Below are 72,089 nucleotides of genomic sequence, written 5' to 3' on the forward strand. Positions count from 1 at the left end.
GCGACCGGAAAGCCCACTTCGAGAAGACGCCTCCTGTGCCGATGGGTCAGACCTGCCCCCCTGACCAGGGAGCGCGAGCGAAGCCCTGAAGAACGCTGTTCACAGGGCAACCCTGGGGGCAGGAGAGCCCGGACAAGAGGCCACATCCTGTGTCCCACTCACCCTTCCCTCTGTTGCGTGTGTCTCCATTTTTCTCTTTTGCTTTTTCCCAAAGGGTTCCTACTACATCCACTTCAGTGCTTTTTCCAGTGTTTTAAAATATACTGAGAAAATACAGCTCTTGGAGATAATCTTAAATTATTACAGGTAAAAACATACTCCAAGAAGACTGTGTTCTCTGTTCTAATTCTCAGATTAAATTCATCCTCTGCATAATCCCTTATTAGTTATGAAACCAAGCTTTTATAATCCTGTGACAAAGGGAGAGAGAGAGGATCGGGAACCCCTGCAATATTAATTTGCAGATGTTGGTTGCAGGTCTCTGGAAAATCTTTCAGGGAAGTACACAAGTATTCTGGTAAAGGGTGATTAAATTTGAGCACATGTTTAATTTTATGACTGCAGGATAATTTCTATTTATTCAAAAGCCGGCGTTGCACAAAGATGTGACATTGTCATTATTAATTTTTGTACATCTTCTGCATTGCTGAAATGCATCATTTTTCATCCTTTGCTATAGTTACATGTTTGTTTGCAGCAAGGCTCTTGGTTTCTCTTCAATTCTAAATAATGCACACTTTCCTCTCCTTGTAAAGGGAGTTTTTAGATAAACTTGGTTCGGTGTGCATATTTTTTAATATGTAAAAGAAAGAAATAGACACTGAAGGCAGAAACTGGTCCAGTACTCTGTCGATTTAACGGAGCTTGAATTCTATGTCATCAGAACTGATGGTAAATAAAATGGAGAGGGCATCGCTGAAGTCACTCACACGGAGCGTGAACTGAGAAATACGGACCCAGCCATCACGACACCTGCTCGGGGGCTTGAGGGCCACCAGCATCTTTACCCCCACTGTGGGTGGGACCGTCCACTTCCCATCAGGACAGTCCTTCCACGGGCCAGTGTCCACGTGTGTGCGCGTCAGGCCTGTGGCTTGAAATGAGGCCACGCCTCCCGGTCAGGCCAGAACTAAAGGAGGCCAAACCGTCCAGGGATTCTGGCCCAACACACGTCAAGCATCTGGCTCACTTACGGCTGTGGTGTTTCGTCCAAGGCCCATATACATTCACTTCAGCTGCGTATTTTCTCTTTAGTGTCCTGAGTATGCCTCCCTATTTCCTGTTTCCCAGGATTTCATGTGGCCGTGCCTGTTCACCCTGCAGCTGAGCATATACTCAGGCGAGCCACCCGCAACTGTGCCATCAGGTAAACCCCGAGGGAGCTGAGATGCGTGTCACTGGGGACCACCCAGGGGTGCCCAGGGGTCCGTACCAGCCTGTGAGAGCTGACCGTGTCCGCCCGTTCACAGCGCTGCGTACAGTGACTTCACTTTGGGGGCCTGAGACCAGCTCTCGAGGAAGCATTTACACTAAGGAAAGCTTAGAGATACATATGTATATACATATATGTGTGTGTGTGTGTATAGGGTGAAGGTAGGTGAAAGCAGTGTCACTAATACTCACAGTTTACAGTTTAATGTATGCTCATTTGGAATGTTTAAAAATCACAAGTTGGGAAAACTTAAAACAATTTTTCCCGTTCCTGCTGACCATCCCAACTACTTACGCCCTGGTACCAAGCCACGCCCACCTGTCCCCTGGATGGGAGTGACAGCCTCCGCCTTCACTTCCTGCCTCCCGCCCCTCCTCGGAGAACCGCCGGAGCCCCTTCTCTTTAAACGGAAATGCGTGGCCCTCCTGCTCGGACAGGCCAGCGGCCTCACAGCCCACCGAGAGGAAAGTCTGAAGTCCTCGACGTGGCCCCGAACACTTGACACCGTCTGGCCCCGATGATTCGTTTACCTGGTGCCCGACCGGCTTACCCCTCGTTTGCTGTTCCTCTCCGGCTGCACGGCCCTCTGGGCTGTGCTTGCAGACCGCCAGCAGCTGCTGCCTGGGTGCCTCTCTCCAGTACGCCCGAGACGCACTCTACGCTGCCTTTTTTATCTTTTTTACTCGTAGTGTCCACCTCGACTGGGCCTCCGTAACAACCTCGCTTGGTTACTACGCTACCCATCACCCCCGTCTCCCCGGGCCCCACAGATAACTTCCGAGCAGAGGGACCTCGGTGACTGCGAGCGAGAAAGGCACTGCCTGTCGCACGTTCAGAGGCCCCGTTGTCCGTATTTCTCGTAGCCCACTGTGTGAAACAACGTTTCAAACATGAAAAGACATGGAAAATAAATTTTATTAAGAAAACGCTGGAGGGATTATCTAAAATCTAGGACATGGTTGGCAAACCCTGGATTGTGCTGGTACCACCCGTGAGCTGAGAGTTGGTTTTTTTTAAAATGCTTTAATGGGTAAAACCATTATGTTTCAGCAAGTGAAAATTACATGAATGCTAATTTTAGTTTCCATAAGTAATGTTTTATTGAAACACAGCCGCACGTGTTTCTTTATACATTGTCTTCGTCTGTTTTCACACTAAAACACCAAAACCAAATGGCGCACAAAGCCTAACATATTTGCTACTTGGAGCATTAGAGAAAAAGATCACTGGGTCTTGGTCTAGAGCACAGGCGGCAAACACAAGGCCCTCCACCTTGTTTTATCTGGCCCGGCACCTTGTCTCTATCTGGTGGCAGCACCAAGCTCCTTGCCCCTAGGTTAAGGAGCAGTTACACGTATACAGTCCTAACATTACACTCGGCCCTTTGAAGGCATCCACGAGGCTGATGTGGCCCTGGTGACAATGAGTGTGGCACCCCTGGTCTAGAAGATTCTCAGGTGACTCATACCTGGTCTCATTGATCTCAACCTTTACGTTCTCTCTCCATCTCAGATATTCACTGTACTTGCCGTGTAGTTGGAAGCCCGACTTTGTATTCTAGTTCAAATACTACGCAGCCAGTAGCCAGTGATCGTCATTTTTAGGAGTACTCTTAATTTTAATCATTATGAGCACATTCTGCAATTATAATTAAATGAGTTGAATGAAATGAGATCTCACATAGCTAGCAGCAACAATTCAAATATAGAAAATAGTCCCAAACATTTGCAATCTAACTTCAATTAAATAACTCCATGCACCGGGGGAAAATAAAACCAAAAACCTGGTAAAACCAAAAGGTGTCTGCAATTTTTCTTCCCTATCCTGGGTAAATAACTATTACCAGCTTTAATAGTTCAGTCCACAGAAGCAAGTGTGGGAGGTGGTTCAGAAAGTGACCTCTGAGATGAACACGCACGGGCACACTTGCCTGCTGTTCTGGCATTCACTATGTGCCGTGACCCTGCTACAGTCTTTGCGATGAGCCACGTTTAAATGTGGCGCGCTGCCTGCCATCCACGACCTGCCACTTAGACATTGGGACAAAGGCATTGTCTAATAAAACCAACAGCGTTCTATTTACCTCGGGAATATTTTCGTTTGTTCAGTGTAATTTAAAAACATTTATTAAAATGTTGTTCATCTTTCTGTGAGGCTATTACCTTTTTCTAAGAACATACTTCACCTGTATGGATTAGACTTCCATAGTTTAAAGGTAGTTTTATCTTAATTTTCTCCCATCATTTCCATAAGAATCCTGATGGATTTTTCTTTGAGAGGGGGGTGATCTTTATTGAACTTATGCATCCGAGTAGAAATAATGTCTGTACAAGACCAAATGTTTATTACTGTAACTTCAGCATCATCCTTAAAATGCAAACACATTTTTTAATAATCAACTCATAACCAAAACCCATGACTTTAGAGTCAATAGCTTCTCTGCAGCCAAAGTAACGCTTACAAATGGTTAAGACTTGAATGCAAAAATTCAGTTGGTTGGGAAGCTAATTCAACTTCCAACTTGCTCGAATAGAATTACAAAAGGGAAAATTGTGTTTTTCACAGCGAGGCAGCCCACTGGACTCACCGACACTGGGCAATTGTTAGAGCGTTTAGAATCCCGAGAATAAAGAACCCAGACATCCTTCAAACAGTGTTCTGGTGTCCTTGCTCCCCCCTCATAGGTCTGTGGGTGTGTGGAATGATACAGCAGTTGCGGCTTTGCTGAGCGGGTCCGATGCTTCATCTCTGCAGACAGCCTGCTGAACCTGACGGGGAGGGGGAGGGACACCCTCTCCCTTTAAGTCCTCTGATGCCTCTCCTGCCAGCTCAAGTGCCCATGCCAGGAGGTGCTCCGGGAGGCTGCACGGCCCACAGCGGCAGCCGTGCCCACGTGTCACAGGCTGGCTGTCCCAGATTCCAGGTGCCGTGGATCCGTGGCCACCCAGGAACTGCACGCTGGCTCTGTGCTCGGCAGAAAACCGCCCCTGCCTCGTCCTCTCCAGAACCCTCCCCAGCCTCGTCCCCGACCACTTCCAACTCTGCTGCAGCTCCAGCGAGCAAGGCAAAGGAGGAGCTGGTCAGACACCCAACGAGACCCCACTGCCTTCTCCTTCGTCGCCCTGGGGATTCAAACTCCCTGCCATTTGAAGACAGTTTTAAGTGGAATAAAAAGACGAGACTAGACCTTGATTGGTTTTGTTTCCTAAACCAGTATTCTTCCATTAAAACCCACCATTCAACTCTCCCTGGATAACCGGCCATAACTCTAGAATGCCCAGTGCTAACTAAATGTGAAGAGCTTGCACGTCACACAAGAAAAACCTGGGCAAACAGAAAATGACTTTCCCTGAGCTTATCAGAAAACTGAGGTCACAGGACGACCTTCCACCTGAAATGTGGACAGGCAGGCAGACCCCAAGCAATTGTGCCAGGTAAGATCTGCTGGCCTGGAGCAGAGGCCCCGGGAGCCCTAAACTGGTGAGGACCACGAAATGATAATGTGACAAGTGGCTGGAGTCTACGTGTGGATGAGCTCGTGAGTGAGCATGCCCAGAAGCCACGGTCTTAGGAGGACCCCGCCTTTGGCGGGGGGTTTACCTCCAGCAACCTCACCAGGCTCTCCTGGGGAAGAGCCGAGAAGCCCGTCTTGGCTCCCGCCGGAGTAGAAGCTTGATCATTGTGATAAATGCTCACAGAATCCTCCGCCATGAAATGCGGCTCTGATTGAAAGATGCCACCAGAGTCTCCTCCCACCGGGAGGAGGGGCGTTCTCTCTCTCTGGGTCCTCTGGTCTCCTGGTCCCACATAGCGGGAGGAGGACTAAGGGACACCGGAGAGAGTCACAGCCCAGGGACGCAGGCCCGTTAGAAGAGTGAGGCCCTTCCATAAGATGGCAGAACGCTACCCAGGTCCCCCACCAGCAGAGCTCCTTTGTCAAGGGGGGTGGGGCAGGGGGGTTAGGGCTGCAACAGAGGCCAGACGCAGGGTCTGGGTGGAAGGGACTCCTACGGATGCCCAGAGGTAAAACCGGCGTAGAAACAAGGGTGGCGCAGGAACCTGAAGACCCGGCAGCCATGGAGTTTGCCCACTACAACAAACATTAAACCCAGATGGATGCCGAGACGGCCGGACAGAAAGCCTCCCACGAAAGCCTACTGTCTCAGGTCCTTTTGCAGGACGCATTACAGCTGTGAAGAGAAGGGGAGGGGAGGGGAGGGGAGGAAAACCACAACCTGAACAATGTGACAAAGCAAACATCAGCACCAGGTTCAGCTGTGACACTGATTTTCAGATTCTCAGGCAGAAATGTAAAGGAACTATGACGAATGTATCAAGGGCTCCAGGGCAGGAGTAGGTGATACACAAGAACGGATGGCTAACGCAGATGGAGAGATGGAGATGCTAAGGACAAAGTGCAGGGAAAGGCCAGAAATCAAAAACACTGTAATGGACATAAAGAATTCCCTGGCGGACTCATCAGTAGAATGGACACAACCGAGGAAAGAACCAGTGAGCTTAAGAAGCAGTGCACTTCAAAACCCCAAGGGAAACCGCTGGCCTTGGGTGTGGTTCACTGCCAAGGGCTACGGAAACTGGACGGTTCCGTGCCCACCGCTCTACACACAGATGAACTGCCACATGGACAAGAAGAGCAATCTTCAAATTGCTATGTGGTGGCCCCACATATCGAGCCCCCCAATATACTCCCCTATTTATCATGTATGAGTATATCTTATCGTTATTTTATCTGCATTTCCTTACGGCTAGTAAGATTGACCATCTTTATAATAGAAATATATTATTCATCGCCCTTTGCCACTGTAGGCTTCTTAAGCTATGGTCAGTGGCAGTTAATTTAATATTTCTTTAACAGTAATTCCTTCGAAATATTAAGGTGAATGATTGTAGCTGTAGGTAAAATAGTAATCATTAAATTCAGTCAGTATATTTGCATAGTAAAAGTCATTTAACTAATGGCCTTACATTGAACCCGGCTAATAAATTTACATGTTTTATTGTCAATTAATTTCTTCATACATGCCATCAAACCCATTAAAAATTAGCAGATGGATACAATTAGCCATGATCATGAAAACACATTACCAAGAATGTCATGCATCGCTTATTACAGGAAAGAAAAGTTTAATTACTGTCATCAAAATAATTGATAAGCTTGTTATATGTAGGTTTGCCCTACAAAATAACAGAAAACATGATTTCCCAATGTTCATTGGCATATGAGTGGAAAATAACCATATTAACACCAGAAGGCATTAACGTGCAGGATGGATTCTCACGAGTGAGTGGCCGACTCCTAAGGCAGCCTGCCGGGGCGAGAACTGTCGCTGTAAAACCAGCCCCCGGACGGCCTGTGCAGATCCGGGCTTGGACTTCCCCAGGGCACGGACCCTGAAGAACGCAACGGGCACGTGGCCCGGCCCGTCGTCCCCTTCCCCTCCGCGCTGCTGTCAGACAACCAACCCTCCGGGCCACTCCTTGCGTGCGCCGCCGGACGTGACGCAGCATGGTGACCTCTAGGTTCCTTTGCAGGACTGACTCCTCATTCTGGGATTCCTTAATGCATTCGAAACAACAGCCATTCCTGCTGCTATACAATAATTAGTATGCTTCCAAATAGCTCTAATCGCTGACTCTGACCTTTTCTACTGAATCGCAATGTGACTTCAGAATGTGTTTCAACGCGTTCATTCATCTATTTATTCATGCATCAAAATGGCAAATAAAATGTAATAGGAATCCAGGTAACAGTAGTTAAAAACGGCCTTTATTTTCAGAAGATTTACCTTCCTCATGGGGTGCCAGAGAGTGACAGACACGCTGTAAATGAATGGACATAGGCCCATGCATGGTGACGGATGGAGCTGAGTGGAGGGACATCATCAGGGCGAGAAGGTGGTGCGTGGTAAGGAGAGTCTGTGTCAGGTGGGGGGAGTGCCCGACGGCGTCTCTGCGGCAGGGAATTTAGTGAGGGGCAGAGGAGAGTGTGGAAGTGGGTCCAACTCCAAGCTCCCACGTCAGGGAGGAGCAGGGCAGGCAGGCAGGCCGGACCCGTGAGAGCTCTGAGACGGAAAGGTGGCCGGTGCGGCTGGAGGTGGAGAGCCGTGGGAGGTGAGGTCGGGAGGGTAAACAGGCACGGGGTGCCCCACACGGAGTTTTAACTTAGTCTGAGCGACAGGAGAAGCCACTGGGTTGTTTCAAAGAGAAGAAGGCCGTCATCTAAGTCGGGCTTCAAGGGGTTCCTTCTGCCGTTGCAGGGACCGCACGAGCCAGCAGGGGGAGCCGGTTATTGCAACAATGTAGAGGACAGATACGGGGGGTGGACGGCTTGCAGTCGAGCGGTCGTGGTGCAATGGGTGAGACACTGTTGGGTTTTAGGTGTGAGACGTGGGAGACGACAGTTCCCGTGAAGCCCGAGGTACGGATGCAGAAAGCGGGAGAAGTTGGGAATCGGGGAGCCATTGAGCTCGGGGCACTAAACAGTTAGGATGTTAGCTTGTTTTGACTGAACTACTTGGCCAAAGAATCCACTAGTTATTTGTTTTGGTTTGGGAGCTCTGAGAATACTTCCTGTGGCGCTGAGGACAGCGTGAAGTGGGACGTTCTGAGAACCTCGGGTGTGTGCTGGAGGGAGGAGGGCGGGAGAATTCTCGACGCGGGGGAAAGAGCAGACAATCCCAGGAAGAGCATCTGCAGGGCTGGGAAATGAGAGGATCGGGGCAGAAACAAAGGCCATCTCCCCGGATGTGACCACCAGCCCTATGTCCTTGGAAAAATACGGGGAGTGAAGTCCGGGACAGTTGATGGTCTTGTTGGTGGGAGTGGTGCGTAATCCCTTTGAATAGCTTTTATTTCCATCATTTGAAAGTGAGAAATAAGGGCAAGAACATGAGGCCTAAGGAGGTGGGTGTAAAATAGTCATTGAGAAACTCAGACGAGTGAATTAGCTGGGAAAAGCAATCGTTTTACTAAATACCACCATGGGCAGCTTGGTGTCATGGTTCATCAAGATAAATTGACACAATTGCCCTGGCTGGTGTGGCTCAGTGGATTGAGCGCCAGTCTATGAACCAAAGGGTCACTGGTTCGACTCCCAGTCAGGGCACATGCCCGGGTTGCAGGCCAGGTACCCAGTAGGGGGCGCATGAGAGGCAACCACATGCTGATGTTTCCCTCCTTCTCTTTCTCCCTCCCTTTCCCCTCTCTAAAAATAAATAAATAAAATCTTTAAAAAAAGATAAATTGACACTTGAAGATGTGGTTTTATATTCATACACAGACATTTAGCTATTTAGATGAAGACATGAGAAAGAGTAGACTCAGCATTTTCTTATTCATGTACAACAGAAAGTGTGAGTCTTCGGAGAGACAGAGTGAATATAAGCATAACTAAAGAGATGGTTGGCCCAGTATGAACCAGCTACAAAATGAATCGAGGTCATAAGGGTCAAGGAGAAGCCGGTAAAAATAAACGGATTCAGAAAGCTGGTGGATTTAAACTTTTTGGCGTTGCAGTACTAGAATGGATGAGTTGGAAAGGCAGAAGGTATTAGAAGTAACTTCTATCAGGACATCAAATTACCAAAAAATAAAATAATAATGTAAAAAAAAACAAGGAACAGTAATTTTCTCTCTTTCACTGTTTAGTTACACTAGCTTGGTTGCTAGAGAACTGAAGGAATTAGTGATGAGGCGGTCGTTTGGAAAGAACGGCAGAAAGCAATGGGTGGTATTTTTACGACAGACTTCAAATGGAGGGAGGGGATCCAAAGAAGCTGGAAAGTATTGATCCAGGAGCACCAACGAAGAAGCCAGGTGCACGCACAACCTGTCTCTAGGAACAGTGTTAGCCTGGAGGGGTAGGAAAGAAACAAAAGACGACTCAGGAGGGTTGAAGAGGCATCAACGCTCCCGGGACAAGAGGGGTTCTCTCTCAGAGCGAGAAGGTGGATGGGACATCGGCGAGGACATCACTGAGAGAGGCTTTGGTGGCTGAGCCCATGAACGTCAGCCTGGAAGGGTGCAAGGTTGGGGAAGGCGTGTGTGATTAAGTCTCTGCAGAACCCAGAGCAGGCAAGTGCCCACGTGATGAGGCGTGAGGATACACGTTGACCTGGGAATCCTGGGTTTCCTGCAGATCTCGGGGTTATTGACACAGCTTTGACGGTCTCTTTGGCAGTTTGAATGTGTGTGTGAGAGGGTTTCTGTGAGTTTTGTCCAAGGAAGTGAGGGTAGCATTTCCAGAAGCACAAGAATTTCGTGGGCCCCTGATTCAGGAAAACAACTAGTAATGCTGAGCCCATGGAAATGCTTTGGCACTGGAAGGATGATTTAGGGTAAATTAAATGTTTTCACTTGAGATCATACACATTTTCCATAAATAATATTTAAAGACATACTCTAATTTCTAATTCCCAGGCCCTAGGAAATATCTAGTACTTCTATTTCTGTTCCCTTTTCTTTATAAGGAAATCCAAAACCCCTTTAAGAACATGGGCATGACTGATAACATGCAGAAGGAAACTACCATAGGTATCTTTCTATACACAGTTTTGGATAAAATATAAAATACTTTAATGAGCTTTTCCTAATAAGAGGAACTCTCTCAACCCAGGTCCCACAGAAGCAAATATCATCATTTTCTAAAGTGCCTTGACCAAAACCGACATTTCTGGGTCTCGGTAACATGGGCATGTTCAACTTGTTGCAGAATTCCTTTCTATTGGCAAGGAGTACTTGAACTAAATATCATCATCTATTTCCTAACTTCATTTCCTCCCTAGATTTCTGAGTTGTCTGCAACATATGTTGTAACCACCAAATCACTCACAAACCCTGGGCTCAGTAATCCTCAGTTCCTCAGAGGCTGGCCTCGGAGCAGCCTGGGCAGGCGAGAAAGGGACCGCCTGAACCATCAGGCTGACTCTTCAGCAGTAAGTAATATATTGGAGAAATGCTGAGAATAATTTTTCACACGATATTATCCATCAGTTTTGCAACCAGAAATAAAGGAACGGTCACTGTGATCGACAGTGTCTAGATTATTTCAGCCACCCCGCGAGAAATCTGCGAGGAGTGAACTGAAACCAACAGGTAGGAAACAAGACCAAAAACTATGGAAAGAAATGATGAAATGCAGAGGTTCCAAGCAGGAAGGGATGTTTAACATTCAAAGATTTCTGACTGTATAATTGATCTCCTTGTACCTAAAAACACAGGGGAAATAGAACCATTGTTAATTTATCTCCTGAGATTGAGATTTGTTTCCAGAGTATATACTGACCAGCTCTACATCATAAATAACTTTTAATTCATAGTAATGACTGCCAGATTTAGCAAATAAAATACAAGGTGACCAGTTAAATTTTTTTTAAGTTTTTAAAATTTTTATTTAATTTTAGACAGAGGAGAAGGGAGGGAGAAAGAGAGGGAGAGAAACAGCAATGTGTGGTTTCCCCTTGAATGCCCCTTATTGGGGACCTGGCCCACAGCCCAGGCATGTGCCCTGACTAGGAATCAAACCCATGACCCTTTGGTTTGCAGGCTGGTGCTCAATCCACTGAGTCACACCAGCCAGAGCCCAGTTAAATTTAATATTAAATAAACAATTACTTTTAAGTATAAAAGCGTGTCCCATGCATTAATATTGTTGTTTCATGCTGTCTGCAGTTCGAATTTAACCAGGCACCCTATATTTAATCTGGTAATCCCAGTCACGGTGCTGCTGTGAATGAAGTTACCCAGAACTGTCAGAGTAGCTAAGTCCTCTCTAGTGTGTACAGCCTCAGAGACGGAATTTACGGAACCTGGACTTTTACCTCCTCTGACTCTACCATGAACAATGTTAGCCATGTGACAACGGTAATTTCTACTATCGTCGCGTCCTCAGTGGCGCAGCGGGGATGATGACTGCTTCTCAGATTTGCTGAGTAGGTGATCAGAGACACGTGTATGAAGCACTTGTGTCTGCTAAGGTCCTTAAGAAACAGCAGTGCTGTGACCACACACCCCAGGCTGCACGGAGGCCCACTCTCGGGCACGACCAGTGTCCTGATGTTTAAGACAGTGAAGCGGAGAACATGGGTCACGTAAGAGACCTGAGAAATTGTCATTTCGATTTCTCCGTTTTAGCAGGAAAGACATGGAGGCCTATAATAAGAAGGTTCGTTTAGAAGAACATCTGCCACATTCAGGTACTTAGTGTCCATTTCTTCGTAAAATCATTAAGTTATGGTAAACGTCTATAGGCAGTCTATGTTATTTCTTAAGAAAACCAGCGAGGGGTAGGGTGTTAAAACCATCTCATGGGGGTAACGGAAGTGGTCCCCAGCTTGTTTAATTTATGGAGAGCCAGCTAGTGTTCCTGGGGCTGGGTGAGTCGAGGATTTTGGCAGCATCTAAGAACATTGTGAATGCATCTTTCAATTTGGAAAATTGTTGAAAATTATGAGGGGGGAGAGAGAGAGACATCACTTCCCTTTTTAATAATAAAAATATTAGCTCTGACTTCACCCTCTATCGCTTGTGGGCATGTGTTCAATTTAGGTGAACTGAACTGAAACTGTCACGGAATATAAAGTAACCAAAAATGTTTCCATAAAGAAACAAAATGCTAGAAGATAAGGGGGAAACTAACTAGACCATATCTCTTAATAAATACTGTGATTAAGAGTCCTGACAAATGGATGTGTTTTGTTCTTCACTATTATTTATGTTTGTGGATGTCCAGGGTGCTTGTGATGGTTGATTCAGTGACCACTTGACTGGGCGCCAGCGCCCAGATATCCGGTCACACGGCCCTCTGGACGTTTCTCTGAAGGCATTTGGGGTGTGAGATAATATTTCCTCAGTGAGGCAGATTGCCCTGCATAACGTGGGTGGGCTTCCTCCCGCCAGCGGCAGAGAGACTGTCAGAGAACAAAGACGGGCCTCCCCTGAGCAAGAAAGACTTCTGGCCGCAGAACGCCAGCGGCAACTCTCCAGCCGCAGGAGCCAATTTCTCAAACGCAATCTCCCTCTCTCCTCTCTCCCTCTCTCTGTCTCTCTCTCCCTGTCTTGTTCTTTGTCGCTGTCATCTCTACCTCTTTATACCCACACACACATGTGCATACACATGCACACAGGTATATACAGACAGATATAAAAATAAAGATAGATGGAGATGTGGCTCTCCTGATGATTCCGTTTCTCTGGAGAGCCCTGACATAGAGTGTGTGTGTGCATGCGTGCGTGTGTGTGTGTGTGTGTGTGTGTAGTTTGTACTGATTTTTAACAAAGAGCAAGAGGTAGCTATGCAAATATGTCTGACATTAAAGCATTATCTAAGCACTTGACATAAAAATCAGTCAAGGAAAGGATCATTGAGAATGAAAATGAGACACGTTAGCCACGTGACAATGGTAAGGCTGTCACCTTGCTCCACGTGTCTTTGCGTGCACTCTGAGAGTTACGGTCAAGGTCAGCCAAGTAGGTCTCATTGATGTTCGTATTTGCACAAGTTTCCCATTGCATTCAGTGTCACAGCATCTAATAAGTTCCATTATTTTTAACCCTGGCTGGAGCGGCTCAGTTGGTTGGAGTGTCATCCCATAGACTGAAAGGTCCCAGGTTCGATTCCTGATCAAGTCACATATCCAGGTTGTGGGTTTGATCCCCAGTCAGGGCGCATACCAGAAGGCAACCAAATTAATGTTTCTCTCCTATATTAATGTTTGTCTCTTTCTCGCTTCCTCTCTCTCTCTCTCTCAACTCCCCCCTTTTTCTCTTTCTAAAAACAATGAAAAAAAAATGTCCTCGGGGGGGTGAGAATAAAATAAAAAGTACCATTACTTTAATTTTGGGAGATTAAAAAAATAAAACTAGTAAGAAGCATCATAAAATATGCCTCATTTGCATAAGGCGATGAGGAGGAGGGATCTATGCACAGGCTGGTTTGTGCAGCGGGAGGGGAAGCAGTTAATCTGCCTGATTTGCATCCCGCCAGTGATGGAACGCGTATTCCTTTTCCCCCTTTACGCCTCTCACCTGTTCAACGCGGGAGACACTTAGAGCCGAAGATGCACGGCAGCTATCCTGGCTGTTCCTTTCCTTCAACCCTTTCTAATTGGAGCCCCGGGCTCGGCTCCCTCGCCAACCACATCCCGTGCATCGCCGCTCTGAGGGAGAAATGAGTGGGAACAGCGACAGCCAGAGAGGCAGGCGGGCTGTTTAGGAGACGGGCTGCGAGAGAATGGGGGGCATCCGGTAGCCTCGGGCTCCTACCTGTGATAAGGCTGTGACGGGTGGTAATGGGCCCCGTTCTCTGTGGCAGGCGGATTTCCACAGGTCGCAGAGGCCAGAAGGCAGGTTGCAAGTTAAACACGAAGGCCCACGTGCTCACCGCTGCCTGCTGCTCCGTGTGTTGTAACAGGGGCGCCTCCTCCGATCTGCCGCCCTGGGGGAGGACCTCCGCCGTCAGCAGCCAGGGGTTGCTAGGAGCCCAGGGCTCCGATGCCTGCGGAGCGGCAGCCAGGCACCCTGGGGCCCGGGATGGATGCTGGGGAAATCCAGGTCAGCCCGGAGGCGGGTTTGGCATCACAGGGCCTCCGGAATGGTTATGATATCATCGTTTGCAGCACAGACGACAGCCGTACAAAGATAGCCAGGTTTGCGCTCAGTTTACTTTTGGCATTTGGACATTCTTCTTAAATCCCTCTCAGGAGTCAGGGTACGGTAAGACAGTTTAGTGCTTCCGCGAGGCTCCCCGCGTTTGCCGGCCCCGCTCCTGCCTGTAGGTGCTGGGACGTCAGACGCCACCACACCCGGTTCTGATAAACACGCGCGAGAACGCCGGCTGTCGGGGCACTGACCTGAGACGTGTCTGCACCCTGTTTGCACCCGCGAGTTCACCTCGAGCGAAGGGTCACTGCAGGCTGTCCGTTAGCCATCAGCTTGTTACAAGGCAACAAGTGAGGCGATAAGAATGACTTTGTTTTTGCATTTTTGTGTTATTTCTCTGAGTGTCCATAGAAAATACAGAGTTCAAAGGAGTACGGTTTGTTTTTTTGTTTTTTTTTTGCAATCTTGATGACAGAGTGAAAACGTAGCCAGCGCAGCCAGCACACAGCGAGGGTATTCACCGCTGTTTGTGGGCTTTGACGGATGAAGCGCTGCTTGGAATATTCCGTTTCCATACGTACTTTTTGAGGAGCTGGAATCAGCGAGCACTGGAAGGGCTGAGTCCGGTTTGGCCGTGTGACCCAGGTCAGTAGACTTGTCCGTCACCTACGCGGTTCACCTGGAGTAACGGTGTAATTCCCTCTGCAAGCTAAGGGCTGCCACGGATCGTCCATCATGTTCACCATTCATTCCTCTTAGTGAGTAAACTGTCTTTGGTTCATCTTGTATTTCTCCCATTAAGCAAGTCGAAATGGCATAACGGTTCAGAAGAAAGACCCAGGAGCAAAAATGTTTGGCCTTATATCTCCACTCCAGAACTTTATAGTGCAGCAGTCCTGAGCAAATGCAATGATGTCTCTGTGCCTTAGTATTGTCATGCACACGTCGAGACGAATACTGGTAACTGGTGCATATACTATATGAGCCTGAAGTAAGGGCTATGCACTGAGAAGGTCCCCTGGCACACGGTGAGCGCGGGGGACATCCGAGCTGTCACTACCACGGTCTCTTTAATTTGTTCTGTTCTATTTCGTTGGCCCTGCCTCAGTCAGGTTCCCCTCGGCTTCCATGTAAGTTACTACAACAGCCCCCAAGGAGAATATTTCCCTCTCCCCTTCGCCGACCTCACATTCATCCACACTATCGCCAGCATGACCTCACCGAGTACAGAGCCCATTCTACCATTCCCCCAATTAAAGTCCTTCAATTTTCTCCATCTTCCTCAAGAGGAGGGCAAAATTGCTTTTACAACAACGACATCCCTCTGAGAGCTGACAGCTGCTTCTCCCTGCAGCCTCGTGTCTTTCCACTTGTCATCTTGGACTTTCGGTTTCAGCCACATGAACCATGTGGCCCTCCTTAGACACACTCTCGTTCTGCCCGGGAGGATGTCTCTGCACCTTACACTTAATCTGCTGTTTAGACTGATTCCTTAACAGTAGAATTCAATTCATCCTGCAAAACTCAGTTATCCAAAAAAAATCTTACTAACCTTCTCCATTTATATTTTTGTGTTCCATGACCTCAACATCAATGCATGCTTACTTGTTCAAAGCATTTTTACGGTGCATCAAAATGTGTCTTTCTCGCTAAGTTTGTGAGCTACCTCACAGCTATTCTGTACGTATCTCAGATTATTCAGATTCACCACTGCAGGGTTCTGAGGACAACAGATCCTTAGTCAATGTTCGCTAGGAGCGATGCAATGGTTTAAGTCGTGTGCTTTCCTGCACCCTGGTAAAACCTGCGGAGTGTGAGACAAACCCCGGTAACAGCCACTTGTTCCAGACGGGACAAATGAACAGTAAGAACCTAGACCTTGGATGGAGGGCTGGAAGTTGGTACTCAAACAGGAAATTAAATATTACCCAACCCTTACTCTATGCTTAAAAAAATCCACATACACAATCCAAAAATATAACTATAACTATAATCAATTCAGGCACACGATTACAATTGTGTGCTTCTTCCCCAAACCCCTCACCATTACATTTGCTTCAACGTTGCACTAGTCTTTATTTCCCCCTTTAGGCTGGACCCCAGAAGTGTGTGCTGCCATATGAACTTGGTATTAGAGGTCAAAGTTACAGCGCTTTTAATAGATAATGGAAGCTATGATTCAATGCCTCCGTGACATATTTCATTTTTATAAAACAATTTACACTAATGTTGAGAAAAATAATACCGCAGACTAAGAAATGAACAACAGGACCTTGACCTTCATGGAACCTGAATTTTGAGAAGAGGGAAGCATGAGGCAGCATCTGCCAGAATCTACATGCCAATGATGGACTTTTTGTATAAATGAAGAAAATCAACGACCACTTTTGAGACTGGTCTTGAGGTCAGGAGGGGTGCTGTGACCACGGGGAGGACATATAGACAACAGAACCTCCACGGGGGCAGAGAGAGAGGAATTTGTGGTGACGAGGTTACGAAAAGCTACTTAAATGTGGCGCCCGTCACATAAGTCACATGATTTGTGCAGAAAATACTGCAGCCCTCTGTCTGGGCTGTGGTGGTTAAACAGGGAGGCAGAAATGAAAACCTCTGCAGTGTTAGCTGAGATTTTAACACAAGCTGAAGCTCTGCTTACCGCAGAGACTAATTTCTTCATAATGATTGCTCTTGTACTGCTGGACAACAAAATCCTGTAAATTGTTTGCTGTCTTAAAAACTGCTCCGTCCTTTACCTAGAGTTTTGCGCTGAATGACTGATTACTTTCCTCATGAATAATTCCTAGTATGAAAACAACTAAATGAGATGTATGAATTATGTTACAGCTTCTGCTAAGTATAAACAAATTACCATTAAAAAGCTTTGTATTTGGTTCGTATGTTTTGTTTTTCACAGTTTGTAATACACATTGTCTATATCACTATGACTATCAATAAAATCATTTCATCTTTTAATAAGAAAATATCATACTATTGCTTGAATTATCCATTTCATTTGAGAGAATATCTTCAAGTTTACAACATCTGCTTTTGGGTTTGTTTTCCTTCAAATATTCTCATTTCTGAGAAGTTAAAAGTACATGCAGCTTTTCCATTAGAAGTAAATGTATATACAAGAGAAATTTTCTGGAACATAAAATCTAGTTTTAGATTGAGTATATATTTAGTAAAAGTTCCAATTTATACAAATACACATACACATTTTCGTATCTAGCGGGAAAGTATAAAGGAAAACTAAAAGAGAGATTACCTCTGGATAAGTATTATTTTACATACTGTCTGTCTTTTCAATATATGCGTGAGTATCTGATTTTGTAACTAATAGAAACTGTTATTTTCTAATGTCATTATTTATACTATTTGGTACATGATCCTGTGCAGTCACAGCGCACAGTCTGCTGAGTGTCGGCAAACACGTGCGCCCACGAAGCTATCGCCACCATCAGGACAAAGGGGTTTTCTCTGCCCCCGAGTCTCCTCCGGTTCCTGGCAGCCGATCCTTCTTTCCTACAGTTCAGACTGTTCTCTGCCTAGGTCCTTTCGCTCAACAGGAGCATGAGCCTGAAATAAAATAGTCCCAGATGGTCGAACAGGAGTCGGCGTCTCCTTACTGTACAATCGAAGGTGTGGTGGGACAGGCTCAGGGGCCCAAGTGACTCTAACTGTGACGCAATGACATTGACACTGACTGTGAAGGGCACCTTGAAAAAAGAAAATGCATGACACATACAGCACATCGCTTGGTAAAAGTTGAATGATGCTGCTGGTTTAATAAATATAATTTCTCTTTTCTATGTTCACTTCTACCTTTGTATTTTCTTCTAATATCTCTTCTGAGTATAGACTGGCCCGTGGAATCAAGATTCACTCCAGCTTGCTGCTCCCATCCCTTTGACCTCAGGGCTATTCCCAGTTGCGGGTGTGATTTCCGGAAAGATGACGTACTCATCTAGGGGTTGGCTCACGTGACCACGGAGCCTGGGGGAGCCCGCGGCCCGCCGTCTGTAACCCGGAGAACCGGGACAGCCGGGGGTGTAGTTCACTCCGAATCTGACGGCCTGGGACCCAGGGCAGCTGATGGTGGAGATCCTGGTCCAAGGGCCGAAACCAGGAGGAGGGCCCAGCTCTAGCAGTGAGTCAGGGAAAAAGGGGGCAAGTTCTTCCTTTCTCCACTTTTGCTTCTGTTCAGGCCCTCAGGGGACTGGATGCCCACCCCCGTTGGGGAGGGACTTCTACCTTACTGAGTCCTTGATACAAAGGCTAAATTCACCCAGAAACCCTCACAGGGACACGTCCCAAAATAATGCCCCATCTGGGCACCCTGTGGCCGGTCCAGTTGAGATGTAAGATTGACCCCCACGTACCCAGTTTTCACCTGAAATCTCTTCGCTAATTTTTTCAAGATGTCTTTTCAGCCCTGGCTGGCGTAGCTCAGTGGATGGAGCACGGGCTGCGAACCAAAGTGTCGCAGGTTCGATTCCCAGTCAGGGTACATGCCTGGGTTGCAGGCCATGACCCCCAGCAATTGCACATTGATGTTTCTCTCTCTCTTTCTCCCTCCCTTCCCTCTCTAAAAATAAATAAATAAAATAAAAAAAAACATGTATTTTCAAACCCTACCATCTTCAACCTGTGAAAACACTACGTAAGACCGGGACTGCCCGTTCAACGCCCCCCGGAATGGAGAGACAGAGCAACAGACTGGAAGTGCAAACTGGAGCGGCGGCAGGGACCCCTCACTAAGACTGCGGTTGCTGAGAACCAACGTGTCAGCAGCGAAGACCACAGTGAGCCCTCGACATGCTGCCCCTCTTCGAGGAGGCCCCCACACCGACAGCGAGTCGGTTCACCCCAGTCCCCCCACTCCGGGTATCCATCCGGATGGAATCGCACCTGTTCCAGACGATGGCGGGGCGCCTTTCTGCGTGCCGCCCCTTTGACAGGACCACGGTCCCAGGGCTCTGCAATGCGTCTTACTTCCTGACGTGGACGCATGTGTACCATCACCTCAGACCACACCCCCACAGTGCACCGTGCAGGAGGCGCGGCACTGAGCGGGTGGCCGTGAGAACCACTGTAACAGGCGGAGTCACCAGGGGCGCGGCCACCCTGATGGCCACGTGGACCTGCCCGTGGTAGGGGTGACGCTGGTAGGGGCGGGTCTCTTTTCCTACTGGACGGTAGTGTGTCAACGGAACCAAAGGCCAGCATATGTGGCCGCCTCCCCCAACATTAGGAGAGAAGGGTCTAGGAAACAGAAGGGAGACCTGACCCCTCCCACTTGCACTCCCAGTAAGTCTCCTGTGCAACTGGCCCTTCCTACACGCACTGCTTAGTGACGCTGGGTGGCTGGCGTGAGATCCCCGCGGCAGGAGGCCCCCACCCGTGGAGAGGGAAAGGATTACGGAACTAATACCACTGAGGCCGGGCACCTTGGGCTGCTCCTGCCAGGGGACAGTAGACAGAGAAATGAGTGACTCTGCAGGCAGAGGTAATCAACTCTGATCAAATGGAGAAGGCGGGGCTGTTCGTCTATAATGCTATCAAGGCACTAGAGGCCTCGAATTCACACAGAAGCACCTTGGTGCACCCATTCCTGCTGACAACAGTGACCAGGAGCAGTGAACTTATCAATGAAAAGCTGTTTTCTGATCTTTGGTTAATCTACTGCAGGGGTAGGAAAAAGTCGTTTACTACTACTACTAATAATAAATAATACAATATTTAATAAAAATAATAATGCAAGACTAAACTCTATGTTCAAAAGCTGGTTTATAGCTGTGAGTATACAAACCACAAAGCTTATTCTTTTATGGTTATTAATTAATTATATTATTTATTATTAGTAGTAACCTACTTTTGCTCACCCCTGTATTTTTAGCTTGTCAATATGTTGGCACGTGAAAGAACCTAAATAGAGGGTCTAGCTCCTTCCGGTGGTGAATTTATGGACCTCCCTAGAGGAAATGAAGTTATGTAATGCCAAATTGTCTCAATAAACAAAGAAAAAAATTTAAATTCAGTTTTTTCTCTATTTTTAAATAACCCATTCAGGAGTGGAAATTCAAGGCATTACTGCTAATTATCAGAGTTCACTATCACTCACAGAAGGATTTCATGAGGCTTTGCAGATATGAGATTACATATGCATGAGAAAGTCAGAGTGGAAGCCATCAGGAATTATATGTGATATCTGAAAAATAATGAGGAATGCATTTATGAGTTCAGAAAACCAGTTTATAAAACTTACTGAGTAAGTGTTTTGACAGGCAGTGGAAATTATAGGTAGAGAATTAATAGCATTTCCAAATTTAGCCACAACACAATGCTTCTTTTTAATGTCTTATTAATGTACTCCAGCATTTTGAGACCAATGTATAAGAAAAAGAAGATATATCCTATCTGCATTAGTAGGACAGTTTGGCATTAATTTCATGTCAGGAGTGTATGTGACTAGCTACAACACAACATAGGGAAGACTTTCCATTAACCTACTGAACTAAGGTATCTAATGATGGAGGTACCATAGGTGTTTAATTTAAAAAAGAAGAAGAGTGAGAGAGAGAGCATCAGAAGGATGAAATCATTAACCAACTGAAAATTTATGGAACTGTTCCCAGGCCTGCATACCAACCATCTCCTTCCCAATTTTGATGTTTGTTTTAATGGGTAAAGAGTTGGTATCCATGATTCATTCCTTCACAGCTCTCTCAGTCACAGCCACTCTTGCCTCTCAGCGATCTCTCACCATCAGATAGTACCTATTTCTGCTAGATATCCTTACTCCTTCTCTCTGCAATACCCATTAAACATTTTCCTTTGGGAAACCCAGCTCTTTACAGCCTCTGTCCTACTCTGTCCATGTCCATCACAACTGCGTCCGTAGGCCCTCTCCGTACCGCCCACTCTTTACCTCTTCAGGGACACAGCTGCAATCCCATTCACGTCAGCAGTCACAGAGCGACATCAGACATGCGACAGTGCTGGGAGACACAGCTGTGAACGGCGCGGCAAAGGCCGCTGCCCCTCCGGCCAAGGGCAGAGAATGAGCACACGAACGCCAACAGGAACAAACAGTGGGCAGTTTTAAAGGAAAGTGATTTGATGCAGATTAGACTCACCTACCCGCTGTGACAAGAGTTTTTGTATTTTTTTAAACACATGAGATCTAAAGGTGAGAATGTAGGCTAATCCTATCTGAGGAAAAAACATTCCTGGAAAAGGCAAGAACATTACCAAAACCCTAAGGTGACAAGGAGATTGCTGTGTTCTTAGAAAGGGAAAAAAAAAAAAGAAAAAAGAGGAGAGAAGAGAAGAGGAGGGGAGGGGAGGAGAGGGGACAAGAACAAAAGGCCAATAAAAACAGAGTCTAGCCCTGGCTGGCGTAGCTCAGTGGATTGAGCGCAGGCTGCGAACCAAAGCATCGCAGGTTCGATTCCCAGTCAGGGCACATGCCTGTGTTGCAGGCTACGGTCCCCAGCAACTGCACATTGATGTTTCTCCCTCTCTTTCTCCCTCCCTTCCCTCTCTAAAAATAAATAAAATCTTAAAATAAAACGGAGCCTAGTGAGCACGGAGGTGAGAGCAGGAGCAGAGTCTGCCTCTGTGGGCGTGGGGCCCTAGGATCCCTGCCTCAGAGTCCTAGGCAGGAAGCTGAGGACTTATTAGACTTGTAAAGAAAAGTCCCTGGAAACTGTTAAGCAGGGAAGACATACCTTGTGATTTTAAGATGTGGAATGGAACAAAGGGGTACGGGGGCGAGGGCAGAGCACGGGCAGGGGCAGGGGCCCAGGTACGTGGTAGCTCGAACCAGAATACTAGCAGCTACATCAGAGAGGGTGAGAGATGCAGGCAGTTTGGAAGAACAAGGGCCAGGGTCTGTTCAAGGTCAGGATCCAGGATGTAGACAAAGGTGGGATCGACGAGCACACCCGGGGAGTGTATGATGGTAAGTAGATGGTGACAATTCAGGGGGCATGTGAACATGGGAGAGGGAGAGAAGTCAGGAGCTTTTTCAAGGAACTTCAAACAAGTACATCCAATGAATGAGTTGTGGCGTTTCTCTTCTGGCCTGACCTCACTGCTATTTGACCCACTTGATGACTCTCTTTTTGAAATGTATTTTCTCCTACAGATTCTCAGAAACAATACACTCTTCATCTTTCTTCTCTCTCTCTCCCTCCCTCTCTCCCTCCCTTCCCCCCTCCCTCCCTCCCCTTTCCACCTCTCAGTCTGCTAATTGGCTATTGGCTTTCCTTGGTATTTCTCCATTTCTGAGAGCTCTACATTTTGGAGACTACAAGATTCTGTTCTAGGACCATTTTCCTATCGTTTACTTTTTGCGTAAACGACCTAGTCTGCACCGTCTCTTACAGTTTACACGCTGACAGATCCCAAAGGCACACCCCCCACACATCCATTCTGAATCTCAGGCATATCTTTAATCATCTGCTCAATGGCCCTGTTTTGATATCTCAGAGCCCTCAACATCAACTCATTCAAAACAGACCTAGTAATCTTATCGTCATCATGATGTTTATGTCGGAAACCTAGAAGTTTCTCTCGTGTCTGTTTTCCAGATCACCCTCCTGAGCCCATCCGAAGAACTTAGTCAAAAAATGTCCTTTGCCAAACTCTATGTCATGAATGGTGACTTCCGTGAGAAGAAGAACATGAAACATGTTTTTGTGGACTTGACCGACTCGTGAAGGAAAATGTTAAAAATATGATCGCAAAAATAATAATTTATACATTTTTATATGAAAGGGACATGCTGTGTCTTTTAAAATTATATTATATTGTGATATAACCTAATTTGTGTTAGACAGATGAAGCATAAATATCTATGAGGAAGTGCTATGTTACTTTGATTCCTAATTGTTTTTTATTCAAGCCAACCTTCCCACACTCCTTGGGCAAGTCACCACCTTCTCTTGGGTTTTTCTACTGCACTGTAAATGCTCTTTCTACATTCCTGCCTGTTGCCCTACATTCCAACTTATACTCATCAAATAATCGTATTGAAACAGTAAAAATTCCCACAAATATAAAATGTTATCTTTGGATATCTTACAACCTAGTAGATTTTCTTTAATTCCACTATGAAAATAAAAGTTACTTACAGATAGCTTCATTTCAGAACATCCTATCCCAACTACTGTGTTCTATCACTATTTACCTTCGCCATCTCTCCTTGGCACGTGTCTGTGCCCCCTTCCCCTGAATAACTTGGCCTTCAACTCTGCTGTGTCCTCATATAGGTGTATCCTCCCTGACCTCCAAGAGTTACGCTATCCCTGCCCGACACGTATGTGCTCAGGCCCCTGGACTTTATTTTCTTAGGGTCATCACAATTGCATCTCGATGATTACTTATGCAATTACTGGCTTAGTGTCCATCTCTTCTGATATATTATAAACTCAGATAGGACAGGGAATGTAACTGTCATCATTGTTTGTATCTCCCATGCTGGGAATACTGACCAGCTACACCATGGAGCTCAATCAGCAAGTATTAAATCAGTGAGTGTTTCACAGTGGGAGTCATCTAGAAATGGATTAGATTCAGTACAGGGATAAAATACACACAAATTGATCACAAGGCATTCAATTATTTAATTACAATGATTAATTTCAATATTTAAATAAATACATGGACAATAATTTGTGATTACATAACTCATTACTGGAAGATCCCTAATGTAAGACACACTGTAAAGTGATTATTTTTTAACTTAATCTAATGAAATTTTATAAAAATTACTTACTGAAAATTCAAATCAATAATTAGTAGTTGATAGTGGATGCTATTTTCATATTAATATTCAAATATTTCTTTTAATATGTTAGCTGCTGTTTGCTCTAATTTGATTAGGATAAAATTTATTCCATGCTCAAGGAAAGGGGGTTGAGAAATTCTGGTAGCTATTACTGTCAGATATTGTTGAACACTAGTGTGCATCCTTTAATTTATATAAGCCTTCGTTCATTTTTAAAATATTGACCTGTCTATATTATAGATTTATTCAATATCATTGCAATTTACCCCTTGTATCACACAGTGACATTCTGAAGCCTCGATATGTTTATTGTCCTCGTGATATGAAAGAAATTCTACAAATTCTCCTAAAACACCAGAAATATAGACATGAATAACATAAAGCAATACTTTTATAGTCTAAATTACTGGGGTTCTGAAATTCCGTCATCATTTAGTCTGATTCATATTGGGTATCACACCCAAAAATATAAATGTTAATATAAAAATTACTGTCCTCTAGTACAGTAATTCCCGGTGCTATCTCATGGGTTCATTCTAGGCTGGGGGGATAGGAAAATTACCTGAGGAGCTTTATAAAAATATATAGTAATGTGCCCCACTGCTAGAGATTCTCATTAACAAGTTGAGAGGAGAAACAACATTAGAAAAAATTAGCAGAAAGCTCCCAAAGGGATTCTCAAGAGCACCCCGCTCCCCCAGGTCTGAGGATCCATGGCACTATGTACAGAGGCCGCAAACCTGGCTGCCTGTGGGCGCAGTCCAGCTCACAGGCATGGTCCCTGGCCCAGGGAGGGTTCCCAAACGTTCCGAATAAACACAAAATATTCACACTTAGAGTTTCTCCTGGAAAAAAAAGGGGAGATCTGACAACAAGAGAACCTGCAGGATCGAATAACAGCAATGCACTGCAGCTGTTAGCAACCGCCTCCTTTATAGGAGGGATTTATTCCCTGGCCGGTCCATTCCAACTCAGAGTTATTTATAACTCATTGTGCGCAACAGTCCTCTAGTTGCTCGGGAAATTAAAGCAAGCGAGACAGACGAAAATCCCACAGCTACTGGGTCTCACGCTCTGCCAGCCCCATGGCCGGGCAGCGACGCATGCTGCCTGCCCCGACCTCCCTCTGGGGGAAGCCAGTACCGGTTCCACCTGGATGCGAAGGCGCTGGGACCCCAACACCCCGCCTGGCAGCGCTTTCGGTTCCACAGTGCAGAAGAGAGAGAGTATTTGCCGGACAGAGAGCTTGTCTTTACCAAAACGTACCAAATGGAAGATGCGCCCAGAGGGTTGCCCTAGTTCGACTAAACAAGAGAAAACACTTAATTTGTTTTGTTTGATATGCAAATAAACAGAGGCTGGATGAGAGGCTCTGAGTTACGTTCTTAGCACCCTTCGGCAGGCAGTTGAGTTTAACCCGTGCTCCAGCCCACCGAATGAAGGAACAGCAGAGCCGGGGAAGGACGTGACATGAGAATCCTGTCTCTGTTACCCCGTTTGCTCTCTGCCCTTACGTGACTGCATCCAGGCGGGCGGCTGCGCGCCAGTCCAGGCGTATTCTCCCTACCTCCCAGTTACCAGATACTTACTTACTTTTCATCTTCGCAGCATTCCCTTTCCTCTGGAAGGGGCGCGTCCTCCGTGAAACGACGCCTCTACTTTTCCACGCTTATTTCGGAGCAGCGGCTGGTGCTCGCACGGTCCCGGGGCTGAGCGCCTTCCGTAAGCCTGTCATGTCCTAACGAGGGGGCTGGCCCGCGGACCTGGCCCGGGGACACGAAGCTCACGGGAGATCTTTCCCCAGAACAGCGCGAAGCAGCAGGAGGACTGCCCCTCCTTTGGCCCTTCCCTCCCTTTTGGGGATGGAGAAGCACTGTCTGTGGTCAGATTGCCTCATTTTCTCTAACGTGTGTGGGGGGGCAAAGAAACCCCTCTTCTCCATACAAGCCAGGGACTGGGCGTAGTATATACTTCCTGGGAAATGTGCCCCTCGGGGAAGGGGAATGAACATGATGGCCCTGGGGGGAGGTCGGAGGCTGGGAGAGGGGGCAGGGGACATATCTCGGTTCATGCAGTCAGTGTGACACCTGGGCACAAGGCTCCTGCAGGTGCCACGGTCACCGCGGGTGATGTTTGAAAGGTCGCCTGCCTGCCCATAGCCCGCCCACAGTTCCAGGTCGGGAAGGGAGTTTGCTGGGGAGAGCGTCTCCAGAGGCAGCGATGGTGGGGCGGGCCACACAGGAGTGGGAGAGGAGGAGTGAAGTCGGATTCAAACCCCCGCTCCCCAAATCAGAGACGGGGAAGGACAGGTCCTCTGAAGAATGAATGAGTACCCCTGGCACGCGAGTCGGGGCTCAGGTGCCGGCTCGGGCAGTGTTACAGAGAAGGGTGTTTTCCTTCCCCCTGCCCTGGGCCCCAGGACAGAAGAAGAGACCGATGGTCTGGGGGGACCACATGAAGCCCGTGTCCGCCTTCGGGAAGCCGCAAGTCTAACCACAGGTCTCATAGGAGTGGCACGCAGAAAGGTTTTCCTTGGAGTTCCTCTTCGAAACGATAGGGCCAGGGTTTCCCTCGGTGGTGGACGGGTTTTGCGCACAACAGATCTGGTGTCGGACTGTCACATCCGCCCTTCCCCCCGACTTTCGCTTCTGCTTTTAGAGCAAGCCTGTCCTTCCTCGGACGGTGCATCTTGCGTTTCTCTCCACGGTACCAGTTGCGGTTAACGTACTGACACATTTTGTGGGAAACACCACACCGCCGCACGTGGCTCCCCAGCACGTCCTGCCGAGGTGGCCGGCCCTTCGGGGGCGCTCCTCGGGGGCGGCCGTGGGATTCCCTGACCCGCTCCGGGGCCGTGCCTCCACGTTCGCTTCTTTCAGGGTCACGACCCGGCGAGCGGGGTCTGTGCACGTCCCAGACCTCACTGTGGAAAAGGAGGCCGAGGTGGGCTCGCCGTTGCCCAGATTCACTTCTCTCTCTCTCGGGCACGTGAGCCTTCGTTGTCGCCACCATCACAGACAGGTGTGACCGCGTGACCAGGTTCTCCACAGTGGACTGTGGGTGGAAATGACTCTACCATGGATATTGAGGCCTCAAAACGCCTCCCACGAGATTCCCTGTCTTCTTCGTTCCCCATCTGCTGGCCAGACAGGTGCCCAGCAGGGAACTGAGAGCCCCAGAAGCTGGTGTGACCACGAGGACACGGCCCACCGGACAGCCACCTGCTGGGAAACGATGGGTGTGGAAAGGCGCTGACAGCGTGCTTGTGGCCGCAGCTTTTCCCCCGTCATCGGGAACCACTGATGGTTTTCCGCCCAGTACTTCTGGGTCCCCCGAAAATCAGTATCTTTTCTGGGCATCTGATTTGATGCTGCAGCAGTCAGAGTGACACTGAGGAGTCGGTTCCAGGCCTGCGACGGCAGGTTGGAGTGCCTCGGCTCACGGAGCGTCACCAGGGGGCAGAGTTGCCTAATCCCATCCGTCGGCCAGGGGAAGTCACGTTTCTGAGCCACCCACTCCAAGGATGTTCTCCGGCTACGTGAACTTTGGTTCCTGACCTCAGACATGGAGTAGATGGTTGCAAAATGTTCGAAATAGACTTGAATTTGCTTCTGTTCCTTATTCTTATATTTGCCACCCAATATTTAGAAACAAAATAGATTATGGCAAGTATACTTTATTACTTATAGGGTCTGTAGATCCATTTTGTATTTTATAGATATGCATCTATAATGTTGTAGATGTATGGGTATATATAAAAGGAATATTGTTTTCATAAGTATACACATACATTTGTAAATTTATAAGTACTTATATATACACATATAAATACTTACAGAGTCCTATGTAAATATATATATATACACATATATTTATAAATATGTAGCTTAGTCAAACTTCCCCCAAGGTTTGAAAACACTGTGTTCAAGCCAATTTTAAATTACATATGTTCACACATGAATGAGTTACATGAATGAAATGTTTAGGAGGTTCAGGATTCCCCCACCTTTGACAGTATCTTTTAAAAAAATACTCTGAATGGACCTACCATTTATATAAAGCAGTTACTTAACCTGGTTGAACTGTGCAAATCATCAAGTCACCCGAGACCAGTGCCACCCCGCTGTCCTTCAGTGAAATGCTGACTCGCCTGGTTCTGAACTAAGAGTGTTGGGTGCCCAGGTGATGGCAACTGCGAAACGGGGGTCGTGACGAGGACAGTGTAGGAGTCGGGAGGAGGAGAGCGGACAGTGGAGGAGGAGGAGGAAGGGGAGTGGGCGAGGAGGCAGGGAGGGGGGAAAGGAGGAGGAAAAGTAGGAGAAACGTTCCCACACAGCAAAGAGAGAACAGTGCTTCAACAGCGCTTAGACACAGCCGAAGGGAAGGGAAGCGTTCATGGAAGCGGTCCATCAAAATTGTAATGAATACGTTTTCTTTTTCAATTTCCTTGTAAGTATATTTTCCCTTATAATTAAAACAAGATTTTGCTTCTGGAAGGATTTGCATTATTAATGCAGAAATGCAAAGAGAAAGGAATGCCAATGTTCCATCTTTAACTTTCAAAATAATTTTTCGGCTTATTACCGAGACAATAATTTGAGTGCCAGAAATGTTGTCTTTCCCCCCACCAAAAAGTTTTGAGAACATAAACACCAAGTCTTGGAGTAGCTAGATGAGACTGGGGAAATGGATATTATTTACTAAAGGTTTTTAAAATGTATATAATGAAAATTTATATATGTAAACTCATAAACTTTTATATAGATATAAAATTTTATATATTTATATAAACATATTTATTGCATTTATATCAAAGTTTGCATATATAAAAACTAGCATTCATAGCTCTCACATTTTGTTAAAAATAACAGGTGGTAACAAGTGTATTTTGAGAGGCTTGCTTTTAAAAGGGCACTGAGCATTCTTTTCAGACAAAATTGGGAGAATTTACAATTCCCTCCCTCCCATTCTTTGTCAAGGACTTGCTGTCATTTTAAGGCAGAATGATTTGCAGACAGTAGTCCAGAGTTGCTTGAAGATCGCCCAAAATAACATCTGGTTTTATTTATCTGTTGGCTTGGTGCAGGCATTTCTGCTGGGGGTGGGGGTCGTAACTCCAGTCCTCCTCCCTGTTTTCTTGCCGTGGGGCTTCCCTTAGGTCTGATTGGCGTCCTAGCCGATCAGATGCCAGGAGTATGATGAAGTCTTGACAGAAAATCCCCAATGAACATGGCCTGGGTTTAACTGGGCAGCACCAGCACCACCAGGGAGCCGAGTGGCTGGCTGGAAGGTGGTGAGAACGAAGACCTAAGAAGGCACAGATGTGTGGAGTGCTTCACGGGAGGAAGGTTTCGAAGACTGCTGTGATCCCGGTTGTACTCCATGGAGTCAACTTTTAAGATTTTTTAATTGATCTCAGGCAATCGACAGAACTTCCCAAGTTCCTTCTGCACATATTTTTCAATGTCTTTTCTAGCTCTGGTCAGGAAAACATCTTGAGAAAAGTTTGAAATGGCAAAAATGTATCAGGTCATCTGATTCGCCAGAAGTCTGCATCTTAAGCTGTACCGGGGAAAACTGATAGTAATGCAAATAATTGTCTTCCAGAGAAGTAACAATTAATTTTGCCCCATGTGATGCAATTCACTCGCCCCCTCCTGGGAAATGTGTCGGTTTTCCATGTATCAAATCCATTTCGGCATTCCCGATTGGGTACGTCTGCATATACTCCCTCGATTATGTCTCAACCAGCTTATATGACAGCTTGCTGGCTCCCTCGTTCATGAATTGCTAAATAAAATATTTCACATGTATTCATTTTGTTTGTATATAAAAGCCATGGTTTTTCCCTTGATAAAAATTATTTCTTTAGAGGAACTCAGGATGTAGACAAGTCCATCCTTATGAAGTCTGGGGCGTCACCTCAGGGGAGTGAGTATCATACGCACATCTTTGATGTCTGACTTCCAGTTCAGAATCATTCAAGGGAGAAGACTGAGTCCTCTGGAACAGACAACTGACCCCTGATTCTGCAGGCGTCACCGCCCTGCTGCACTGGCGCATCACCTGTCACCAGTGATCCGTCTCTCCGGGGGCAGGAAGGGGCCGCCAGCGTGGAGACTTGGTCTCTGAGAGTGGACGTCCTTCGTACTTGGTCCTATCTGCCGGGTTTGGCCCCAGCACCTGAGTCATGCTTGCTTCTCCGTAAGACACAGCCCGTGTTGCGGGCTATGGTGTTTTTAGCTCATACTTCTCTTACGGCACTTTATATCAAGTTTTGCTTATTAATACAACACCAGCTACAGGATTGTGACACACAGTAGCTAAACTTCATTCATCACGTGAGTTCAAAGCACTTGGGCCTCTGACTCCATCTTACTGACTCCATCCACTTACTTACAACCACACCCACCTACTTACTCCCCTTACTTACTACGGGCCGGGGGCTGCTCTCAGAAGCCGAGGCGCAGGAGTGCACCAGAGACGTCATGTGCACAAGCTGATAAAACTCACGTTCTCACAGGGGCCGGAGGAAAGTACGCCAGTGAGAGGGTCCCTGCTTGAGACGCCTTCAGGCAGTAATAATGTACGGTAGTGCCCTGGCGAAGGAAGTGGGAGGGGCGAAGTAATTACACCATTCCCGGCGGTCAAGGGGGCTCCCTGGCAAAGAGAGTGTTTGAACTGGGGCCTTAAAGATGTGAAAGGAAAACAAAAAAGGTCCCAGGAACGGACAGCACCAGACGCAAAAATCTGAAACCACAACAACCTCTTAGTGACTCCAATGTAAGTATTGACTTCACAGCACTAAGAGACAAATATCCTTAGTCTTAGGATATTGAATATTATTGACTAATGTTATCTAGCATTTGGACTTTTTACCAACTAGATTAGCAATATCCTAAATTGGCTGGGATATTATTTATTCTAATTATTTTGTTTTTCAGTGGGAATGGACTGAAGGGAGAAAGGTTGATGGATGGTTAATAATATTAAAATACTGCCTCTCTAATACCCACTCACTACTTCTTTACTGAAGGCAATTCTATTTTGTTGGGAGAACAGACCCCCTACACTTAAAAAAAATGTCTCAGGTTTCTATTTCTGTCAAAACAATCACTACCAGCACAGCGGCTTCACACACACATTTATCACCTCGCAAGGGAGGCAGGTCAGGCGTCTGGACTAGGTTTCGACAGGCAAGACTCAGAGGGCTGGCCCCCCGCACGCCCTTCTGGAGGGAAAGCCCATTTCCTTGACTTTTCCAGCTGCGAGGTCTCTCCCACATTCCTCGGGCCATGGCCACCTTCCTCCAGCTTGAACGCCAGCAGCAGCAAGGTGAGTCTTCGCACACCGCATCTACCTGACCTGCCTTCCTCTGCCACGTCTCCCTCTCTAACCCAGCTGGGTGGAGCTCTCACTTTCTGAGCACTCAGGGTTCAGGTGGTGCCCGCCCCAACAGTCGAGTCCTCATGTCTAGGTCTTTGTCCTTAATCTCATCTTCAAGGGATCTCTTATCAGATAAAGGAACAAGTTCACAGGCTCTTGGGCTTAAGCCATGGACATCCTTGGAGAGCCGCTGTTCTGCCTACCACGGGCAGCCGTGCGAGATGGGTCGGTCAGCAGGGAATGAAATGGGGGGGGCTGTGTAACTCTCCTGGGGACGTTCCCCACAGGAAAACAGACTCGGAGGTTTCCTGGGCCCTCTGCTTGAGTCTGTGCCTTGCCCCGGCCTGAAACACGGCCAACCTCAGCTAAAGCCCAGCAGGTACCTGACGGCAGGTGGATGGTGCGGCCACAGGGAAGGCTGGAAGGTGTCACTACACAGACCCCAGGCAGTCTGGCCCTGACCTTCATGTATATAAAAGAAAAATAACTCGTAATTTATTTACGCTGTTGTATTAGATTTCCCTTAATAGCTTTAAGATAAGTTCCTAACCAAATGCTCCATTAACGTAAGGCTGACTTGGTGGTTGGAAAAGGGGAAGATCTATGTCGACTGTAGGATGAGTTTCATTTTCATGACTGAGCGAGATTATCCATTCAGCAATCTTCTTCCTGGTGACACAGACCTTAGCCAGTCGAACTGACAAACCATACAAAGCTGGACAAGTTTAGTTATGGAGAAAGACAGAGCAGAGTTGATGTTCTGTTAACAGCTTAAGGGTAATTAGGCCAACAGTCAGACATCAATATAAATGTCAGCATTACAAGAAAATGGATTTTGCTGCAGAATGGTATGGTAATAAATTTAATTACAATTGCAATTGCTTTTGGAATGAGCAAATCTTAGCTGCCATAGAGAAATATTAACATTTTAAATTGGCCACATAAACGCTAAATTTTATGTCAATTTTTTTAAAAAAGCACTGTCACGTAAAACATCCAATGAATGTCATAATATACTAATACATTTATAATACCCAAAGAAGCAAAAGATCTGAGAGAGTTAACTTTAAAATAAAAGCTAACATGGTTTCTATTAGCTTAATCCAAGTCTCAAATCCCTGTATATTATTTATGTATGACCCTCCCTCGATCTCCGCGGTCTAAACTTTCCCGTTTAATGTTTCACCGAGAATTATATTCCACAGGGTGGAGCGAAAGCAGGTTTGCAGTGGTAAGTAGGCAAAACCCAGAGTTTATTCTTGTATTATTGTTATTGTTATTTATTAATTATTGTATTACTGTATTTTCTTTTTAAAGATTTTATTTATTAATTTCTAGAAAGGAAAGGGAGGGAGAAAGAGAGAGAGAGAGAAACATCAATGTGCGGTTGCTGGGAGCCGTGGCCTGCAACCCAGGCATGTGCCCTGACTGGGAATCGAACCTGAGATGCTTTGGTTTGCAGCCCGCACTCAATCCACTGAGCTACGCCAGCCAGGACTTAATTATTGTATTATTTCCCATACTCACCACTGTAAACCCACTATTGCCCCATCCTGTATTTTAAAAAGCAGCAGAGTTACACACTGGGTGGTTAAAACAAATTATCTTCTAATGGGATTAGAAGAAATGAGATTATTGAATGAACAAATCACATAGTAACTGAGCTGGTTTTCACATTTTCAGAGGAATGACTGTGTGCCCATCCTAGCCATGGTGTCAGGTGTTAGCAGTAGATGCCCCATGAACCCCGTGTGTGAGCACGGCCCCGTGTCAGCTCTGCCCGTGTGTTCCGCTGAGCCGCACTGCACCCACGCGAGCATCATCTGTCCTGACGGGCCCTGTCGGTAACACTCTTCTCATGCATCAGTAAATAGACCATTCAGTTTTGTAGCTCGGTTTATCCCTTTTACAACTGAAGTCTGTAAAGCATTAGACAAAATTTTATATGATATACTCATTTCATTTACACCAAACATATTTTAAAATGCAATGATTTGAGGCTCTTTATTTAAAGAAATACCAAAATGGAAGGGAAAACACATTATTTTCAACAGAATCAGCAAATGGGGGGATTAAATGGCTGGCCTCTCCTGACGATATGTACCTACACTAATCCCTGGTATCTGTGAATGTCACTTTGTTTGGGAAAAAGGAGTTGAGGACAGAGAGAACAGGAGAAAACCCAGAGGTGGGGAGCAGAGGGCAATGTCGGGACAGAGGCAGAGACGCTGGGAGAGAGGAGGTGGCCCCAGCCCCTGGAAGCTGGAGGGGGGCGGGGCGGGGATCCTTCCCGCCGCCGGAGGAAACGCAGCCTGCCAGGCTGTGGCTCTGCAGCGATGGGTGTTTCCAGCTGCCTTGTTCGTGGAGATGTGGTGCAGTCCCCACAGGAAACTACACGGCCACCGTTTTCAAATAATTTCCATCCTTACCCACTATTGCTCCATTGGCCACTTTTTCAAATCCATTTGCTGGGACTAATATCTGGTCCTTTTCACTACCTGAAAAAATATATATAAAGATTCTCCTAGATCCCGATTAAAGACGGCAAATGAAATACATACGTTTTACTCCATCCCCTCTAACTCGCACCATGAAGACAGCAAAGCGCTTTCTTATTCCTGTTCCCGAGGACTGATGGAAGGGGAGAGAAGAGAGCAACGAACACGCCTGGGAAACTGAAATGCACAACAAAAGAAGCCACCACCGACTTAGCACACCGGAGAACGTGAATCCTCAAGCGACGTGGGCCAAGCTGAGAAGCAGCCTGGATCTCAGAGCAGAATGAATCGCCAAAGCAGGAAACTGGTAGAAAGTCTGGTTACAAATCTGAGCAAGTACCCGCTGCCCGCCTGCCCCAGACCCCCGCCCCCACACAGGGGCTCTGCCCTTCTCTGCAGGGGGAGGGAGACAGCTGCCCCTCCCCCAGGTACACCTGTTTCTAGAGAAAGACCAGAGGTGCATTCTCTGAAGGAGGGGAAACGGAAGTCGGCTTTACTAGGGATACCTGAGCCTCTAAACCTTGCAGAAAGGGTCACTATACAAAAATAGAGGAGTTGAAAAAAATGTACTGACTAAATGTGGACATCGCTGCTTCTTTCTGCCCTCGGCCCGGAGCAAGGTGACTAACGCTCTCCAGGGACAGGCGGGAAAGGTCATCCCTGTGGGCTTGGACCCACCCAAGGATGACAATCCGCAGGTACTGACATCGGCGCTTCCCGTCGGCAGAGCCCAAGCAGTGGCCCCGGGGGGACAAACCAATCCCCCTACCCAGGCTCCCATGCAGCTCCCAGGGTCCCCCCCGCCCCGCTTCACGTGAGGAGACATCTGAAAACAACGAGGCACTGAGGACAGAATCTGGTTTGGAAGATCAAAACCCAAATGACGCCTTAGGAAATAAGCGACTCGCAGAGGAACCAGATGACCCAGAAAAAAATGGAAATAGGTATCCTTAGTATCGATATGCTAAGAAAAATAATAATTCATAATTAATGAAAAACAGTAAGAAGTCAGTTTCAGTAATTAAAGCTTTGTTAGCAAGAGTGAATATTAAGTGTTCATTTCTAGAGTTAAAAAATAAAGTTGGGAAAAATTTTCCTTAAAGTAGAGAAACACACACAAACAGAAATGAAAACAGAGGGGAAAATGTAGAAAAAACCACAACAGATAAATTAGAGATTCTGAAGGCTAACACTCAAATACTACAGATTCCCAGAAAGGAATATTGGAAAATAGAAGGAGATAATTACGTGATGAATTCACGTAACTCATACAATGAAGACGTGCGGATTCAGGTGGGACTCATTTGTGGAGTGTGCAACCCTGTGATTACAAGGAGAGCTGCACCAGGTCATACCATCAAGAATTTTCAGAATGAGGGGCATACAAAACGCTAAAGTAAAGAATGAAAAGGGCCATGTGAAGTGGTCACGAATCAGCACTTTGTTACGTAGTGACATTAAACTAGGAGACCGTGGACCAGTGACTTACAGACACGAGTGGAAGCATTTTCCACCCAGAATTTCACACGCAGCCACGTCGTTCTCAGGACGCTTACCGAAGGGTACACGGAGAGAGGAGGACAGAGGATTCGGGATCCAAGAGAGATACTACAGAGTTTCCTGGGGTGAAGGTGAAGGAAAGGAAAAATCTTGAATGATAACTGTGCAATGGAAGTCAATGATATTACCTCCAGGATTGTTATTTCAAAGGGTACCATGTGTCTCAAAGAAATGACATTGAGAAATACTTGTGCACTTCAATATATTGAAAGGAGATTTAGGTAATTTGATGGGAGACATATTTGTAGTTGAACTTGTACATATATAAAAGACTAAGCAGCACCTGCATTTTTGTTATGTTTTGTCTGTGATATGACTTCTCAAGTTCTTAAACCATTTCAATGTAATATTTAGAGGGTCAATGTATTGTGAAATGCAATTTTAAAAGTTTAATAGGTTATAAGTATTGCAATGAATAACTTCAACGTTTTTGAATTGGGGTGTAAAATATAGATGATTTTAAGCGTGGTTCTTACAGTTTCACAAAGGAACACAAAAATATCAGTTTCTCTGAAACCTACACTTCGAATGGGATCTCAGTTTAACCTGGGTCACTGTCTCTTTAATTGGGAAAATAACTGGTAGATCTGTCACTTGCCACAGATAAGAAGCAGGTGCGTGGGGGCTGTCTCTCCCCTCCTACACTCGGCCCCAAACGGTCAATTGGAGACAACATCAGCACAGGTGTAACATTTAACCATAAATCACCTCAAAGTATTAAATATACAACTAAATTTTTCCTTTTTTTCATTTCTACTGGCATTTCCCAAGTAGTAGCAAAGGGAAAATAAGCTTACTGCACATTAAACCAGCCTTCGTAAAAACATATTGTGTTTTATTGTACATTATATATACAAGGTTATCAATAGATATTTTATTATCTAATTGGAATACTAAATATTGCATAACATGATTTTCATTTCACTGGTGTCTAATATCGGATTAACATGGGATTTTTAAATTCATTCTGCCATGCCTAATGCTGCAGAAAGGTATGGAAACAGCTTTCTGGTGTCTTCTTTTGAAATTGCCCTGATTTCTCTCTAAATTGTGAAACTAAACAGCTGAAATCCATGGGTAAGTTTACGTCACCATAGACCTTTGGAAAAGGCCCTTTTGAGAATCAAGAGAAAACAGGCTCGATTCCCACCATTCCAGTGTTTAGTTTCTTAAAGAAACATGATAATTTATTTTAAAATTTAACTTTGGAAAGTATGGTCCCAATTTATATTTTTGAAGTCCTCTACTGCATGAGTTTAGAAAAGGAAATGTTGCCACTTTAAACTCTTCTCAGAAGCATTTTCTATCTGTTGGCATTTGGGGCAAAAAGTTCTGGAAGGATATGGGAGGATGACTTTGTTCTGGACCACTCTCCCTAAGCAACAACACCACTTCCATTTTTTAGACACACATGTGTGTTAGGGCTGTACCCGTTTGCTAGAACTGCTGCATCGAAGACCACCGACTGAGTGGCTCTAACAACAGAAATCTAGTGTCTGAAACTCTGGAGTCCGGAGGTCTGCAGGCAAGGTGTCCACAGGGCTGCCTCTTTCCAAGGGATGTGGGGGAGGGGTCTTTCCCAGGCCTCTCACTGTTTTACAGAGAGTGGGAGACAGGGAAAGGAGGGAGGGAAGGGAGGTGAGGTGGCGGGAGGGACATCAATGTCTTGTTCCACTTATTTATGCACTCACTGGTTGCTTCTTGTACCTATACCAGGGATCGAACCTGCAACCTTGGCATATTGGGACAACGTGCTAACCAATGGAGCTACCTGCCAGGGCCCCCATCTCCTCTTTGTATCTCCTCACAGGGCAAACTCCCACATGTATGTATGCCTGTCTCCAAACTTCCCCTCTCCATAAGGGCACCGTCATCCTGGGTGAGGGCCTGCCCTAATGACCAAATCTTAACTGAAACAGGTCATCGACACCTCCCTGATGACGCCCTCACAATAGCTCCTGCTGGTATGTCCCCAGTTCAGCTCTGATGTCCATGTCTCTGGTTGGATTTCCAGACCCACGCATGTGTTTATCGGGCGTCCCCATTCCAACGCACTGACACCGCTTCACACGTAACCTCCTCCACTTCGTGACAGCCCGGCCTCCACTCCTGGGGGAGTTCGGGGAGCCGTCGGCTCCTGTTAGTTAACAGGAGACATAAACAAGGAGCTGGTCTCTCAAGCAAACAGGCACTATTTACATACATATACATATACACACACACGTGTATATATGAATTGATATATATATATGAATTAAAGCATTCAGCATCAGTCTTCATCTTGCAAACCCTAAATAATGAGATCTTTAAAGAATATAATTTCTAACAGCTATGCTTAAGAGAAAGCTGACATATAAGGACCTCAGTGAAAGCCACCAGTAGAGGAAAAACCCGCTTTGGAAATGCATTATTCAAAATAAAACTTCACATTACAGTGTATTATGAATAATTGCTTTGGTTTTGATATTTAGGCTGTGATGTTCTTAAAAATGAGAGACTCTTGATAAAGGCCCTTTAAGAATATTTTATACTTGTGCCTTCTTATATCTCTTACTATATTTAAGATAGTATTGAAGTTGACAGCTTTGTTTTTATTCATATCCGACAACCCAAGGGATTTCTAGGAGAATCTAGCATGACTTCTCACGCGAGTGCACAGAGAGAACAAAGAATTGAGGGGACCGTGCAGAGGAGAAGGTGCTGCTACTGGTTACAACGTTTAGAAAACTCTCTCGGAATCTTCAAGAGGCTGCCAAAAAATCATCCCCTCCATAAGAGTTTATGACCACTCAGTAGAACACCCGCTGGCCATGATAAGTAGTCCCCCACTGCTCAGGGAGGGGCCCAGAGAAGGAGAAACCCAAGGCTGGATGGATCTCTGTTAAAGTAAGGCCAGGCAGGGTACACAATTTGAGAGCGGCTGCTCTGACTAATTCCAGCAGGCTTTAGGAGCTAGGAGTGCTTTCCAGGGCCCTGGTGCTTGGCCCTGGGCTGCTTTAGGACAGAAGACAGAGTGACTTGGCGTGCGAGAGAGAGATAAGGAGGCAGCTGGCTGTCTCGGGGCTGGCTGGGTAGCACGAGAATCGCATGCTCAGAGCCAAGCCGGTATTTCCTGCAGGGACTCGCTGACCCCGGGGGGCGGGGGATGTAATAGTTCCCCCCCCCCCAGGTCTGTAAAGCATCCAAATGCTACAGCATCAACACCACAGAGGGAAAATCGAGTTGATGCCGTTGGTCCTGTGCTAAATGGTCACCACCTGGACAAACGCAGACCCTAAGGACACAGAATAGATGCGGGTGGTTCCCTGAACTCCCCCAGGGGTGGAGGCCGGGCTGTTCACGAGGCCGAGGAGGTTACGTGTGAAACGGTGTCAGTGTATTAAAACAGGGATGCCCGATAAACACATGCGTGGGTCTGGAAATCTGATGGGAAACATGGACATCAGAGATGAGTTGGGGACTGACTGGCAGGAGCTATTATGAGGGCGTCATCAGGGAGGTGTGGACGGGAGCGGGGTGTGATAAACCAGGAGGATCCCACCAGCGGACATGCTCAGAGTGAGAAGGCGTCTGGGCCGGATCCTGCAGGTGCCCTCGGGTTAAAGGAAACCCTGGCTGCCGTGGAAGTCTGGGTGAGGTGAGAGCAGCAAGACCTCCTGCTCTGGTCCCCCTAGACCTTTTGTGATTGGACTATTTTTTTATATTCAACGCCCTGAGTCAGATCTCTGAACAAAGTATATGCCTACACTTGTTAGAGTTTAACACAGAGAGGAGTATTTCGTTTTGTTTCGTTTTGTTTTATCACGGGCAAGAGAAGATCCTTAATGCACTGAGTCCTGACAACACTGGCCACTTTAGGGAGACTACCGTGAACAAATACCAGAAATAAGCTTTGGGCAGAGTTTTTAAAAATGCAGATGAGTCGTAATAGGCACAAATAGGCTTGTCTCATTTTATAAAAAAAGCTCAGTTTATGTATCTTCTCAATAAACTAAAGAAATTTCTCAGACTGAAGTTTCTGAAGTACATTTGTGAGAGAATGTTCACATATATTTGAATTTTTCAAAGCCATATCCCTAAAACTATTTTAAATCCACCAGTCCCCTGGATACTCCTTTTTGATACAGCTACAAATTAGCAAGATACATTTTTAATAAACTTGTGCATTTCTCTCTGCGTGTATCTCTCCATCTAGGAGAAATAAATTCAGCTGGTTTTATCTCAAACTGTGAGCCTTTTTACTGAATCTGTTTGATTCATTTGTCCCCAAAGCGCCCCCGTGGAGTCAGCATCATGTTTGACTAGATGGAGAAAGCCCAGTGAAGCTGGAGCGTGGAGAGGAAGAGGGAGGCGTTGTCCTGCTCTGCAGACGCTGCGAGACGGAGAGATTAGCCCGATCCTTAGCAGCCGGAAATGGCAGGCTGTGTCGCTGGATCTGATGTGGGAGTTGAGAAAGAAAAGGATCCAAGACAACGCGTGGCTTCCTGGCTCGAGCACCCAGCAGGCAGGATGGAATGTGTCACTCCCTGGGGGACCCTGAGTGGCCCCCAGGTGGCAGACCCACCAGTGTGATTCTTCTCCATCGACGTTTAGCTGCAGAGCGGAAAACCGCCGGAAGTGTATTGCTGCCAGGCTGGGGTTTCTCACGGCAACGTGTTGGAACGGGACTGGAGCTGGGTGGGCTGACACACTCACAAGAAACTACGTTAAGGCTGGTGCTGAGCTCAAAGCTAGATGATCAGGAGGCGCAAAAAGGGGAGATGAGAGCAGAGCTATCGATGGAGTGGAGCCTCTCACGAGGCTGAAGAATAGTTGCGTGTCAGGCACTCACGAGACCAAGCGCATATAGGATGTGTATGGTTTTGATGAGAGCATCAGACATGTTGCTATCTGACTTAGACTTTGGTACAGTTTTCAATGAAGAACATGTTCATAGGCTTACATAGAAATGGCATAAGGTATCCCTGCATGGCGTAGCTCAGTGGATTGAGCGTGGGCTGCGAACCAAAGTGTCTCAGGTTCGATTCCCAGTCAGGGTACATGCCTGGGTCGCAGGCCATGACCCCCAGCAACTGCACATTGATGTTTCTCTCTCTCTCTCTTTCTCCCTCCCTTCCCTCTCTAAAAATAAATAAATATCTTTAAAAAATAAAAAAAAGAAAAGCTCTTACTAATTTTACCTATGATAAAAAAATTAAAAAAAAAGAAATGGCATAAGGTAGATGGAGAAGGGACCGCATGAGAAAACTGAGGATGAAGTCTAACAGAAGAGCAGACACTCGCATTCAGATGTCCTCCAGAGGGGACGGCAGGACAGTGAGGTACGGCAGTGAGTGGGAGCAAGCGGAGAAGTTAAAGCTCTCAGGGCATGACTTAAAGCTCCGGGAATTTAGTACACAGAGTCAGCACAGGATCCCAGAGATACAGGAGCTACATTACGTGTGTGTTATGTTCCAATATCAATTTTCGGATGATAACTCGATGTCCTGCGATTTAATTCACTTCTGACACTAACTTCCCAGAGTTAGCATCCGCGCCACAAGTTACAGGCAAAGTGCTTCAGTGCTGACACTAACTGCACACAAATTCTGGGGTTCCCGTGACACCTGTGCAGGTTTGATAATATGCCGGAAAGATGCACAGAGCTCACTGGGGGCACTACGCCTTACAGGCACAGTTTTATTACAAAGGTTACAACTCAGAAAAAACAAATAGAGGAGACAAATGGGTCAGCATCTTGGGGAGGAGGGTGCAAGAGTTCCTTTCCCTGTGGGATCGGGCGTGAGCCACTCGCCCCCCTCCCCCGCGTCTATAGATACGTCCACCTGTGAGCAAGTTCTGCCAGGCTGCGGTGACGACCTTCCCGAGGGCTCCCTTGCCTGGGCGTGACTGGTCATTGGACGAGAGACTGGACTCAGTTGGCCCTTCTGAGGTCGGAGGGGCGGTGCTGAACGATTCAGCCCTCGAATCACGTGACTCGTTTGCCTGCACCCCATCTCCCAGTCTGATAGTGAGGACTTCAGTCCGAAAACTTTAATTTGGGGGTGGGAGGGAGTAGTATTCATTTGTATCATTATACCTTGCCATTATGTTCCCCCGCAGCATTTGCGTTAGTGCTAGAACACCTCGGATATGTTTGTCTTTGAACCTGTAATTTCAAGTTAATGGGAATACACAAGAGACGTCTGAAGGATGGAATTCTACTTGTCCACATGCTCCTTCTCCTTGTGTTCTGTCTGATCGGGGAGGGTTTCTGAGGTGCTGCCCGGCCACCGCTGACCCTGCTGTCCTCTCGTGACGCTGCAGTCAATTCTGGCATCTCCTAGTAAGGGAATTTCCCTTTGCAGGTCCCTCTGTGGTGCCTGGCATCACTGAAATGGCCACCTGAGGGCTCGCCTGTGGCGACAGGTTCGGGGACCTCGCCCCCAGTGTACAGGTGTAGTACAATGAACGATGACCCATGACGCCCGACTCACACAGTCAGCGCGTGCAGTTTTTCAGCTTTGCGCTTCAAAGCATGTAACCCACATCATCGCAAGTCACGGAAATCGCTGCAGGACGAACATAAAATACAACTAGGCAGCTCCCGCCTCTGCGAAGAGGGGTGTCCTTTCTGGGCCTGAGAGCCACTCCGGGCCATGCAGCTCCCCCGCGCCGGCCCTGGTCCTGGGCCCCCTGAGGGCACGGCGGGACTCAGAGTCCGCTCTCACTCCCCCAACCACTGCCGTCTCCTGACCCCGGGTGCACAAAGAGAGGTCAGCATCGTGCTTCCCGCCACCTCTCGGCTGACCTGATCATTCTTGACAAGAAGTTACAGCAGCCGAAAGCGTGCTTTGGATGCTTTCCTATTTCGGAACCCCCCAGGAGTTTGGCTGTCATACTTGCCCTGGGCCACCTGACTAGACCCTGGCTGAGTGTGGAACGATGCCAAGAACACTGGCAGGTCGCCCTGCACTCCTTACCAAACTCCTCACTTAACCGGTCTCTCACGGTGGGATTACTCCAATAAGCACATGACAGTCCACCCTCTGGAACACAGGTGTGACCGTGAGGAACAGCCGATGCCCCCCTACAAGTCTATGGCTGTGGGCAGCACGCACAATTCTAAATACTGGACATGCATGCTTGTCCTCTCGCAACACTGGGTATGCACTGACGTCATCTGTTAAGTATCTCAGAATTAAACATGGTACCCACAAATACACCAACTGTAATACAAACTAATGCATATCCCGAAGGTGGCCCACCTGAGCCATCGGAACCATTTCGCATCAGTGATTGACAGAAAACAGCCATGTGTTAAGTGCTCGAAACATAACACACGGATGCTGAACAGCAATCTCCGCTATTCCTTTGTCTGGGAGGGTGCCCACGGAAACACTGCACAGCACGAACCATCTAGAAAAGTTAGCATTTATTCCATATTCAAAATGTAATTATGAGCAATAATTGCCAGTCACTTACTGAGCACGTGGCACCTATGTCGTGTCTTGCAGACTGATACAGAAAACCCGTCTAAGGCACTACCGATAAGGAGAAGTGGAAAGAAAGTGGTGGGAACCAAATCTGTTTTTGCCGGCAGGAATCTAGCGACTTTGCCAAGACTCCGCTCGCAATACGGCGGCTACGACAGGCAACACATTCCGGCAGCCAGCCGAGGCCGACAGCCTCTTGATGTGCAGCTCAGAGAGGGGGTTTGATGCCGGAGCTATTTGGGGTGGCAGCTTTCTCGTTCCCCAGCTTCCTAATCGCAGTAAGCTTTGTCCTGAGTGTCACTCTGGGGCCTGCCAGACAGGCTATGCCCTTGACACTCAATGATTTTTTTAAAAATAACTGAACTTCCTGCATTATATCGATATTCACAATAGCTATAGCACTATCTGTTAATAACACCGACTCATGGATGCTTCCGAAGAGAGTGCAAATGAATCCTAAGCACATTAACAAGCGCTAAAATTATGTATCATAATTAATGTTGTATCTCCTGTCTCTTGTTCTATAATTCCAAATAAAATTTTGATTATACTAGAACGAATGTCTCCCAAACTATAATTTTGACCAACTGTATTTTGGTGTTTCCCTGTACTACATAAATCTGTAAAAGTTAACAATATTGTCAAATAGTTTTCAGTATAGCGAACATTTATCAGTTTTTGGGTAATTGCAATCCAAACGCGTTTCCTGGTTTTGTGGAAATTCCTCCCCGTGTGCCGCACACTCCCTGTGCCAGAGAGGGTGCCAGGTGGGTCTCCCTGGCCCCGGCCAGTCTGATTCTTCATGAAGGATTAATGCTCTACTAAAATGACGCACTGGTCCAAGTCGTTGAGCCTTGAGGGCATGACGGGTTTGAACAGAGCTGAGAAATCCCTCACCATGAAAAGTAACGTCACATTCGAGTTGATGGCGGAGCCCACGGGGACACCCTAAACACGATATTCTGATAAAATCACTGTGCCTTCGTTTTCTGGCGGCCCGCGCACCCTGAGTTCCTGCCTGTTTTCCAGTCCTGGCACACGGTGTCTTCCTTTCATTCCCTGTGGTATGAGCTATCTGTCCAACACATTCATTTTCCTCTTAAGTTAGCCAAGGGCCCTTTGTGGTGCCTGTGGGTTAAACGACTCACTGATGCATCCCGAGTCAAGAAAACACACTCGAAAGAAGAGTGAGGGTTGAGGAGGAAGATGTTATGATATGAGTGTCCATAGGTGGTCGTGACTGGATATTCTGTTTGGGACTGTAACACCCTTCTTCTGTTAACACAAATCTCTTGGTGTTAACATTGTGGTGCCAGATTTTAAGAACAAATTTATTAAAGTATAAAATATAACTGACTCATGAGTTAAAATTGTATGATTTTCTCGAGAGTCGTGTCCCCTGTACACACAGGAAACCGAAATAAGGATCAGGAACATACCTTGTCTCTCCACGCTCCGTTACAACCCTCCTCGTCCTCACATCCACTGCCCCACACACTCCAGACCACCCCGGGCACTCTCTTCACTCTATATTATTTTGGACTGCTTAGAATTTTATAAAAGTAAAATTACATAGTGTGTATCTCTTTCTGTGGCTTCTTTCAACCGGCATCATTTTTGATGTTCCCCCATATGCCTGTATTAGTATTTTATTCCTCTTTGTGGCCGAGGAGGATTTCACCATGTGGATATTTCCTTTATCCGTTATCCGCTCCATGTGGATGGACATTTGGTCTGCTCCCTCTGTGTCCTGGTGCAACGCCAGCGGAGCCAAAATGAACATTCACGGGCAAGCCTTACAACTGGGAGTACAAAGTCGATCATATGTTAGGTACACGCCTCACAGAAAAGCTGCTGAACGATTTCTCAGAGTGTGAGTACAGATTTTACATCGCCACCAACACGGAATGAGAGTCCTAGTTGGTTTCCATCCTAGCCAACACCTGGCACGGCCGGGGCGTCCTGACTGCGCCAGACAGAACATTCCGTGCAACGTTCAAGAGAAATGGGGACAGCAGGTCTCCTTTTTTCTTTTTCTTCCTTGCAGATTTATAGGGAACACATTTGATTTTACATCCTTAGAGCCAACTGTGGATTTTCACAGATGTCCTCTAACAGGTTGAGGAAATTCCCTACCATTCCCAGTTTGCTGAAAATTGGTGTTTTGTTGTTGTTTTTTTTTAATATCAAGAATGTATGTTGGGCCCCGGCTGGTGTGGCTCAGTGGATTGAGCACCGGCCTGCAAACCAAAGGGTTGACAGTTTGATTCCCAGTCAGGGCACATGCCTGGGTTGTGGGCCAGGTCCCCTGTAGGGGGCGCACAGCAGGCAACTGCACATTGATGTTTCTCTCCCCCTCTTTCTTTCTCCTTTCCCTCTCTCTCTAAAAGTAAATAAGCAAAATCTTTTAAAAAGAAAAAGAATGTGTGCTGGGTTTTTAAAATGATTTTCTGGACATAATGCAATTTTTATTTTTATTTTGTTAGTTTCTTAGTTGTTAAGATAGTGACTTGCACTGATTGATTTTCTTTTAAGCAAATCTTACATTCCTGAAATAGATCCCATTTGGTCATAGTGAATCAATGACCTCATAGACTGTTAAATTTGTTTTGCTTAAAAACCATTGCCGCTTTAAGCAGGGCATATATTTTCCCATCACTTCATAGTGTATCATAGTAGGAGTATAAATTTAAAACAAGGAGAAGTAGCCCTTTGTCACTTATTCCCAAGAGTGGCGACAGCAACCTCTGGAGGCAAAGATAATTTTTACCTTGTTCACGAACGTCCCTGCATTGCTGGTGTGTGCAGTTGTGTGTAGGTGACGGGGTGCGGACTGTGTGGGGGAGGCCATGGTTTAAATCATTACTCGCCTCTACAGGGCAGAAGCCAGCAGTCTGGGGTCTGTCCATGATCTGGGGCCCCTCCCCACACTTGCTGTCTGAATGACGGCCCCCCGGAAAGATGCCTCTGCATGCTTTTCTGTTCCAACTCAGCTCTTTTTTTGTCTCTTATGGAGATCAGAGTGACTCTTGCCACCGGCCTCAGATGCCTCCCCCATTGCTGTCCACAAGGCTCTGGTGACCTTGGCCTGTGCCCATCCTGGAGTCTCCTGGCTTTGGACCACCGCCTGGTGCTGATTATCTGGGGGAACAGGAGCTGCAGGCTCCTCCTCCTCTTCTTCGTCTGCCTGTTTGACCTTCAGGGACTCCAGCAGCTCCTCCTCCTGAGTATGGGGTTGGGGTCACGGACCTCTTGTAGTTGTAGAGATGTTAATTTTCAAATGTGTCCCTCATTATTCTTGTGGGGGGGTTTTTTGGTACAATTTTAAAAACCTAAAATTTCTGGCCAAATGGGCTTAAACTCTCAATGATGAATAGATCTGTGGATGAAAATAAATTGTTTCTTGGCTCATAATAAAAAATATTTTTCTTTATCTTCCCTGAACACGTCTGCCCTTTCATTCTATGACCTCTCCAGGACTAAAAAATATTGACTTGAGTTGGCCTTAAAAACAGCTTATCAATGTGTACAGTTTACTTAAATTCTCTTTTACCTGACCTTTCCTGGGCTTGGCTAAGATGAATTTTTTGGTCCACCTTGAAGAAATTCTTTTTTTTTTTAATACTAGAATGGCCTTGTCACTCTTTCTCTATATAGTCTCTGAAGAGTAACAGTATTCATCATCGGCTGAGTATACTTTTTAAAATAGATTTCTTCCCATAGATTACTAAATTTTCATGATCACGCAGACTTGGAGGCGGATGATTTAAGCTGCATGACACAACAGGTATTGCATTTCTTGACGATTATTTCACACCCCAGGTTGTAGGAGGCAGAAAGCTAAGGGGCATTTTTTTTCTCCGTGTGACAAGTGCCAGGTTTCATAAAGCATCTCTTGACTACAGAGTAGCTTCTTTTTAATAAGAGACTTAAATAAAAATGAGGCATGCGTTTTCTCCTAGGTGAAAAAAAAAGACATGACTACCCAACGGTCACAAAACATGAGAACTAAAATTCTTACATTCAAGCGCAATAATCCATTAAATAATATATAGATGGGCTTTTTGCTTTTTCAGTTAAACACCCTTAAAATGCACCCTCTGTCTCAATGCTTACAAATGCTAGAGGCATTCCATTGAGCTAGCTCCTGAAATGGACTTATTTTGCTAATTCAAAGGGAAGCAGTGGCAGCCTTCTTTAACTTACCTTCCGAGCGCTTTGCATCTCATTGGCTGTAGGTGAGCAAATATGTTTGCTCTGGCGCTGCTGAACACGGAAGCAGCAGTGTTCACGCCATGGACGTGTGATTAGCTGGTGAAAAATTCATCAGGGACCCTGAGATGTGCACGGCTTATTTAACAATGATGAATAAAGTGTAGAAGAATAGAAATGGGTTGACAAGCAGGCAGCTACAAAGAAACTGGCACATCAAGCGAAGGGGATCAAACGGGGAGTGTGCGGGCACGTTCGCAAGGAGGCCGCGGCGTCCGGCTCCACTCCAAGGGGTTGAAAGCACAAGACATGAAAGATAGAGAAAGAAGAGAGACGCGAAGCTCAAGGTTGGGAAATGAAAGACCATTTGACATTCAACACTGATTTTTCTTCTTTTCTCATTTAGAACACAGTCTATAAACTCACCTCGGCTTAACTAAGTTAACTGAGTGCAACCCTTGTCTTACTTAAGTCAGTGGAAAGTGACTTATAAAAAAAGCATCTCAAAAAATATTGCTGCTAAATAAGAACTGCTGATTTCAATTTTCCTTCATTTACCATAACATATTGGACAATGCTGATAAGCTGTACATGCAAGTGTAAATTGAGAATGCCAGCCTACCACATTTTAATTTTTAACATTTAATATATATTTTTTCAATTTTATTATGTCAAATGTTAACTAAGGGTTATATTCTAATTCCTATTGTATGCAACATTTTGTTTCTTTTTTATTTATTTGCTAATCACCCATTATTTTAAAGTTCACTCTTCAAATTTATTTTTGTTTTAGTTTTAAAATTTGAGCCCATCAAACTTCTGTCACTGAACTCATTCTGGAACCAGTTATTTTTTTTAAGATTTTATTTATTTATTTCTTTTTAGAGAGGGAAGGGAGGGAGATAGAAACATCAATGTGCGGTTGCTGGGGGCTGTGGCCTGCAACCCAGGCAGCATGTCCCCTGACTGGGAATCGAACCTGAGACACTTTGGTTCACAGCCCGCGCTCAATCCACTGAGCTACGCCAGCCAGGGCTGGAATCAGTTATTTTAAAACACTCTTGTGTGAAAGTGTGGAGGAAGAGAGACTACAGTGGGTAACCCGCAGGCTGTGACAACAAAACCGCACTAGTGGAAACGGATTGGGAATACACAGCGTGGGGGCAAAAGTGGGCTTCCAGCTGTTCGTATGGAAAATAATACAGTAATTAATAAGCCATAACACAAGAATAAACTGTGTTTTGTGTACTCACAACTGTAAACCTACTTTTGCCCCACCCTGCATTGCCTTTTTAAGGTTACTTTAAAAAAATATGGACTGTATTGGGGTGACGCTGGTTAATAAAATGATACAGGTGTCAGGGGTGCAATTTTATAACACACCCCGTGTATGATGTACTGTGCATTCCCCACCCCGGCTCAAGTCCCCCTTCGTCACCATTCACCCCGTCGCCCCCTCCTGCCCCCGCACCCTGGTTCTGCTGGCAATCCCCACGCTGCCGTCCGAGTCTGCGAGGTGCCTCTCCTTCCTGCTCCGTCCCTTTGAGGAACAGAATCAGAGCTATGTGGCCTTTGATAAAAGAGGATTTTCTAAATAGTCAATAGTGGCTTTTTAATCCCGTGGAATTGGTACCCGCAAAGATCCCTAAATGTTAATCCTTTAATGTACAAATCTTAAAGAGATAGGGTTTGCTGGGGAAGAGATCAATAATTATTAAATGACGGTAACAAAAAAAGGGATAATTTTCAAAATGTCCGTACATAAAAGCATGTATGTTTTCTTTCCATCCTGATAAATGCTAACAAATTGCCCTCCCAAGGGGCCTTAATGAGTTACATCTCTTCCACACCATTTCTCTGCCCCTCTGATGGGCAAGTAGTTACATTTTGATGTTGGTTTAATTCGTATACCCCTGGCAAATTTTGAGGTGGCAAATATTTTCATAAATGTTATCGGCAGTTCATATTTTCTGTCAGTTGACTGTATTTCCTTATTCACTTTTCCCACCAGATGTGTCTGTCCTTTTTCTAGCTGGTATTAATTGACTGGAGAACCATCCTCCACTTTCATCTTCAAAGGTTTGCTTCAGACCCTCTCCGACTCAGTGTGGTCTTTTGTTTTTCTCAGTGGGATTTTCATTTTATCGAGTTTCACAAATGAAAAAATAAAAGGCTTCACCTGCACTGTTTACTTCGCTCCCCAGTCGTGTTTTGAGTAAATATAAAGACTCTTCTCTTTCTTGAAATTCCTCGGCCCATTATAATCCATTTTCTAGGCCTGCGCTGACCTCCTGCGTGCCCTCTGGGGATGGAGTCACTGCCTCTTCTGCAGTGACGTGCCCTCCTCCTTTGTCACCCCACACCATTGTTGCTATAACAGAATTGAAAGCTCACACAACCCCTGTATTATATATTTTGAGAGAACGCATTGATTAAATTATGGGAGTGACTTTTAGTTTTTTGAATATGAACATACCTGTGCAGTACTCATTTCGGCTCGGTGACCAACTGTACGAGACTGCCTGTGAAAACTGGGTAAAAGAGCTTCTGACATTGTACATTTAATCACTTCTTTCTAACTCAAGTATAAAATATCCAATGATTTTATAACATATTTTCTTACCCCAGTTTTTTCCCCTTTGCAAACTACGCTTTTTTCCCTAAGGTGACTTGTTTTTCATTCACCTATATCCAGTTTTCAGGTTTCTCCTTGTGAATTTGTCTCCAAAAGTGCGCCTTCACTGATTCAAATCTCTACTCATTTTCTATGTTACATCTACTCCCAAAATTATTCTTTAGCCAACCAGTTTTTATTGCATCAAAAATATCCATTTTACTAAATGTTGAACAAATGTCATATGTTAGTAGATATTTGCTTTGTTTTGGTCAAATACTGTAATTTTTTTGTACAAAAGGTATAAATTAGTTAATACTCATTTTTAGGCCTGTAAAATATAGAGACTTTGCAACATGCTCCTAAGAGTCTAATGATTTAAACTGTGCCCTGAGAAGTCACTCTAGGGAACGGCGACACGGTTTGCACTCTTTCCCAGAGACAAGCCCGCATTAAATGACCTCCGTTCACGCACCTCTCACCCGTGCAGTTACACGGAAGGGTTGTCAGGACAAACACTTCTCTCCACTCCTATTCGCTCCTGTCCTCCCCCAGATTCAATTCCAAGGTCAATTGCGAATGAGCCAATATTGGCATGAGGGGTATATACATGGTTACCCAGTGGGAGAAACTATCTTTTGCTTTTCTTGGATCACTTATGGTTGGGGTGTATAGGGAGGGGTCTTGGCTCCCTCGTTAGCTCATCCCCTTCTGTCTCTTTCGGACGTTCCAAGGACGACCAGGTAATGCATCTTCCTCTAATGTCCCACTTCTCTGTTGTTCCCGGTATTTTCACACAGACCAGCGCATTGCCAAGTCTGTGAGATGCTTTTTATGTTGGCCTCACTTCTTATATTTACTAACATTGTAACTTAGATCCACCAACAAAATACGTACTTTTTTTAAACCACTAAGATACTCTGTTCTTCAGGTTTCCCTGACAGGGTACCACCTACCCCTCACAAGAGCCCACAATGTGGTCTTTTCGCTCCTTCTCTAGAACTTTCTATACACGTCAGCCTGTGCAGGCCATGGATACCCTCAGCCTCTCCAACCCCTCACTAGTCCAGTGTGAACTGAAGTCTCTGCTGCAAGCTCCCATCCGCGTGGGAAAGCCAGGCCGACTGTCCGTGCTGCGGGAACGCCTCGCTGCGTGAGCCCGTCTCCCAGCGCAGGGGACGTGCGCCCACTCTCTCGGGTTCCCATGCGGTGGGGTTTCAGACACATCGCCACTTGGCCTACTCCCACCAACGGCGCTGCTTCTGCGTTAGGACTGGGCGTTAGGTAAAAGGATCTCAAGTGGCAGACCTGAGCAATCACGGCAGCAGCACGGCAGGTGTATCCAGTTTTCAGAAGTTGCATTTCTAGCAACAGGGTTTGAAGTGAGCACGAACGGCATCGGCAATGAACATAGTGGTGTTCATCTTCCCCAGAGCAGCAGAGCGGTATTTCAGGGATCCGTTCCGGTGGGAAGCCTCAGGTTCCTTTCCATGGCTGTGTCGCCTCCAACTCTGGTTCTTCAGTGCTGGCCAGATTCTACGTGCCCCCCAATACCGTTCAGTAGCCACGTGCAGCTTGAATGAGCCAGAGTCCATTTATACTACGGCAATGAAGTTCTCTTTGGATAAAACATGCAAATTTTGATTTGAAAAACTGAAAAGTAATTATCATCTTTTATAAAAAAGAGGCAGGATTTTGGAAGATGTTTAATTTATATGTTTCTATGTATATAACAGCAAAAAGTTAACATATATGTATATGTGTGTGCATATATAGACCACACAGAAATACATATACATACATATGAGGTTCTTCTCTAGAGGTGCTGACCAGAAAGCGGTAAACACATACCCCTTAGAAAGATCTTCCAGAAGTAATTAAGCTGTTGTCACAAGAAAGAATAGTATTCTGAGTCTTAATATCTGGACAAATTGTGATACAGACGAAATGGTCCCTACAACACAAAGGGAGAATAACAAACTCAGGTCCTCATTCTATCATCACTAAGTTCTATGGCTTTGACAAGCCATTTAATCATTATTGGTTTCTATTTATCTCCCATAAATTGATTGGATTAGATGACATCCTCATAATAGCGCTTCCTTTGAATTTTAAGACATGCTAACACAAATTCCGAAAGGAAATTACACAAACACTAAGCATTAAACATATTGGGAATCTTAAGGGCAAAGTATTAAAGTGAATATTTACATCAAGTAAATCCACAGTGAGCACACTAGCGAAAGAGACATTTGTAGAGCAGCCATCAGATAGGAAAGAGAAAGATCTTACTTTCCAACCATTGGAATGGGCAGGGCTGCATTACCTTCCAAAATTCGGAGCTAGGGGACTTAAAAACTCTTCCCTCTGCATATTGATTGCTAGAAAACCGTGCATCCATTTTCATAAACACACACGCACAAAGCGGCGTGTCTCCGGCAGCTGCTCTGGGCACTGTGAGGCGGTCTCTTACTCACTTTCACTTCCCCCATCTGTCCCAGTTTCTCAGGTGACAACCCTTCTCCGTGGGGCTCTGGCAACTCAACCAATACTGCTCGTCGTAAATATTATCACAAGAAGAAGGAGAGACAAGAAAGACTCATTTCTTTCATGTCAAACAACTACAATTTTCAAGTTTCAGTTAATATTTAAGGATTAAAGGAGAGCATACTTTTTGACATAACATGAACTTTGGTGAACAATCCAGGCTGGTCCTTTATTCCACGAAGAAATCTCAGCAGATGGAATACTCTTTCTTCTTTTCATTTTTCTTGAGAGAATGGAAAGTTCCTAAAATAAGCACAGAGAGTTTTCCTCCCAAGGTTATTCTTATTTTGCTCATTTTGAGCCAGAAACCGCTGAGCTTCCGAGTTGCAGTCCTCATTTCTTTTCCCCGGCTGAAACGTGAGTCATGGCATGATTTACTTTCTTTAGCTCACTGGGAGTTTCATTTCTCCCAAATTCAAGTCTTTCCTGCACTCCATTTGGCTGTCTCAGAGTAGCGAGAAGGCAGGGTGCACCACCAGCCTCGTTGTATGTGACACTGAGAAATGCAAGCAAATCTCGCACACAGACGTGACTGTCGTGGAAGGTCACACTCTAAACCAGCGCAGTGCGACAGGGGTGGTGCCACTGCCTAGAGGGCGTCTGGGACATTTGCGGGGCGTTCTTGGCTTCCACGACCACCTGGAGCCACTTGGGCTGGCATTTCATGACCCGGACTCGGGAGGTGAGACTCGCTACCTATCATCCAGCGTCAGTGCACCCCCCACCCCCCCTCACCTTCCTCTGCTAGTGTTCCCCCCTCAATATAGCAGCATTCGGAAGGATTAAACCTGTTGACTTCCTTGCAGATGGGTTTGGCCGCGTTTAGGCAGGTCAACCCCATGAAAGGGTCCTGCTACAGATCTGGAAAGTGGACGGAAGATGAACTGCGTTCCTGTGGTTACTGACATTTGCTGCCGTTAATGAAAGCTGTTGTTTGCCCGCACTAGGCTACTGTCTGTTAACCAGCGTTTGGCTTGTCGGAAAACGTGGAGAGTGGCTCCGGCCTCTTTAGCTGACACTCTGATTCCTGGGGTAACAGCTCTGGGTGCCATATGCCAGGCTTCTCCAATGGGACCTGCTATGACCATGCCACCATTCCCAGCCCCCGATCAGCGCGGGCCAGTGGCAGTCTTAAAAACAGGAACCCCATAGCAGGAAACGAGGAAGTTTCCGAGGAGACATTGCAACAGGCTCAGGCAGGAGCTTGTTTGGTTAGCCCTTCCAACAACAGCGCAAACTCTTGATTCCCTCTATTACATCCCTTGCTGTTTGTAACCGAGTGGATTATATTTCCAGTACTGAATCTTAATTCCTTCCTATTGCAACCTGCAATGCTCAGCATGGCTCAGAGAACGAGGCATCCTCTCGCATCCCAGGAGATTTTTGGATATCCCCCAAGACCTTCATTTTACATATTTATATTTAATTTATATGACTCCACAGAAAGTACAAATCTCATACATAGTGACAAATGGAGTCAATTATTGCCCAGGGCCCCAGGGTGGGGGGCTGGCTGACGGGGGCCGGGCACGGAAACGCTACGGGGCGGCGGCAGTGGGCTGTATCCTAACTGTGGTGGTGGATACACCCGTGTAAATATTTGTCAACATTCAGTGAGAGGACACGTAAAAAACGGATGCATTTAGTATATGTAAATTATACCTCCCTAAAGGTGATTTTGAACAATTAACATTTACATAGGGTAGGCAATTTACAACATTCCAAAAATATGAAGTCTGTTTAAAATGTTATAGCATAGAACTTAACTGTTAAACATCTATAAACACAAGCTATTTTTTGTGCAGTTTTAAGATATGCAGTTTTCCAAGAGTAATGTCACCTTAATGCAGAGAGCTTCCCTGATGTGGAGCTTTCCCAACATTATTTTCCTCTTTGTAAATATCGTGTCAGCGATGCCGTCCTATCTGTCAACGCAACACACCGAGCCGGTTTGCACGGCGGCTCTCACATTCACGGTGATTCTAAATACACACCCAAATACTTGACTACATATATACTACCCTGGGCTTCCTAATGTAACTGTGCTTGGTGGTGTATACCGTTGAGTTACAAAATATTGCATCATCAATTACCTCTTGTTTCATTGCTCATTTATTTGTAGTAAATATTTGAGATTTGTTGCTATATTGTGGTAAGAGAAAATCTTGGTGAAGCTATTAATTAAACCATTCATTCATTCATTAATTCATTATAATGCGTATCTCACGTGCTTGCAATGCAGTAAGGTGCTGTGTGAGGGAGGATAGAATAGAAAGGTACTCCATGGCTGCACAGATTTTATGTAATAGTGGGACAGACTGATAAAAGTGCATGAAAATTATCCGGTACAGACCAAGATTACAAAGAAAAATGTGCTAGACAGCTGCCCATTGTCCACTACCCGAAAACCAAGCCTCAGGTAGGATCCATTTCCCCCGAGACTCGTCAGTACGGCATTTCTCACATTCTGGAGTGATAGAGTCGAATGAGTGCCAAAAAAAAAATCCACTTCCCATTAAAATAAAGCAAAACACATAATAGCGGCCAACCTTTTCTCCAGGGTCCTCTGATGCCCCTCGGTTCCAGGTTGGGCTCCTCAGGAGGCAGATGATGAGTTGGAGTTGAGAGGGAAACAGGTTTTTCGGGGAGTCAGACCTATGGGGGGAAAAAGAAGGGAAATGAGGCAAGAAGGGCCATTCATTCGTAATGTTGGAGCCCTGAGATAAATATGGCCGCACGGAGGGACTCCGGCTTGGGCAGCAATGGCTGAGCCTTGGCCCTACCACCCTCTCTGCCCTTGGCTGCGGCCACCTCCAGGAGAGCTCGCCCTGGGCTACGAGCACTTTGCTCAGTCATTGCCAGGGGCCGTTCTAAGAAGAGTGTGATCTTGCTGCAATGATGAGGTGGACAGAGGCAGCTCATGGCTACAGGCTGTCGGGTGACCACGCTCCTCACAGCTGGACAGTGAATGATTCCTCGAAGGGGCGTCTGAATGAGGCATCCTCCATTCTGCCAGGTGCCTCTAGTGCAACATTCAGGAATTCAGAGTGGTGTTTTATTGTCCTCTCCATCGGGGTTTTATGAAGGACTCAGTACCAATCACTTATGCTTATAGACCATCAGTGCTTAACTGAGTACGCCGGTGCCCCCATTCCCTCACGAGCAGGGGAATCTGCATTTGCAGCAGACAGCTCCAAGATTCACAGCCTGTTCCCTTCCCCCTGCCTCGGTCTCCTGCTTTCCGCTCTGTAGATCTCTACCCCGAATACGCGGCGAGCCCCTGCCCGTGTCCTAGAACTGCTCCCACTCATGCCTGGAACAGAAGCTCTTAATAGACTTCCACACCAAAGTCCTATTTTCCTCACTTACGAGGTTTGGGGGCATGGGAGGTAACTGGGAATTATATAATCACTTTCCATGCTATCTACCATAAGAGCTGGTCTTTTATCCTCATTTGTCGAATCCCGGCCTGGAATAACCTTTGAACCCCAGTGGCGCAGACACTCTTCTTTTAGGAACTCCTTCTCCGCTGCAGGTGCCCTGGCCCTATTCCACTGAGTATTTTCCCTTTGTTTCTTGCTGTCGATCTTTCCTTTCCAGCAGGGCAAGTTGAATTTTCTTTTTTTTTTTTTTAAGATTTGATTTATATACATTTAGAGAGAGGGCAAGGGAGGGAGAAAGAGAGGGAGAGAAACATCTAATCAATCAGTTGCCTCTCACACATCTCCAAACTGGGGACCTGGCCCACAACCCAGGCATGTGCTCTGACTGGGAACAGAACCTGTGACCTTTCAGTTCACAGGCCGGTGCTCAATCCACTGAGCCATACTCGTCAGGGCAGGATTTTCAAAACTGTGATATGTTTTTCCCCTACTATATGTAGACCTAACATAGTCTATTGCATCTTTTGACAGTATAATCAGGGTCTGTCTTTAAAGCTGGTTTCTTGTTCTTAGAGTTTCTAGATTCATCTTTTCTAACCCCAAATAATGTATTTTTTCCCTGAAACACAGTCTGAGAGTTTCTAGACTACTGACCATGCTGTCCCCTCTGCCATTAAGAACTCTTGGCTTTTCAAGTCAGAATATTGATGGGGTCATTCTTAGTAGTGCTCTCTCTCTTTTTAATAAAAGCAGGTCTGTGAAAGTTCCATTCAGGTGGTTCTCAGTGTAAATCTAGTGTACCATTTATTTCCCATGGGCTTATTAATACATTCTACCACGGTGCCAGAGAGACAGGGAAAAAGAAAAACTTTTCTTTTAAAAGCTACTTTTTAGGGAACTTTTAAGGAAATTTTCTTTTAAAAAGCAACTTTTTAGGGAAACTTTTAAAAAGCAACTTTTTAGGGAATTTTATCTCTGCCTTCCTCTGAGAAATCTATTTAACACAGAGAATTTCCTAGGTAGCTTATGAAAAATGTGCCCAGGTCCTCCAGTTGCCACACTTAATGAACGGGAATTTCCACGGGCAGGGCTTGAGACGCTGTGTTTTTCAGAGGTGCCCCACGTGGTTTCTGCCCTAGCTCCAGCAGAATCTTGCACTTGATTGTACCTTTATTGTCCTCCTTGTGCCTATAGCTGGGAAGAAGCCCGAACTCCCCGTAGAGGCCAAGGACGGTGCTCAGCCATACGCTCCTGTCTGCAATATGCTCGACGGGGCCCACTTGCGGTTTGATTCACTTTTCAATGCATGGCCACCTCCTGAGGATGCTCCCGGCCCTCTGCTCACGAGGGAGGCTGCAGCATCTGATTGTGGGGGGCTGTACCTCACACGCGTGTGCTTTAGCGTACGGATTGTTTCACGAGTTACTTGGGGCATGGCCCACTTTAGACTATATTTTGGGAGAATGTATACAACATGCACTATTTATTTTTTCAACATTTCAAATTATATGTAAATCTGGTTTTAATTTTTTCTCGAAGAATACCAACGTTCCTGAGATGCGTCAATCACACACGAGCAACGCTCCCCATTAAAGCAGGGGTGTCAAACTTGTCTTCACCAGGGGCCACATCAGCCTCGTGGTTGCCTTCAAACGGCTGAAGTAATTTTAGCATTGTATAAATGTAACTCCTCCTTAACTGCAAAGGAGTTGAAATCACATTCAGCCCTTTGAAGGCCACCGCAAGGCTGACGTGGCCCCCGGTGAACATGAGCTGGACACCCCCACATTAAATGTATTGTTTCCCACAGGAAGTTTACTACTATTTGTATCACCTGGTTTTTAAGAGCCACGTGACTGGTATGCAATATTTATCATTACAGATGCCTTTTAGTAGAAAGCCTCTTCTCCAGCCCCTTACGCAAGGAGCATCTCACACACCAGGAGGCTGGGGGGTTTTCTTGGGCTCCCTGCGCAACGGCAGCCTGACGTCCTCACGGGAAAGCGTGTGTCCTTTCCCTGCCCTGGACCCCCGATTCCGGCAGCTGACAGCAGGGAACTTGCTCACCCTCTAGGGGGAGGGGGTGGGGAACCACTTCCCCAGCACAGTAAAACACCTTTCTTTCGCTCAGATGGAGCCAGATTTTGTCACCGGCCTGCCCCTGATCCAGTGACATGGAAAGTCAATAAAACATATACGGATTGACTTAAACCAATCAAGAGCCGTCCTTAGATGTGACATATATACAAAGTCATTTACAAAGAGAAGGCAAGTCATGTTTCCTAAGCAACCTAATGATTTCTATAATACCATTTTTGAATATTTAAAAGATCTTACAAGACATTTTCTACTTCAGATAGTCTAGTTGTATTTTTTATAGGAAATTATTAATTATAGAGCACCTAAAAGTTAGTTCGGGGGTATAATACTGGTGTTTTATTAACACAATTTCCTCATTCTGAAGATGTAACATTAATTGCTCTGGCTGGTGTGGCTCAGTGGACGGAGCACTGGCCTGTGAACCAAAGGGTCGACAGTTCAATTCCCAGTCAGGGCACATGCCTGGGTTGCAGGCCAGGTCCCCAGTAGGGGGCATGCAAGAGGCAGCCACACATTGCCATTTCTCTCCCTTTCTCTCTCCCTTCACCTCTCTAAATAAATAAATAAATGAAATCTTTCAGAAAAAGATGCCACGTTAATTAACTCTCAATCTGCTTAAGGACAGCTTTGATTTTTTTTAAAGGACTGTGTATTTTCCAAGTTGCTAACACAGAAGAACGGTTTTCTCTTGCTTTCAAACAAAATAATAAATGTGAAAATTAATTAAATACTGATGGTACAATAAGTACTATGCTGTAAACATTATCTCCACTAATCCTCTCAATGGCACTTTGAAGTATTAGGATGTGGTCCAGCTTCCGATAGGCACTGAGTGTAAAGAGATTAAGTCATTTCCCCAGGGTACCACTGGGAACCAGGGGTAGACGTGGAATTTGAGCCCGGGCCTGCTTTGACTCCAAACCTACCCGGGGGAGGGACAATCTCTTTCTCCACTACTCAGTTCAGTCATTGGGGTTCACGAACAACACTAATAGAAGATATTTCACAGGAGAAAAAGCCCAGTTTATTCACACATGCAGTTCTACCTGAAGGACGACTAAGTGATGAGAAACTCCAAGGGGAGGTGAGAATTTGGGGCTCATCTACTATTTTAACAAAACACAATATATTTGCAAAGTGGCTGGACAGAGGAAATAGAGTCGGGGCTGCTAGGGGCAGTGACCAGTGGGCAGGTTGAAACATAAGGGGGAACTTAACGGAAGAGAAGGGTTCGGTTCCTCAGGCTGGTTTACGCTGAGCCCACTTGGTAATGACTGACTATTGCGGTGATAATGACATCACGGCTTCCCCTCCTGGTACAGAGGAGGAGAGGAGGGTGACTGTCACCCAGGGAGGCTTGTACCCTGCTTCTAGGTACAAAGCGGGGAGCTGGGGAGCGTTTCCCGTGTCTGCTCTATCTTAACTGTCTTCAGCTGAGAATAACCCTTACGCCAAAGTACCATATTTCAAAGTGGTACATTCTGATACTAAATAAAACACATTATGCAAGTCATTTAACTTATTTTTGGGATGTAACATATAAGATGTCCTCTTTAATAGATTTTGCTATGTTAGCAAACAATCCATGAAAACAAGGAGGAAACACACCACACAACCACAGATCTAGGAAGTTACCCAAACCCGTACTTTCCCCAGAATATTCTTATATAAACCCGTACAATCCCACCTTAAATTAGTAAAATGTAACTTTTTACATTGTAATTTATTCACTCGGTTCTTCCAGAATGACGACCATTTTCAAACACCAAAGTCTTTGAGCTTACAAAGCCAAATAATTCCGAAGATGCATTACATTTTGTATATTTATGCAGATATTTCACGTAGATTTAGCAAAAAAATGTCCAAGAAGGTTCACACGAGGACGTGGCAGTCTGGGACCTGATAAGATCCCATTATGTGGCAATCATTCGCTGGACATTCCTTTCCATAGTCTGTAGTGGTGCTTTCCCAGGGGTGTGCTGCAAGAATTTGTAAGACTTGCACACCTGACTATTGAGTCAGGGGTACTGATTTCTTTTCCCTTAGACTACCAAATTTTTTTAAAAAAATTATGACAGCCAACACAACAAAAGCTATCCAATGTGAATAAATCAAAATTATACCTATTTTTGTCAGAACAGCAAAAAATACACTTTTTGGTGTGCCACAGAATTTTAGTAGTTAGTTTATGTGTGCCATGAAATACAAAAGGAGGTTGAAAACCGCTGGTCTGTAGACTGGGGTTGTCCCTCTTTGGCGGAGCCCTGATGTCCAAATACCACTGGCCAGTATGTGTTCTCTGCTTTCAGCAAAAGTTACTGTCTTTTTTCCCTGATCTAGGCTTTCAAAATTATGCTTCTGGGAACCTAACGAGATAGACTTCCAAGAATATTATTGATATTGTACTTAATGGCTTGGAACAGCAAATTTAATTAACCTCCAATATTAAAAATGACTCAAGTGATAAAAATACAGCTCACATAATTTTCTGATTTTAAGTGTTATGAAACTTAATATCCCTACTAAATTTTGAACTGTACAAACTTAATCATCCATTGATTATTCATAAAAGGAGAACACTAAAATTATATTATGCCTGCATTTTCGCTCTAGAAAATGGTCGATAATAGTTTCTTTATTTAGTACAAATACCAAGAGCAATCTTCAGACCGATCAAGAAATTTTTATGCTTTTATTTTAGAATTGTAAGCTCATCTCAAAATGCCAAATTAGTGTTTAAATTATGCATATTAAAAGGAGATTTTGAATATTGCTTGAATCATATTCCAATGTAGAGTAACTCACCTCACACCTTAAATTCAAAAAATGTAAGATGTTAAATTTATCAAAGAAAAAAAGAAAAAGATTTTGATTTTATAATCTTTACTTTCTTTCTTGATACCCTTTTAAAGTACTGAATTAATGTTTAGTTACAGATACTAATTTCTAAGAGAAGAACTTGTTTCTAGGTTGACCAAGGACATAATGCTCCCTGACTCCACATTCTAACAGTGTTTTGCTATCTTTTTGGAAGTTTGACATAAAAGAAAAAATCAGTTATCTTCAGAGAATAATCTTACTATATTGTACTGTGATTGCATCAGGTTTTCTTATGCTTTATGACTAAATTCTAATTTGAACTCTCAAAAAAAATTTCTCCTTAAGCAATACAAGGTGAAACAAACTGAAATAATTTGTCTTAATTCTATGGTACATCATGAAATCCATTTTCTTCTTGACTTAGTGCAAAAATAATTTCTATGCTATTTATTATATACTTAATTTTTCCAAGTAATTGCTTTTTCATGTTATAACTTGTTCCCTTTCATATTAGATCCTTCAGTTTTGTAACTACAGCTTTAAACTAAAACCTAACAAAGTTATTCCAAAGAGTATCAGTCTGAGAAATATTTTTTAATTCATTTCTTACATGCACACATAGGATTCTATTTCTTTACGTGGTAAGATAGCCCTAAAATTTATGTGAATTTCCAGTAAGAGCGTCTTTCCAGCATCAGAAGATAATGACATAGACCCAGTGGTCTGCTGATTTATTTTAATAAGATCATGGAAATCTTCTTAGGATGTAGTACAATCTGATTCTGACTTCTCGGACTCAGAGCTTTCGTCTGCCACCTCGTGACTGGGTTGCCTCAGGCACATCAGTTAACCTGTTTTCTGAATGTTCTCCTTTTTAAAAGGAGACAGAAGCCCTGGCTGGCGTAGCTCAGTGGATTGAGCTCGGGCTGCAAACCAAAGTGTTGCAGGTTCGATTCCCAGTCAGGGTACATGCCTGGGTTGCAGGCCATGGCCCCCAGCAACTGCACATTGATGTTTCTCTCTCGCTCTTTCTCCCTCCCTTCTCTCTCTAAAAATAAATAAATAAAATCTTAAAAATAAATAAATAAAAGGAGACGGCAACCATCACCAGGATTACTGTGACAATTAAATTAGTTTAATACCACACATGAAAAGTGTTTAGCAAAATGCCTGGCATAACATAAATTCCTAATGAATATTAGCTATTGAGCAATGTAACTTAGGTATGTGGATATTAATTTTTAAAACATGGGCAATGTTAGCTATCAAGGAATTCAAATGAACTGAGGGCCTTTCTCAGGGTATGTTTTATCATATTTCCAATTCATTCTAGGTTCAAGAGAAAGAGGTGGCCTTTGTGTACAAATAAGAGTATAAAATGAACACACGGCATTTAAACTAATTAAAAGATCAAAGGAGAAGTCAAAGACAGAAAAGGAAAATATTATTTTAAGATGTTTTTTAAAGGTCAAAAATTTGAACCAAAATGTATGTGATACTCATTCTCTGTCTCCAAGACAGACATGTGCCGTCCCTACGGAAACCCCCCAAGAAAGTAAGTGTGAGGTGGAATTGGGGACCCCTAAGATGCAGATGCTGTTGTATTTTGAGATGTGCTTTTGCAGAAAGCCTGTGTCCTCACAAGGAGGGGGCTGTTGAATTAATTACGTTGTGTGCAGAAAAGCTCTTCATGAACTTGGAGAAGTTGGGCAGCCTTGATTTCGGGGTACAATTTGCCCACTTGGACTTACATGTCAAATGAAGAGCAAGGAAACATGAAAAACGAATGCCTTTGTATAATTTGCAAATTATCTGTGTGGGTTTTTTTTAGGTCTGGATATTGTAAATGGACTTTTTTCCCCCCCAGTTAGACACTCTCCGTATTTAATTAGTGACTTCACCCTGTTCATCCTCATTGTAATTTATGAAATGTGTAAATTCATTTCTTCCACAAAAGATGAACTCATCCACTTATCTGAGTTTTCATCTTTATTTTAACATAATACTTATTCACAGCAATAGCACAATAGATAATATAAAAAATCCATAGTAAATGTCTTTATAATTTTTCCCATAGATTTAGAGCACAGAACAAATTTTTTTTCTTTTTCCTTTTGTGTTCTTAAAAATCTATGTTAGGTGTGGAGTATGGCGGATGTTCAACAATATCTCATTAATTTTATCAAAACGCAAGAAACAATTTGAAGACTCTAAGGGACTGGGCAGCGTTACACAGAGATGAAGATAAGGCTGGAGGCAGTGAAATGACAAGGTGAAGGGCATTACTTGGGTTCTGGTGCTTGAGGGAAGTTTTCACTTTGTCTCGATGGGCAGCTAAAACCCACGATTTGGCAGAAATTGCCTGTTTGAGCTCTTCCTCTCCTACCCTCGTCTGGGTCCTACCTCTGGAGTCCAGCGGTAGGAGGAGCTGAGATAAAAATCCAAGTGCTTGTGTGAACCTCTTAAACTAACTCAACTCCAAGGTTTGGGGGGTAACTTTGGGCTTCCTCTTTTTAAGTATAATCTACAGAAAGGGGAAGAAATATTTTTGGTTCAAGTTAAAAAAAAAAAAGAAAAAGAAAAAAGAAATCCTTCATGTGATTCAGCCCCGCTAGGCAAGGATAAGAATTTATGACAAAAGTCTTAAAATAATGGTAAGATCGATAACAATAGCACGCGTTTGCAGGGCCTCTCCTGGTAGTTATGGAGGGACTGGGCAGGTTCTTATCAGATTCACTTCAGTTGAAAAAAGAATGGAAAACTAAAAAGTGTGTTCAGAGAAGGCAGTTGAAACATTTTCCCTTAAGTGGAAAGTACACTTTAGGCTCCAGTGTGTGTGAAGATATAATTTAGTGTTCATTTGGTAAAGCTCTGAAGAGCGGGCTAAGAGTGCCATTTATCCTGCAGGCCACTGGTTTCCAAACTTTTTTTCATCTCCCGGTGCACATAAACTCATTATGGAAATTCTGCGACATACAAAGGCTTTTCCCTACAACGGCTCTAGCAGCATTTAGTCACCTTGAACTTCACTCGAAACAACTTTGCTAGACTGGATTGTGACAGCTGCCAGATCAGTCTGTGTTTTAAAAAAAAACTTACGAAAACTGGTGAATTTTTGTGTAGCCCTTTTAACATTGAAGATGAAAGTAAATATGTGACATTTTCAGCATATTAAGTTTTGTTATTGCAAGGAAGGTAAAAATGCAACTGAAATGCAAACAAAGATGTGTGCAGTGTATGGAGAAGGGACTGTGGCTGATCGAAGGGGTCAAAGGTGGTTCTCGAAGTTTCGTGCTGGAGATTCCTCACTGGACGCTGCTCCACGGTCAGGCGGACCGGTTGAATTTGATAGCAATCAAGTCAAGACATCAATTGAAAACAATCAATGTTATACGACATGGGAGATAGCTGACACATCAAAATATCCCAATTAATCAAGTTATTGATGAAAATGAAAAACATGCCTTTCATTTTGTGGAAAAAACTAAGCAAACTTTTTGGCCAACCTAATATACATTTTTGATGACCTGACAAAAAATAGGTCTAATTTTGATTCCTCCACACTGGATGGCTATTGTTGTGTTGGCTGTGGTCATTTTTTTTTTTAATTTGACCACCGAAGGAAAAAGAGGTCAGTGCCCCTGACTGAATAGTCACTGCAAGTTTCACAAATTCCTGCAGCACCCCAGTTGAAAATCACTGCCGTGGGCAATAGGGAAAAACGACCGGATTTTTTAACAGGGTCATAGAAGAAGGAAGATTGTAGGAATGTTGAGATGTCAGAAGTATGAGAAGTGAATTGCAAGAAGGAGCGAGAATGCTTCCTGAAGACAAGTGGAAGCTGTCCTAGGAGGGAATTTAGTCCGTGCAGAAACACCGCGATGCCTTCTTAAGGCTGCAAAATAAACACTCAGACCTGCAGAGATAATCACACTAGGAAGTGTAAAGCAGGTAATTAGGAAGCGATCCTAAATTATAATGGACAAACCTTAGTCACTCGTTAATTAGCTTAGAAAAAGCAGCGAAGTCATAGCCTTCTCAGGATACGAATGAAAATGAAAAATTAGGTCATTTCATCCCGGAAAGACATAATTGCTGTTTAAAATGTTTTAAAAACACGACAACTCGAGCAAGGTGTTTTATCACCTCCCAAATGCAAACCCTGTGTGTCTGGCAAACACACAAAATACCTGTGAACACTGCCTGTCTTTGAAGGGGGCCGCATTGCCTCCACGTCTGACACGGACCGACGCCTCCTTTCGCTGATCTGCAGAGTTCAAGGGTGAACCTCATAGTCGTCCCCGTGCCGAGGGAAGAAAAATTAACTTACATTTCTTCAGGATGAGAAAAACACATTCCTTCGCGAAGGGAAGGCTGTTCTGTTGGGAAACACAATCGGTTTGCGGTTTGAGGTAAAAGGTTACAAACAGAAGTAATTCGCATGGCTAGGAGGGAGACGGTGTTGTGAGTAACGACGTCCTCGTCCTACCTGGGTCTGCGGGAGACGCGGAGAGGTGTGCCACACCCGCTGTGCTGACCACGTGGCCCAGGTGGCCGGGGACGCGAACGGCACTGAAAGGCGCACGCACGCTGCTCGGGGTTCCCGGGACATCCACGTCACCGCGCACGGCACGTCGCCCTCGCTGACTGGCGGGGCCTTCCCCAGTCGCACGGTCAGACCCTCCCACCACGCCGTGCAAACCCGCAGCGGACGCCGTCTGAGGTTGCCGCACGGCCTCGGACGCCTGCAAACGGCTTGCTGCCGGGAGCCACCTCATTGCACACGGCGGGAATGTCTTCCCTCCCACAGACGCGGCCCCCTCCCACGGAGCCCTGGCGTGGACTCGTGGGCATGTTTGCCTGCGGTTGTCTTTGAGTCTTTCTTCAAACTTGTAATGAGTCAGGTATCCCTTTTTGCTGAAACGTGTTACATTGGCATACACATTAATCGCATAAAGTTAACTCTCACACTATATTGGACGCAGTCATTATTCATGACATTTACGATGTTTGGTTCAAAATGTAAATTCAAACACATAGTTATCTCTCCTCATTTTGGAAATGCATACTGAAACCACAGAAGAAACAACACAGAGAGGAAGAGTTTAATCTGTCTTTAATAATAAACAGTATATGATGAGATCCACCAGAGTCTTTGATCTATTGGGGTTTTTTTTTCCCAAGATAAAAGTAAATCAAGCTTCAAATGAAGATGAGAAAGTTCAGCATTTACGTCCCTAATGAAAACACTTGTAAGCCAGGGACTAGGCTCCCGGCAGAATTTTAAACCACCTAGTGATCTGCAAGGCAAAGGCTACGCGTACGATGACCTCCAGGAGAATTTGTGGAAATAAGGCAAACTCTCAATTACGTGATGCGAACACTTGTAAAGAACTCCAGCGTGCCACATGGGGCCACATCGGGATCTAAGGCCCGCTGAGACAGACCTTGTCCCCATTTGGCTCATAGGACACAGAGCCAAGAGGTGATTGTCACGGACATCCCCGGTAAAGGACAGCTGAGGGCACCGGAGAACAGGGCGCCTACCCCATCTGCCCCGAGACTGTCCCACCAGGGACGGGACAGGAACCGTGACTGCAGTCACTTATTGAACACGGTTCCTTCTGAGATGGCTAAGCATGAAGGGTGCATTTTGAGGGAGTTGTTAGGAAGATATTTCACCCCTCCCGGTGAATGCCCTTCAGGTGCACGCAGGGTGAGCATCTCAGAGACAGAGAAAGACTGCGGGTCACCTCGGTGGTTGCAGGTACTGCTGCTGGGTAGAGAGGCAGGATGCACGTGCACGGGTGTGTGTAAACACTAACGACAAAAAGAACGGAGATGCTGGTCCATAGGCATAAAACTATCTGTCTTCATCGCCCTGATCTTCACATCTGATGAAGCTCCAACTATAGAAATAACACACACTCCACACTTGTCCTTTGGCAGGAGAAAGACTAAAGAAATACAGTAACACTGAAACAAACAAAATGCGTTTAGAGAAGGGAGTTAACTAAGTATATGAAGTGTTACAGAGAGCTGGGGGACAAAACCAGAACAGCCCGACACTCCATTTGCAACATGGAAGTTGATTGGTCCTGGGCAAAACCGTTTTGCACAAAGTGAGGAACGTCTGAAACCTGTGGAATGAGCAGGAGAAAGTTCTTTGAAAGACTTCCCCCCCATAAAATACATCAGGGCAACAGGACTCTGGTTGGAAGAAGTCATGATGTCAAAGCCCCTGCTATTGCTACTTCTCGAAAGGCGATCCTGAAGCACGTTTGTTGAAGGAACCGTTCCAGAGGCAGGTGTCTAAGAAACTGGCCGCCCGTGTGAATTTCTAGTGCCTCCCTCCATGTCACGGAGGTGGGAAAGCTAAACAGGGCATTTCCCAGGCTGCTTTGCAAGCTGTTCTCCCTGGGGATTCGGTGCCGATGAGATGGGTTATTATTTGGGGAGCGGAGTTGAGGCCCAGGGCGGTCTCATGCTGTCTCTCCTGTTTTCTCCTATCCAACCTGACCGAGGAGACACGGGTTTGAAAACACAGAACGGCCAGGAAAATAGCTTTATACTTAATAGGCACTTTAATACTGGATGGATTTATGTATTCAATATCTTATTGCATGTGAAAGCTTTCACTGTGTTTATGAAAATGATTTTCTTGCCTTGGAGACGTCTTCAAATATTGTATTTCTATGACAAACCTTAAGACAAAGGCAATTGCTTCTCTATTTTCCAATTTACAGAAACGATTCATACTATGAAGTGCATTTATTCATTTGTCACTGGAAAGCAGAGTGAAAGCACGTTCTATCAGCTCCCTCCTGCCTGGGAGCTGCTATTGAAGTGAAAACGGAGGATGCAGTGTTTGCGGGGGCGGGGTGGGGGGAGGGACCTAGGATATAGCTGCCCTCACTCGGCTGACTCCCTGCATCAGAAACTTAGTTCTAAAGGCCATACAGCTCATGTCATTCAGGGCTCAGCGAATTTAGGAATTTCATTTCAAAAATGGATATTGTTATATCCTTTTATGACTATTTAAATGTATGCTTTATGTTAGTTTTAATGATCACTGATTAACACGTAAAAATTTTAAATTTACTGTAGACCAAACTCTTCCATGTTGAATTTACAATACGAATCAAAATGAGTTTTATTTTTAAGCAGCAAATACATTCTAATATCCAATTTTTTTTCATCTTGAATATGATACGTTAAATAGCATAGAAGCATCGAGAGTTCAGAGGCCATTGTCATTTTTACATAATATTTGTTGGGAGTGGGCACATGTTGGCAAAGTTGCCGTCTCCTACCTGGTGATCAATGTCATTATAAATACAGTCTTTTTCACGTTTTTGTTTTTCCCCCTGATCAGCACTTTTCTTTCGAGCACTCGTAGTTTACATTGCACGGTCAATTATTTGCTTGGCACGCCAATGCGTCTGAGAGCTCCCGGATCCCTCAGCACACAGTTCTTCCAGGGCACCTGACAAGGGTAATCCACTCCCGCAAGCGCGCTCCTCCCGGCTGAGGGAGGCGGACCAGGGGACAGGAGGCCAGGCAGGACCACGGCTCACTCATTCGTCTTCCCCCTGCCAGGCGCAGCCATTCGCTCACGAGGCTTTCATAGATGGGACTGTAATTAGAGCCCATTCATTGTCTTGTAGGAGCTGTCCAACACAGAGGTAAATAATATTACTGTTTCTAAGTTTGATTTCAAGGACTACAATGATAATCAAAATTATAGAATGAGTGGAAAATAAAAATCCTAATTTACCGCCTCCAACTCTTAAAGAGTAAGGACACAAAATATATGAAAGGGAAAATGTAAATGAGATTTAGAAGAAAAGAAAGTAAAATATGATATGCATATTTAAGCTAATTTCATGACATATTGGTGTTAATTTCATATGAAACTAATGAGTCATTGCTTCTTAATACTAGACAGGGATATTGTTTTCATGCTGCATTATATGTGTGGTTGGTTTTCATTGTCATACAAATCCTTGTGTATTTACAGTCAGGGGTGGTGCAAAGAGCAAAATAATATAACTGGATATTTTTCATAGAGGTCCAGTAAGATGAATTTCTCTTGATTAACATCCAATTTGTGTTTTTTAATGATGCCTGAATAAATTTTGTAGTTTATTCAAATATTATCTTGGCTACTTAAAATAGCGTATACCTGACACAGACAGAATAAGAATCTGCTACTGACCCAGGCTTACTTACCATGAGACACCGAGGGGTGAGGGACACCTGACAGCCCCACCGTGGCATCTCCTGAAGGACCTCACTGAGCTCATAAGCGCTGCAACTTAAAATCTGCATGTGCGCATGCGATATTTTTTGCCAAAATTCCAACAATTTATGGCAAAGATACTAGAGGGACACTGGAGTTTTACATATTTTATGCTTATATTTTTTGTTATAAACAATTTTTACGAACATTCTTATACAAGTTTCCTACAGAACATGAGCAAACATTTCTGTTCATCATCAACTCTGGAGAACAACCGCATTTACATCCTGGACGGGTTCAACGTCGTGAGGCCGAACCGTCTTCCAAAGTGTGTGCACCATGTACACTCCCATCAACAATGCCCAGACTTCATGGGCACCCACACTTGCACCTTCATTTGGTAGCATGGATGTGTTGATTTCTGCCACTGAAGAGCATGAACATTTTATCTCATTTTAGCCTCAAATTATATGTTCCTGGTTACTAATGAGGCGGACCACTTTTTATATTTAATCGTCCTCCATGTTTTCTACTTTGTGAAAAGGCTGCTTGTATATTTCGGTCACTTCTTATTGTCTTTTTAAATTTTGATTTATAGGAATTCTTCTCATATTTTGGATGTCAATGTATACCAAGTTACAGTGATTTTGAAACACACAATTTTTTAACTTGAACATAATTTAACTTTTAAATAATTAAAAATGTTTACAATAAGAAAACAACCCAGTTAAAAATTGGGTCCAAGACCTTAACAGACACCTACCTCACCAAAGAAAATACACAAACTGTACAGACAGCAGATAAACACATGAGAAGTTGCTCAGCATCCTGTGTCATCAGGGAAATGCAACGTAAAACAACGAACTATCACAGCGTATCTGTTAGAATAGCCAGAATCTGGAAGGAGCGTGGAAAACACCATTTGCTGGTGACGACGTGGAGCAGCACGACCTCTAATCCGTTGTTGGCGGGGATAGAAACGGCACAGCCTTTGTAAAGACGACTTGGAGGCTTTTTGCAGAACGAAACCTACTGTGACCACGCAGCCCAGCAGTCACAAGCCTTGGTATTTATCCCAAAGAACCGGAGACTCAAGGCCACACAGAGATCTCTGCATGATATGTATGGAAGCTTTATTAAAAATTGCCCAAACCTGGAAGCAATCAGGATGCCCCTCAGGAAGTAAAGGCTAAGTAAACTGTAGCTCCTCCAGACACGGGAACATTTTTCAGTGCTGACATGCAATAAGCTATCGAGCCATGCAAAGACATGGAGGGAATCGGAATGCATGTTAGTGAGTGTAAGAAGCCACCCAATCTGAGCAGACTCCATACGGTATGATTCCAGCTAGATGACATTTTCTTTTCAGATTGGTTTTTGTATTTTAAGACTTTACTGCAGTTTTAAACTCACAGCGAAATGGAGGGGATGGCACAGAGATTATCAAAATACTCCCTGTCCCGACACACACGGAGCCTCCCCCCAGGAACACCCCCACCGAGAGCGGGACGCTCATTACAGCTGACAAGCTGCATGCGCACACTCTCATCACCCACAGCTCGGAGTTCGCCTGCAACAGGCACCAAGTGTGAAAGGGAGGTGTTTGGTCGTATTTATGTACAGACGTTATCGTCTATGTGGAAAAGTCCAATGAAATGTACAAAACGACTGTGAGAACTAATAACGATGTTTGTTAACATTGTGAGATACAAAGTCAACTTATAAAATCATTTTAATTTCTATTAATTGGCACCAAACATTCAGAAACTGAAATTTAAGAAAGGGATTAGGAAGAGTCACATCACCTAAAAAGTCTCAAAACGGGAAATACTTAAAGTCAAATCTGGCCTGTGATCGACTCAATAAACCTGGAAAAACAATGAGACAAATCCCATGCCCATTCCCAACCCAAGGGCTCTGCAGAGGAGGAAGAGGAGGGAATGTCCTGGACGAGCTGAAGGACAAGTGTGAGAAAGGTACAGCTGTCACTCTGCTTACCGGCAAAAAAAAAAATGCTATTAGACTAAGAGCAAACAAGGATATCAACTCTTACAGCTTCTGCTGATCCATTCATATCTGAATATATGTATATATTATATAATTATGCACTATATACATTCTATGTGATGGGTAATTATGTAATGTCTGTAGTATATACTATATGTAAACATACAGCATAATTTATAGTAAAATGTACTCCTGATACATGATCAGTAATTCTTGAATTTCATAATTTAAAAATAAAATGACTGATTTCTACTAATAAAATAACAATAATTATAGATGTTAGTAGGTACATTTAGAAAAAATTGTAAGCATGCTATAAAATATTCATTCTATATATTAGTTCATTATTGTAGTTTTTGCAGTCAAAATATTGAGGTAAATGAACAGCAAAAAGTAAAAGAAATATCCATTCAAAAATACCTTTCTCTGAAAATAAATACTTTTATATAAATGTCAGAATGCTTAAAGTTAGAAATGTCCCTTTAAAATGTTAATCTGTCTCATTGGATGCATTATTTGTATAAAAATAATGTTCGTATGGAGTTAAGCATGGTGCAGAGAAATTTACACAAACGAAGAGAGATGATGGTGTATGCATGCACTGTTGGGACTACATTTCAGCACTCGGAGGCGTAATCTCCTGACTCACAAACTTCCCTGGCCACATTGTACAGGAATCTCGTGGCATCCAACCCGACCGTGGGTTTTGTCCACAGGTGTCCCGTGGTGTCAATGGCGACCAATGAACACACAATGGATCACACAACTTTCAAGTGATGGAGAGTTTAGAAAATGCTCCATGTGCTTAAAGATGTGTGACTATTGATACGTTATAGGAGACACAAACTAAAAATAGAACAATGCTGGTTACTAAATACTTCTAAATTAAAGAACTTCTATCAAATGCTTTAATAGCCTAACAACGGGTCTGCTAAAATGCATGACTGAGTAGGTAAAAGTACGTTTGTGTCATGGCATTACTTATTCTGTTACTAGATTTTTTTGTTGTTGAGATAAATTGGAAATAGTTCTTGTTTTGCTTTTATAACTGATACTTATGTTCAAATGCCTTGTCTCTGCAGAGAAGCCTATTCGGTAAACGTACTAGGATGACGGGGTGGAATCACCAGGCCACCCGAGGAACTGGAGGAACGTGTTAGGAAAACGACAGAGAAAGAAACACATCGGAGCTGTCGGCGCGGTGGGAACGATGCAACTGCAAACTGAAACGGAAAAGGTCAGGTGAGAATAGCAAGTAAGAGTGCAGTTCAAGTCTTATTCAGATTTAGACACGATGCAGCGTCACTTAGCATGGCTGGAAACATGTGTTAATGTAAAGTGGCAAATACCGCGTGGGGGAGAAAGGAGTGATACAAATTTTTACCTGGTGGAAACAAGA

Source organism: Phyllostomus hastatus, unplaced genomic scaffold (genome assembly GCF_019186645.2).
Source record: "Phyllostomus hastatus isolate PE091 unplaced genomic scaffold, TTU_PhHast_1.1 phas_scaffold_216, whole genome shotgun sequence".
Classification (NCBI taxonomy): Eukaryota; Metazoa; Chordata; class Mammalia; order Chiroptera; family Phyllostomidae; genus Phyllostomus; species Phyllostomus hastatus.